At 41.6% G+C, this 72,089-nt stretch overlaps 1 protein-coding gene across 1 annotated transcript; it reads left to right on the top strand.

Moving 5' to 3' along the window:
* Positions 1 to 32,281: 32,281 nt before the first annotated feature.
* slc7a11 (solute carrier family 7 member 11) lies at positions 32,282 to 67,972 on the top strand. Its single transcript, XM_026330852.1, has 12 exons — positions 32,282 to 32,811; positions 34,965 to 35,091; positions 39,823 to 39,938; positions 41,249 to 41,374; positions 51,903 to 52,002; positions 52,155 to 52,199; positions 52,749 to 52,872; positions 63,313 to 63,416; positions 63,666 to 63,762; positions 64,383 to 64,532; positions 64,807 to 64,984; positions 65,863 to 67,972. Exons 1-12 carry the CDS (start codon positions 32,523 to 32,525, stop codon positions 65,916 to 65,918), a joined length of 1,512 nt encoding a protein of 503 aa, XP_026186637.1. The 5' UTR covers positions 32,282 to 32,522; the 3' UTR covers positions 65,919 to 67,972.
* The last annotated feature ends 4,117 nt before the right edge of the window (positions 67,973 to 72,089 follow it).

Genomic DNA, 72,089 nt, shown 5'->3' with positions numbered 1-72,089 from the left:
ACCACCCGTGGCTCCCAGAGAGCCAGAAACTCCCAGGGACTCCTGTTGGTTCTACTCAAGCATTTAACAAGAGACACGTTGCATCTTTTCAAGCTGGGATCAGCTCGTGGCTGCAAGAAGACGTCTCTTCTTGGTTTGTGGCTGCAGCCCCGAGCCTCACACAGACTTCTTTATTTATAGCAAACAAGGTTACACAATAGTTACACAGAAGACCTTTAACATATGCTTCCTTCGCCTTAGAAACAAGGAAACTGACTTTTGCCCTTATAAGTATATAAAGTTCAGACAGGGAACACTTGGTGTCACGAGTTCCTTGACCCAGAGCGGGTCTGTTTCACTTCCTCAACTCATACACTCTTACAACATATGCACAACTGAAAAGTGTTGAGCTGTCAACATTCAAAGCAGTCAAAAGTTCAATGTCTCAACAAGATCACATGAACATTTACTTATAGCAGTGGATAAATTCTATGATAAACAATTAAGACTTTTGATCCTAACATTCCCTCCTGTTTGACACTCAACACATCAGTTGTATATGTTTCCCTAGGGGATTTTCCATATTCAACGTCATAAAAGTCAAATGAGATGGTGTCAGGTAATGGAGGTTGGGCGAAAACCTTCAAGAAGGAAAAATTCCCAACCAGCCTACAGCACCGCTGTACGACTCCCTCATGGGTCCATCCTTTTAAAATACTAGTAGTAGTACGATTTTCAGCACAGATGGTAGGAGTGAACCAAGGGTCTGCTCCAGCTGCATGGAACATGTGGTGTTATTAATGACTTCTGTGTTAGCAGGACAGATAGTACTTGCTGCCCCTAGGCACAGAATCAGCCAGTGGAGAGCCATAGCTGGGAGTAAGGATCAGATGGTCTCTTCGGCAGCCAAGGGTTTTGATACCGGCTGACTTCCACCTTACTCGGCTCCCAAAGGCTGTAATACTTTACAGTGGCTCTGGTGAATCCACGTAGGTCTCTCCTGGATCTTTACTGCAGTGGGAGTGGTCAGGATCACTGTATAGGGCCCCTCCCACTTGGGAGTGGACCAGGCCTTCCTTTTGATGACCTTTATCAGGACTTGGTCACCAGGCTTAACTCTCTGCACCTGTGGAGACAAAACATCTCTTGGCAGATTATTTGCACTCATAACTTCTCTAGTCTGCAACATCTTACTCATCCATTCAGCTAGAGTAGTTTCTCCTTGAGGCTTTTCACACACATTCTCACAAATGGGAAGTGTAAAAGATCTTCCATAAAGGATTTCAAACGGGGTCAGGCCTCTGTCTGTTGGCGTGACCCTCATGTACAGTTTTACCAGAGGGAGACATTCCACCCATGTTCTTCCCGTTTGCTCCATAGTTTTCCTCAGTCTCATCTTTATAGTGCCATTAGTTCTTTCTACCAGGCCTGCACTTTGGGGATGGTATGAACAGTGGTTCTTCAGCTCAAAACCCAGGTGCTTAGACATCTGCGTAACTACTTCATTCACAAAATGTGGACCATTATCACTGTAGACTCGCTGTGGGATCCCATGATCTGGAATAATGTTCTTGCACAGTGCTTTAGCCACTGTCAGTGCATCAGCACTTTTGCTGGGCACAATCTCAACCCACTTAGAGTATGCATCTATCAAAACAAGACAATACTTGTATGTCTGACATTGTGACAACTCTATAAAATCCATATGAATAACTTGGAATGGATAGTCCGGATTAGGGAATCTCCCTCTCTTTGGGCTGAGGTTTCCCTGTGGGTTATGCTTACAGCAAGTCAAACAGGATTTACAAAAATTTTTTGAGTAGTTATTAAAACCTGGTGCATAGAAATACTTTTCCACTGCATATACCATCCCTCCTGTTGACACATGGCAAGGCCCATGCGTCAAAATAGCTGCCGTATGAAAGAGACTTCTAGGCAGGCAGAGTTTATCTTTTACCTTAAAAAGATCCTGCTCTATCATGGCCCCTTCTTTGAGCCACAGCGGTTGCTCAGCAGGCGGGGCACGCTTTTGCATGTCAGAAAGAACTTCAGTATCAATGGGTTGATTGATGTGTGCAAGGAGGGACAAGTTGCATTTGCCAAACTGGCCTTGGGCTGCTGTCTTAGCAGTAGCATCAGCTTTGGCATTACCCACGGAAATAGTATCTGTTCCCCGCGTGTGTGCTGTACATTTACAAACTGCCACTTTGGCCGGCAACTGAATTGCTGTAAGGAGGTCTAGCAGCAATATAGAGTGCTTTACTGATTGCCCACTGGCCGTCTTCATGCCTCTTCCGGCCCACTGTGCAGCAAAGAAATGCAATGTGGAGAAAGCATACTGACTGTCTGTATAAATGGTGACACTTTTCCCTTCTGCTAACTGACAGGCTTGTGTTAAGGCAATTATTTCAGCTGCCTGTGCAGAGAAATGGGAAGGGAGTTGACCTGCAACACAGACTTCCTGTTGAGACACCACAGCGAAACCACACATGATTTCTCCTTTGTCATTCTTAAAACAAGAACCATCTACAAACCACACTTCCCCTTCAGCTAAGGCTACATCCTTCAAATCACTACGAGGTTTACACGTCTCCTCAGTGTTTGTAATACAACAGTGTGGTGTGCCTTCCTCAGCTGTGGGCAATAATGTAGATGGATTGAGTGTAGAGCATCTTTTTATAGTCAAATGTGGCTGGGACATTAGGAGCGCCATAACTGACAGATGTCTGGCTGGTGACAAAAATGACATTTTAGTTTCTGTCAGGAGTAAGCCAACTGAGTGTGGGACTAGCAGCGTGAGTTGATGGAAAAGTACTACTTCTCCTGAGGCTTCTATTGCCATTGCAGCGGCACACACAGCTCTGACACAGGCAGGCAAAGCACAAGCCACAGGATCCAGCCTCTTAGAGTAATAGGCTACCAGCTTCTGCTTTCCTCCTGTCAGCTGAGTTAGCACCGAGGTCATGAACTTCCCCTTACAATCTACAGTTTGAACAAAGGGTTTACTATAATCTGGGAGACTCAAGACAGGTGTGGTCACTAACTGCTCTTTCAACTCGCAGAAAGCCTTCTCACCTTCTGGAGTCCACTTTATTTCCTGCTTCATGGCCATCGGTGTTTCATAAATTAGGTCTAACAGCGGTTGTGTTACCTGAGCATAATTTGGAATCCACTGTCGACAGTAGTTACACAGCCCTAAGAATTGCATCATCTGCTGCTTAGTGATAGGCTTACAGGCTTGCTGAACAGCCGCTTTCCTGGATTCAGTCAGGGCTCTGCCTTCTGGTGTTAGTTTATGACCCAGGAATACAACTTCAGAAGTAGCCCACTGTAGCTTTTCTGGAGATGCTTTGTTGCCTGTTCTTTCCAAATGTTTGAACAGTGCTATAGCTGTGTCTTTATTGTGCTGCTGAGTGTCTGATGTAATTAAAATATCATCCACATAGGTCAAAATTTGGCTATGTGAGGGCACATGGAATGTAGATAAGCAATTTTCCAATTCTGATGCAAATATAGTGGGGCTATCAACATAACCCTGTGGCAACCTGGTGTAGGTGAGTTTCTTTCCCTCAAAGGTGAACCCAAACCATCCCTGTGAGTCTGGATGTACTGGGATTGAGAAAAAAGCATTACTAAGATCCACAACTGTGAACCACTTCATTTCAGGTTTGATATGGTTCAACAAAGTATGAGGATCTGGGACACACGGGGCCCTACTCTCAACTGCCTTATTTACTTCCCTTAAGTCTTGAATCATCCTCCAACTCCTCCCATCAGCCTTTTTCACTGGGAATATAGGGGTGTTACACTGAGCCTCTGGTGCTCTCACCAGGATCCCTGCATCAAGCATCTCTTGTACTACAGGTTTGATTCCCTGAAGGGCGTCTGGTTTAAGGGGATACTGCTTTACCCTAGGTCTATAATCAGATTTAGGTTTGATAGTAACTTCTGGAGCAGTGGTCATTAGGCCTACATCAGTTTTGTTTCGAGACCAGAAACTGTCAGGCACCTCAGCCAAACATGGATCCACCTCTTCCAGAAGTAACACTCATTCTCGGTCATCCTCCCCCATATGAGTACGGGGAGTGGCCGTGACAACCCAATTTAAATTTTTATAAAAACAGCTTCCCACACTATCACTAAACCAACCTCCTTCTTCTTCATGCCAATCACAAATACTCTCAGCTTTATTCAAAAACTGCTTTAACTCCTCCCAATGCATGTCGTTCGTTTTAGACACTGACAAATGAGGATTAGGTGACCATCCCTTCAAGAGACGCTTAGCTTCTGAAGGAAGAGTGACAGAACAGACTGCCTTTCCTTTCCTATCACTATAAACGGTCTTCAGTGTCATTCTCTGTGGTCCTAACTTCTCAAATTTTTGTACATAATCAAAATCTGGACCTGGAGTGTGTTTATAATAGAGAGTGACATGCATCTGCTCTGGGGAGAGGCTTTCTGAGTGTGGTGGTTGAGGATCAGGCAGTAGACGCAGGAGTTGCTCTCCTGTGCGCCCAGGGTCAGGCATGGGCAGATCTAGGGACCACCAGTAATGTGGCGCCCCTTGTTTCAACACTACATAAGAGGGGATCTCCTCCCCCGGGCCTATGGCTGCCATCCCGTTTGTAGTAGGCACTAGGGATATTTTTAATTTGCTCAACAAATCTCTGCCCAATAAATTCACCGGACAGTTAGGACACAAAACTGCCATTGCTTTTTCCTGAAAGCCAGATGCCTCATCCTCAATCACAAAACTTTGGGAAAACCTACAAGGGGTGACTTGTCCATTTGCTGATTTTACAAAAATATTCTTATCACCTCTTGTCACTCCAGGAATTTTATCTCTTAAAACTGTCCTGTCTGCTCCTGTGTCGCACAAAAACTCTATTTTTACACCATTAATTTTTAGCATTCTAATGGGCATTACCTTATTTTCTTCTGAACTAAAATATGTATCAACAATCTCTTCCAAATCTAACAACTCATCCTCACTTCCCCTATCCTTGTCGGGCGTCCAGGGAGCTACTGGCGGTCATGCTCGCGGATTGTGTGGGGGGGGCTTTTCATATTCTTCAGGATTATGCTCTTGGCATTCTCTTGCAAAGTGTCCTGGACGCCCACAATTGTAACAAACATCATCTCTGAACCTTCCGTACCTTCCTCTGCCTCGTCCTCTTCCTATGACCTAAGGCTTTCCTACAAACTGAGTCAATTTCCTGTCCATCTAAATTATATGTTTGTCTCAGCTGCTGAAAGTTAACAATCCACTGGCGGACATTAGCCAGGGGGTCACCCAGGCCTTTAACTGCGTCTTCTAACTCTTTACATGACCATGGGCGTCTAACTAAGAGGAGAGGTTTGTTATCTCCACTTACTCCAAAATGAGGATTAGGTACCTCAATTGCAGGAAAAATGCTAGTCGGGTCAGTTGGTGGCCACGGTGGGGGATCAGGTCGTGGTCCCCATGGCTCATCTCACTTGACCATGGCTGACAGCTCTGTCTGTACCTCACCGTAAGGGCCATACTGCTTCCCTGACCGCGAATGGGAAGGACTCAGCCAACCAAACCCGAACGGGAGAGGTGGAGGAGGAAGAGGGGGAGCGGAGCCTGTAGACGAACCTTGAGACTGCGGTTCCGTCGCCTCCGGCTTGGCCTTTGGTGCTGCAGTCACCTGTGGCCCTCGGGCCGCCAATTCCCCTTGGGCTGGCATAGGCTTCTTTTTCTTATCCTCCTCCTGTTGGATAAGTGCTTGTGGCCTCCCAACAAAATCAGCAGAGTCCTCTTGGAGCGCTGCTATGAGGGATTTCTTATCTTTCTTTTCTGTCTGCGCTTCTCAGCTTGTTCCTGCCACTTTACTGCTTCAATAAGCTGAAGTTTAAACTTATCAATTTTCTTAGGTTCTGCTATAGCCATTTCTGCTTTTAACTGAGTTACCAATTTATCGCATGCGCAGGTTTCCAATTTTCCTGGAAACTCATATTTCTTCTTCCATTCCCCTAAATACCTTGCGGATCCAGGGGAATAAGTGTTCATGAATTTAGAATCCCCAGCCAATTGGGGTTTACTGTTTCCCTTTCCCATAGTTGCAACTTTTGGCACAAGCAAATGATCAGTCACAACAGCATGGGGATTGTCCACTGTATCAAGCTTCTACAGATACTAATTACCTGCGGATACAGCCGTCCACCACACCCAACTTTTCAATTTTTACTTGTGCCCAACAAATAACACACAGTTTAAATAGGTAGTGACACTGCTCTACTCAGCCGACAATAGTCCGTCAACTACCATCAATCACACGTTCTCATACACACACACGTGTTTCAGTATCCCTGATACTTCTTTTCGTCCCAGACGAATAGCGCTTTTCCTATTTAAGTGTCCCTGACACTTCTATGTCCCAGACATAGGGTCCGTCCCTGACGAACTCTTGCGCTGCTCTCTAGTGTCCCTGACACTGCTATGTCCCTGACATAGGGTTCGTCCCGGACGAACTCTTGCAGCTGCTTTCTAGTGTCCCTGACACTGTATGGGGTCCCAGACCCCCAACCACGCAGCTTACCCCAGCTCAGATGTGTGTGTCTTCTGGCTCGGCTTCCGTCAAGCAGAAACGATGGAGAGGACCAACGTTGGAGAGAAACAGCTGACCTCCCGCCGAATTCACGAGGAAGGGTTTTCACAACCTCCTACCGAGGCTGACTGTGCACAGATTTCAGCGTCCTGTCCTCGCTGTCCTCCTCCTCACCGTTGATGCTGTATTGGAAACCGGGCGGAAACACCAATAAATGTTGGTTCTACTCAAGCATTTAACAAGAGACACGTTGCATCTTTTCAAGCTGGGATCAGCTCGTGGCTGCAAGAAGACGTCTCTTCTTGGTTTGTGGCTGCAGCCCCGAGCCTCACTCAGACTTCTTTATTTATAGCAAACAAGGTTACACAATAGTTACACAGAAGACCTTTAACATATGCTTCCTTCGCCTTAGAAACAAGGAAACTGACTTTTGCCCTTATAAGTATATAAAGTTCAGACAGGGAACACTTGGTGTCACGAGTTCCTTGACCCAGAGCGGGTCTGTTTTCACTTCCTCAACTCATACACTCTTACAACATATGCACAACTGAAAAGTGTTGAGCTGTCAACATTCAAAGCAGTCAAAAGTTCAATTACACAGCAAGATCACATGTACATTTACTTAGTCATATAGCAGAGAATAAACTCTATGATAAACAATTAAGACTTTTGATCCTAACAACTCCCTTCACACCAAATTCAATACTCTCTGTTTTAAGTCACTTATAAAATTCCTCTTACCTTACAGGAGTCCGTCTCTGGTCTCTCTATTCAAAAGTCAATCGTGTCACTCCTCTCCCCTCACAGCAGATCCTAGCCTCTCAATGCTCCAAACCGTTCTCTTATGGGACCGGGGCGGAGGGCTTTCATTCAGGAGTCTTAGACTCCACCGTGCACGGTTTTTAGGTCCAAACCTGGAAGGAAGAGGAGATATTGCGATCCGCGGATGGGCCCCCGAGTTGTTAGGTAAATTCTTTAACAAATAGACTCAGAGGACGAACTTCGGTAAGATTATATAGAAGTTTTACTTGCAAGGAGTAACAGTCACACAGCACCTTGGTACAGCATGAGGATCACTGGCTGCTTGCAGCCTAACACATCAGTTTTCATGGAAATACAAATGGGAGGGGATTTCTCACAGAAAGACATCTGGGCCCTTATCAAATAGTCAAGGTTAGAGCAAACTGTGCTCACTGAGATCAACAATTATATTTCCACAATGCACAATAGGACCTATTCAGAAGTGTTTCAGTTATACTAAAGTAAGGTGGATCAGGTCACAGGAGAGTAAACATTTTAATTTCTCTAACAGTCTTCTAGGTAAAATGGTATTAAAGGCAGAGCTGTAGTCAACAAACAAGAGCTGAGCATATTACCCTTGATGCAGTACAGTGTAGATGGTGAAGCGAAAGTGACTTTGTGGCCAAGTATGGTGACCCATACTGCATTTAACCCACCCAAAGTGCACACACACAGCAGTGAACACACACCCGGAGTAGTGGGTAGCCATTGCTGTGTGGTATTTAAGGTGGAGACTATAGACTTAAGAGGGTGTCTGCCACTGAGACTCGAACTCGCAACTTTTGGGTTACAAAGCCGACTCCCTATCCTTTAGGCCACGACTGCCCCCACAGCTGGTGAGGAAGCATTTATTTTAGCCACTTCACACTTGGATGCAAACTGCCCCAACGCATGCTGGAGGTCCTGGCTCGATGGAGCCACAGGACCTCGAGCACCCTTGAGAAGGTATAGAGTTGGTCCAGTGTTCCACGACCGGGATGAAAACCGCATTGTTCCTCCTGGATCCGAGGTTCGACCACCGGCCGTATCCTCCTCTCCAGCAACCTGGCATAGACCTTCCCAGGGAGGCTGAGGAGTGTGATCTCTCTGTAGTTGGAACACACCCTTCGGTCCCCCTTCTTAAAAAGAGGAACCACCACCCTGGTCTGCCAATCCAGGGGTACTGTCCCTGATTGCCACGCGATGTTGTACAGGCGTGTCATCAGCCATCAACATCCAGAGACTTGAGATACTCAGGGAGGATCTCATCCACCCCCAGTGCTCAGCCTCCGAATCCCCAGCCCCTGCTTCCTTTATGGAAGACGTGTCGGCAGGGTTAAGGAGATCCTCAAAGTATTCCTTCCACCGTCCTACAATATCCCCAGTTGAGGTCAGCAGCTCCCAACCTCCACTGTGTTAGCAGAGCACTGCTTCCCCTTCCTGAGGCGCTGGACAGTTTGCCAGAATCTCTTCGGGGCCGACCGGTAGTCCTTCTCCATGGCCTTACCGAACTCCTCCCATACCCAAATCTTTGCCTCCATCACCCGTTGGCTGCCTCAGGAGTCCCACAAGCCAACCAGGCTCAGTAGGATTCCTTCTTCAGCTTGACGGTATCCCTTACCTCCGGTGTCCACCACCAGGTTCGGGGATTGCCACCACGACAGGCACCCTTATGGCCACAGCTCCTAGCCGCTGCGTAGACAATGGAAAACATACTCCATTCGGACTCAATGTCCCCAGCCTTCCTCGGGATATGGTTGAAGCTCTCTCGGAGATGGGAGTTAAAGACCTCTCTGACAGAGGATTCGACCTCCGCCAGCGGATCCAACTCACCACCAGGTGGTGATCAGTTGATCGGCAGGTCAGGTCACATTTGCAGATTTCCAGGAACCACCCTGGTGCTCGAAGCGGACAGGTGTACCCGTGGGCAGTGGGTGCAGGGGTCTGGCAGACCCATTAAAATAAGTCTGCTGGCGGCGTTGACAACTTTCTCTCCTTTCACGCACTACATTTTGACAGGCAACCTGTGGCTGCAGCTGTTTTGCTGTGGTGGTTAGGATGGAACGAAGCCTGCAGCTCATGAGAAGCTGTGCTGGTGACTTCAGACTGTTTACTGGTGCATTGCGATATTACAAAAACTGAGATAGTGGTCTTTTTCTCAGCCTTGGCTTTGTCTAAAATGCGCTTGGCTATCTGAACAGTTTTCTCTGCAAGTCCATTACTTTGTGTGTAGTGGGGGCTAGTAGTGGTGTGTGTAAATCCCCATGTTTCAGCAAATTGCTTGAACCCGTGCGAACTATAACATGGTCCATTGTCACTGATCATGGATTCTGGAATTCTGTGTCTTGCCATGATTGATTTGAGTTTGCTGACAACTGAGGTGGTACAGTTGTATAGTCTCTCCAGCTCAAAGCATCTGCTGAAATAGTCTACTATAACATCTCTTGAGTTCCAAGTGAACAGGTCTGTGCCAATTGCTTGCCATGGTCTCTCTTGAATATCATGTGATGCTGCCACTGCCAGGATGTCTCTTGCTCTACTTTTGCTTTTCTCCACTCCCATGTGGCCAGCATGTATCCAATCAATCATGTTTTCTCTCAGATAATGTGGAATAATGATCCTCTCACCTTTGAACATGACGCCATCAATCTCATTTCATCTCTGCAGTTCCAGTATTCTTGAATGCTTTGTGGTTGGTCAAAATCAAGGTCAGCGTGACTGTTCTCAAACTAACAAACTGAGGGTCTTGCCTTGTTGCATCTCTGATCTCTGCCAGTCTCCTGTCACTCACAGGAACCGTTGTTCATGACTGCATGCACTTGGGCTTCCATTCCTCCATGCAGCGCTTGGTCGTGATAATTTATAGATTTCCTGGACAGTGTATCGGCTGCTGGGATGTTTTTTCTGGGCAGGTGGGTGATGTTGATGTCATAACTTTGGAGTTGTAGAATCATCCTCTGTAGGCGTGGTGGTGCTGCTGGGAAGGGTTTCTTTAGTATTGATTCTAATGGTTTGTGGTCTGACTCCACAATCACCTTGCGTCTATACATGTATTCATGGAAGCGCTTGCAACCAAGCAGCACAGCGTACAGTTCTTTCTCGATCTGTGCATAATTTTGTTCTGTGCTGTTAAGGGATTTCGATGCATAGGCATCCGGTTTGCCATCTTGGAGCATAACTGCACCGAGGCCACTTTTCGAAGCATCAATTTGGAGCCGTAGCTCTTTCAGGGGCTCAAAGTATGCAAGTACTGAGCTGGGCTGCTGTGTTATCAGATCCTTCATTTGCTGGAATGCTCTGTCGTGGACAGCGTCCCACACAGTCTTTGTCCTCTTTTAGCAGCTGTCGTAGTGGTGCGTTGATCTCGGAGAGGTGAGGGGCGAATCGGACTAAAAAGATGAGCATTCCTACTATTGTCTCTAACTCTGCATCTCCCGGATGGCTTTTATCTTTTGTGGATCTGGTATTAACCCTTCATGTGACAATGTGTGTTCGAAGTAGCTGACCTCTGGTACACATTTATCAGGGTTTAGTTTCACACCTCTCTCTCTTGTGCGGTCTCTTGTGACGTTATGATCATGCTCCTGTTTGGTCTGTCCAAACACCAATATGTCATCAGTGATAGCAGCAACACCCTCGAGACCTTCATATGTTTCATCCACGTGCTGCTGGAACTCATCTGGGGCTGAAATTATGCCAAATGCCAGTTGCAGGAAATGGTATCTGCCATACACTGTGTTGAATGGCTTAGTTTGATGTTCCGGTATTTCACTTAGTGAAAGCATTTCACTCCAGCAAGCTTAGAAGTGACATCCTCTAGAGTTGGTAGAGGGTAGTATTGCTTTATTTAGGGGTCTGGGGTCCAAACACACTCTGAGCTTTCCTGATTTTGGTTTCTTAACGACAACGTGTGCATTCACCCAGTCTATGGGTTCTGCAAACATCTGCAAACTCATTAAGTATGCTCTGTGACTCCGTGTTCCTGAGTCTTCCTTCAGTTACAGCCATTACAATTTTGATCAAATTCAAGTCTCTGCAGGCCTTCATTGCCAGCACAGGTGGGGCACTAGTGTCAACAATGTGCAAACTCAATGTTCACAGCTGGTCTTTGTGTTTGCATTTCAAATTACATTTACCATTCACATTCAGTGGGTGCACTCCATAGTCTGTGGGTCTCTGAGTGTCCTGTCTCAGTGTGACATCTTGGAATAGGTTATTGAAAATGTCAGCTGGAATGGTGTTGGCCTGTGCACCAGTGTCAACTTTTAAATGTATTTTGCGAGGAGGTGAGTCAAGCTCCAACTCTGCATATGCCTGTTCATTACTCTTCCCTGAATTTTCTATTGTGATGCTGTCTGTGTAAAGTCCTGTTTGTTCTTCATCTGTGCCACTTTCATAGTCATCTTTATTTTCGCTGACAGAGTGAACCATCTTGCGGTGTGGTTTTGATTGGGCTGGGGCCCTTGACTTACATGCCTTTGCGAAGTGGTTGAACTTTTTACATTTCATGCACTGCTTTCCTTTGGCTGGACATATCTCTTTGTCGCCATGTCGTCCCCCACAGTAGCTGCATGTTCTGTGGATGGCTTTATTATCCCTTGCTCTTGTGGATTTCTGTGATGGGCCATGTCTGTATGACTTTATACTTATACTTATGGCGTGGATTGTATTGTGGTGATCTTTAGGGTTTCTCATGGTCTTTAGCTATTGTTTTGCTAGCTCATGTGACCGTGCAATGTCTATTGCCTTCTCCAGTTTCAGCTCTGAGCCCTGACTGAGGAGCTTTTCACGAATGTAAGATGAATTGGTTGTGAACACAATGCGGTCTCTGACCATCTTGTCACTATTTGGGTAGTTGCAGTCTTTGACTAACAGTTTTAGCTTGATTACAAACGGCTCAGATGACTCATGCTCTCCTTGCATCTTTTGATGAAAACTGTATCTCGCGAATATGGGGTTGGCTTTGGGTGTGATGTATGCTGTGTATTTAGTGTAGTAAGTCTGCAGCTTTTTAGCTTCCTTTGTGGTGAGGTTCCATATGTTGTAGACATCGCGTCACTTCTCCCCGATCCATAGCAGGAGATAGCTGCACTTATCTTCCTCTTCCTTTTCGCAAAGTGGGCCCATGAACATTAGGTCTGCATGCTGCCGAAATTTCCTCCGCTGGCAGGTTTGTAGAATACCAGTCCATCCTTGGAGTAGGAACACCGTAAGACTCGCATGCTGGGTTGTCAGGCGGTTCTACTTCTGACACCATATAATGTTCTTGTACTTTGTATGATGTTAGATCATACTGTTAATTAAATGAGCACTGGAGATGATTGGTGTTTTACACTGGTTTAGTCCGCCATATTGGATCACACACCAAATCTCCCAAAATTTTGTGAGACCTTCAGTAATGACACTCATATATTAACCTTTGTAATTCTAGAGTGACACCTAGTGGTTGGGATGTTTTCCGTGATTACATGATACAGCAATTCTGGATGTTTTTCTATGTTGATATGGTAAGTTCCAGCTCCTCGATTTTGTTGGTGAGAGATATTGCATTCATGACAAAGAGGCTGGGAAGTGGAGGTTTATGTGGGTCCCTGGCCAGCCCCTGGCCAGGTTGCAAGCTTGACAACCTCGCTTCTGTCTTCTCCTCTGCCTGCTGGCTGGTATGGTGATCCATAGAGGGCCCAGTGACCTGACGAGCTCCAGTGGTATTTCACAGAAAAAACAGTTACTAGGCAACAAGCCAATGGCAAGCAGCTCGTGCCTACTGTATTTTATATATGCCTGCTGTGCATTCATAGCACACATAAGGTAGTAAAGCACAACAATACGGAGTAAACAACGAGAAGGTGAAAGGTGCTCAGCATGTGCCGCTGCATGTACATGCGCTGCCATGTTTGCCACACCAGTTAATATGAGACATGTCAATTTTATTCAGGAAAACTACTATTCTACACCTGTTTCCCTACAAGTTACATACCAGATATCATTTAAGCAGCATCTACCATTATCTTAAATTTGACCATTCGACCATTTACACCAAATGCTATTCACAAAATGGCTTGTTCAAACCATGACCAAGTTTTGTTGATGGTTGGATTTTGTCATATTCTTGAAATATTTAAACCACAAGTATAATATTACTAACAATCTTAGATTCTAATCACTTTAGATTATCATTTTTTATATTAATCTTTACTCATTTCTGTAATTGATCTTAGATTCTAATCACTTTAGATTATAATGTTTTGATATTATTCTTTATTCATTACTGTAATTGATCTATTGTGGAGTGTGCTATCCTGTCCTGTGCTATCCTGTTGGGAACTTATGTCAGAAGCTCTCAAGTACAATTTAAATCTAAAGGAGCATTGCCAGATTAGAGAGATTTATTATTAGAGTCCCCCTTTTGGGGGGACTGTACAGTTTTAAATTTACAGTAAACCCTGGATAAAACCCCAGGATGGATAAATAAGTCTATATGAATGTGTGTATTTCAATGGTAAATGGAAAAATTCATGTATTTATTTGTTTTATTGCTTTATTTTATTTCCTTTTTTTTAACTTTTACAGTTCTTTCAGGCTTATAATATCTGGGTAGACTTCAATGTAACTGTAATGTAATACTAAATGTTGAAATAATTAGTGGCTCCTTTGACTTGGGCCTTTGTGTTTTGTCCAGTGTTTTGTTAATTCAATTCAATTCAATTTTATTTGTATAGCGCCAAATCACAATACAAATCATCTCAAGGCACTTTACAAAAACTAAAACTAAAAACCCAACAATTCCCTTATGAGCAAGCACTTGGCGACAGTGGAGAGGAAAAAACTCCCTTTAACGGAAGAAAAAAACCTCCAGCAGAACCGGGCTCAGTTTGGGCGGCCATCTGCCTCGACCGGTTGGGGTGAGTGGATAGAGCAGAGAGAAAAGAACAGCAACAATAAACAACAAATAGACACTGCAAGTTGGTGGGACCAGTAACTGCACATCAGCGATATACAGCTCCAGGACCAGGGACACCTGCAGAAGGTACAGAGAGAACAGAGAGAGAGGGAGAGAGCACAAACTAGGGGAGAGAGAGAGCACAAGGTTAGTAACATTCAATGGTGGAATATACATGAGGTGGGAGAGAAGGGGGGGGGGGGGTTAGGGTAGGGGAGCTCAGTGCACCGATGGTCCTCGGGCAGTCTAGGCCTATAGCAGCATAACTAACTAAGGGATGGTTCAGGGTTGCCTGAAGCCAGCCCTAACTATATGCTTTGTCAAAGAGGAAGGTTTTAAGTCTAGCCTTAAATGTACAGAGAGTGTCTGCCTCCTGAACCCAGGCTGAGAGCTGGTTCCACAGGAGAGGAGCTTGATAGCTAAAGGCTCTGCCTCCCATTCTGCTTTTGAGAACTCTGGGAACCACAAGTAGGCCTGCACTCTGAGAGCGAAGTGGTCTATTGGGATAATATGGTACTATGAGGTCTTTAAGGTATGAAGGAGCTTGATTATGAAGGGATTTGTATGTGTTATTAAAAAGAAATCTTAATAATATTACTGAAAATTAAGACTTTGAATGTAGCCTGTCTGGTGACTAGTGTAATTTCAAAATTGTTCTTTTTATCATACATATATATATATATATATATATATATATATAAAATTGGTCATGTGGCCACACTGATCTATTGTGGATTAATAAAGTTCTAAAAAGTCTAAGTCTACAGGCCCTCTCCATGAATGGGTGAAAGTGTGGCAGTGCCAGCAGGCTTCACCTCAGGACTAATCTGGGCAGACAATGTTAGACAACAGCTAAAGAAAAAAGAAATCCGAAGCCTAAAGGTCAGCGCACATTGCAAACTCGACAATGCGATGGCAGTGCTGAGGTAGCAGGTTAATAGATTATGAATTAGAGCACCAAAAATAAATGGTTCATGAGGACCAAAACAAATTCATTATAAAATGAAGATGTTGAAAATTGGGTCACATATTGGCCATCTGTAAGTTTCATTATACAAAATCATGCAAATTGCTTTTCGTTTTTGGTCAAGTACATGAGCTTATTCTGTAGGTTAGGTTAATTGTTTGTTATTTTTAATTTACAGCAAATCCTGTAATGATTAGTGGAAAACTTGACCAGAGAGTGACTTTATATTTACTGTAGAGACCCAGAGGTTTAATAGGGAGTACTTGCTGTCAATGATTTGGGAAAAACATGCATGTGCATACATAACTGGTTATGACACTGTTTTCATTATTGGTGCTTTACTCTACATTCTGTTCAAATCTCTGTTATCATAGTAAATGCTTCACTATGAATGCATGCTTAACTGTTGCCTGAGGTTTGTTTTCTCTTCAGGTTTTCTCTGTGAACCTTCCCAAGTTTTCACATACCAGAGCAACAAAAACGTTTTTTCACCACATGAGAGGACAGAAATCTTTAAAACTATACAGTAGGTTACAAGTTATTCTTATTAAATGAAACACATTAATAAACTTCTTTCTTGTGTTACTACATGACTGCTAGAATCATCTTGCCAAGTCTCAAGATGTAGAGCAGACTGCAGCAATTGCTTTTTAATTAAAATTCTAATTAGAAACAGTGGAGATGTTTAGAGTAGAGCTTTTGTCACAGTGGTATGTAAATTCCATGTAAGTTTGAGTTCACAAAAGATCAGGAAAAAGAAAGAGAAAGGAAGGTGCTACTCCTGTGTTCTTGTGCAGCCTGAAGTGGGTAAGAATGCTCCACTGTCAGTCATGATGGATAATAAAATAAAAAATCCTTCAGTAGTAGTCCTACAGAACTACCATCTAGCCATCTATAGAGTCTGCAGAGTCACACGTAACTATTAGGAGTTCAAAGGTCATTAGTCAAGAGCCCAGATGGCTGACGAAAGATTCACCAGAGACAACAGAGACCCTATATGTGATCAAAGTTCCATACTTAGGTGACATAAAGACTAAATCAACTTCAAGAAAGCACCCACTTAGTGGAACTGATGCTAAGACATTCATCTCCTGTGCAATGCAACATGCTTGCCCTCTTGTTTGTTTAACAACATGCCTTTTAGAAATTTCCTGTCTAGGGGTTTTGCACTCTCTTCTACTCTAGAGTTGCTCACGTTGAGAGGCGGTGAACTGGTGTGGGCTTGCTTATAGCTCCCCACCTAAGCCGCCATGTGTTGGAGTTTTCCCCCCTGAATGAAAGGGTCACTTCCCTGTGTCTTCAGGTTGTGGTCAGGTCTCTTATTGTTGTTTCAGTCTATGGGCCGAACAGCAGTGCAGAGTACCCGGTCTTTTTGGAGTCTCTGGGAGGGCTGCTGAAAGGTGCTTCAAATGGGGACTCCACCGTTCTGCTGGGGGGCTTCAATGCTCACGTGGACAGTGACAGTGAAACCTGGAGGTGCGTGATTGGGAGGAACGGCCTCCCTGATTTGAACCCGAGTGGTGTTCTGTTGTTGGACTTCTGTGCTAGTCACAGCTTGTCCATAACAAACACCATGTTCAGGCATAAGGGTGTCCATCAGTGCACATGGCACCAGGACACCCTAGGCCGAAGGTCAATGATCAAGTTTGTGGTCGTGTCATCTGTGTCTTGGACACTCGGGTGCTGAGTTGGATCCACTGGCGGAGGAGGAAGCGGGACAGACTCGGCAGACCAAAACGTATTGTGAGGGTCTGTTGGGAACGTGGGAACCCTCTGTCAGAGAGGTATTCAACTCCTACCTCTGAGAGAGCTTCAACCATATCCTGAAGCAGGCTGGGGACATTAAGTCCAAAGGGACTATGTTCTCTACCTCCATTGTCGATGCAGCAGTTCAGAGCTGTGGTTGTAAGTCCACCTGGGGGTGGACAGGGATGCCCTCAAGCTGAAGAAGGAGTCCTACAGAGTCTGGCTGGTTTGGGGGACCCCTGAGGCAGCTGACAGGTACTGGCCTAACCAGTTAACCAGTTAACGCTGGTTAACTGCAATATACAGGGCATTGCAGTAATCAATGTGAGAGCTAATAAAGGCATGCATAGCCTTTTCAAAGTCATTCTCCCCTTCTTCCCTTTAACGGAAGAAAAAACCTCCAGCAGAACCGGGCTCAGTTTGGGCGGCCATCTGCCTCGACCAGTTGGGGTGAATGGATAGAGGAGAGAGAAAAGAACAGCAACAATAAACAACAAATAGACACTGCAGGTTGGTGGGACCAGTAACTGCACATCAGCGATATACAGCTCCAGGACCAGGGACACCTGCAGAAGGTACAGAGAGAACAGAGAGAGAGGGATAGAGCAGGGGAGAGAGTGAGCACAAGGTTAGTGACATTCAATGGTGGAATATACATGAGGTGGGAGGAGAGAAGAGAGGGGAGGGGAAGGGAAAGGGGGGGTTAGGGTAGGGGAGCTCAGTGCACCGATGGTCCTCGGGCAGTCTAGGCCTATAGCAGCATAACTAAGGGATGGTTCAGGGTTGCCTGAAGCCAGCCCTAACTATATGCTTTGTCAAAGAGGAAAGTTTTAAGTCTAGCCTTAAAAGTACAGAGAGTGTCTGCCTCCTGAACCCAGGCTGGGAGCTGGTTCCACAGGAGAGGAGCTTGATAGCTAAAGGCTCTGCCTCCCATTCTGCTTTTGGAAACTCTGGGAACCACAAGTAGACCTGCACTCTGAGAGCGAAGTGGTCTATTGGGATAATATGGTACTATGAGGTCTTTAAGGTATGAAGGAGCTTGATTATGAAGGGATTTGTATGTGAGAAGAAGGATTTTAAATTCTATTCTATATTTTACAGGGAGCCAATGAAGAGAAGCCAATATAGGAGAAATATGATCTCTCTTGCTAGTTCCTGTCAGGACTCTGGCTGCGGCATTCTGGATTAATTGGAGGCTTTTTATGGAGATACTGGGACATCCACACTCAAAAAAATGATTCATGGCCCTGATAAACAATAAACAATATTTCTAAGTAAAATGTAACTGAAATATACAATATCAATTGTTTATTCGTTCATTTAAATAAACATAAATATACTTATGTATAAGCTGAATGTAAACAGATCAAATACTATTTATTTGAATAGATCTAAATAAGGCTGTGCGGTAGGGGGCAGCAACAGGTCAATGTAGCATCTAGTCTGCCTAATCAAATAAAGAAGAAGGGGAGCGCTGCGCATGCGCAAAATCGAAAGAAAACATCTTTAGCGGGAACTCTCATATGGTTGTCGACTTCTCAAGTGGCAAGTGATAAGGTAAGTTCAGTTGTTTGCTCTCTGTTACCTTAACCTTACCTTTCGGGGTTCACAAAGACGAATATGACTGATGTGGCATCTATGTTTTGAGACGTTGATGAATTTAGGCAAGTGTTAACTAGGTAACTTAGGTTTTGTCTTGTCTTACTGGCACCTGCTATCAGTTTAGCAGGAGCTAACAGCGCCACTTCGGCAGGTTGGGTGGTGGCGCGTTAGATATTTTCGCCTGGTTTTCACTCGGGGATCGACAGCTGAAAAAATAATTGCTCTACACTACAAGTGAATGGTGTAAAACCGTAAATTACATTCTATTATTTGAAGGCAATTATTTTTAAAATTTTGTAAAAATAAAAATTTATGTCATCAAATGTGGTGTAATTTGCAAAACTGTCCAAATATAATGTACTATTGCTTGTCTGAACAAAAGACAGGTTTTAGAATAAAATTGCTTGTAGTGTCGTGCCTTAATGAAAGTTTGTATTAGTTACTTGTTTAGCTCTCATATCTCTTTCACTGTTTCTACCATAGATAAACGCAGAATTCATGCGTATAACAACCTTGGCTCTTCAAGCCACGTTCCTGGCCCAACTTGACAAATACACGCCTAACTTATTGTCTTCAGCAAAAGAGGAGGAGCTGTTGGAAAGAAGCTGTTGGTTTCCTCATGGATCCAACAGCTAACGCAAGTGCATGTACAGTTGAATTATTTAGTCTAGTAAAATATTATTTTTCATATATAGACACATTGTCTTACCAGCTGGATGCAGACAAATAGGATCACATTACAATCAGTATATTGAAGTGGCTTTGAAGACATTGGATAAAAAGTCAAATTCATATCATCATTTTTTATTTTTTATCATATTTTAATCTAATATGACCTTGCAAACTGGAAAAAATGTAATACAGTTTGCATGTATATGTATAAAATATTTCATTGTTTGGCACCTCCTTCACTCAAAGAATTCATTAAACAAAATCAACTCATCTACCAAGCCTACTGCCAGAAGGGACAAGATCATGTAGGAAAAGTGCCTTTGGGCAGTCAGCCTTTTCTTATAGAGCAGCACACACCTGAAAAACTATACCTGCTGTATTGAAGAACATCACATCTAAATTGGTGGTTACTGGATAATCAAATGTCATGAATTTAAGGAGTTGCTATATGCCACTGTGTTACTGCCTTTGTCTGCCTTTGCTTATGTGTTTTTGTCTGAGTCTGTGTTTTGTATGTAACTGTCAGGTCTGATCAGGGCCTCAGTTTCTAATTGTGATGTCTGTTGTGTGACTGAGTATTGATAACACACTGAATATATGCAAAAATTAACTAGACTACATTGTGTTTATTTCTATTTTAAAAAACAATGGTGTGCAGGTGGGCAAGTTATGTTATTGGAGTCTGTCCCAACTTTGTATACCACCATCTACCTCAAGGCTAGTGAGAACTGAGGAACATCACATCTCTCCACTTCATAAAACTCTAAGGAACAATGTCCTGGAAACTGTCTTACACAAAACATTAAGATCCCCCCTTTTGCACAGTGATGACATTGAACTTAAGAGAGACTGCATCCTTAAAAATCTGTGTGCCTACCTAAATGAGGACAGCAACACTGTCATCAAGGAGTACTTGGTAAGTAGTGACATTTTATTGCGATCTCTCAGGATTTATTCAGTATTGGGATGTTTTATTTAAAAAAATGGTCAATTTGTTTTTAACCCTTAGAGTGCTGACTTTGAGGATGCCAACAGTGCAATCACACAAACCACAATGGGTCTTTATGTGATGCTTAAAGAAGAAGCAGATAAAGATGAACAGCCAGAGGATGTTGGAGTGGTGATAGAGGGTGTGGAACTGCTAAACAACCTAAGAAGCATTTCCTGTGAAGTTATCATGCTTTTTGGTTTGATTTATGCACTCAACCTAAGCTACACATTAGAACTCAAATTCATATTTGACCTTGAATGAAGCCCCCCCTCACTAATTAATGTGCATCTTATGTGTTCCTTTACTTCTAAGAAAATCTCATTCCATTACCATTTTAAATGTTGCAGAGTGACACTTGGTATATGTCAGCATAAGTCAATCTGGAAACTGTAAAGGATGTTTTTGGACTAATGTCAGCACAGGGACTGATTAGTGGAATGTTTTTTCTTTTTTCATTCCTGTACAACTCCCTGTTTTGCTACAATAATTTCTAGGGTACTATTAGAGGGTATGGGTGTGCCTAATGAAATGGCTGAGTGTATTGTACTTTAATTTTTGTCTTTTTTTGTCTGTATGAACACCTTGGAAAGCTTTTTATTTTTCTTCTTTTAGGTACAGTACAAAACCGAGGCCTTTGACTTCCTTTAGTACTGCTGGGTATAATGTACACTGGAAAACCATAGAAGATTTTAATCCAGCTTTTACTCAGGTTTCACGGCAGTGGAATGTCTTGCCGATGCATAATTTTTAGTTTGAGTAGCAAATGGAACAAATGTTTAAAATTTTGCAAATTATTTGCCTGTTATGTTTTTAATGTTATGCTGGACTTGGCAATAAAGTTCTCTGAGCTGTGCTTTGTATTGCATTTTGATTTACTACAGGATGTCTAATAACCAAACATAAATTGCTTTAATGTAAAATACTTGAATAATCACATAAGGTTTATGTAGAACATCTCATTACCTTTACATCAAATATTTGAACAAACACATAAGGTTTATGTGAAAGTTTGCATCAACGTAATTTAATCCTTATGTAATTTATTGACATCAACACAACATGAAGGAAAAACATTGCATTGAATGTGTTCATTAATGGCAGGGTGCCTTTAAGCAGTCTAGTCGGGATGGGGTCCAAGAGACACGTTGATGATTTCGATGAAGCAACTACTGATGTAAATTCAGAGAGATCTATAGGAGAGAAGCAGTCTAAACATAACTGAGGTCCTACAGATGATTCAAGAGCTACTGTAGTAAAAGATTAATTTATTGCAGTTATAGGAAGCATCTGCTGAATTTTATCTCTAATAGTTGTGATTTTATTTGTAAAGAAACTCATAAATTCATCACTGCTGAGAGCTAAGGGAACACTGGGCTCAACGGAGCTGTGACTTTTTGTCAGCCTGGCTACAGTGCTGAAAAGAAACCTGGGATTGTTCTTATTTTCCTCTATTAGTGATGAATAGTATGTAGTTCTGGCTTTACGGAGAGCTTTTTTATATGTTAGTAGACTGTTTTTCCAGGCTAGAAAAATTTCCTCTAAGTTTGTGGAACGCCACTTCCTTTCCAGCCTTCGTGATGCCTGCTTTAAGGTACGAATATGTAAATTATACCATGGGGCTAGTCTCCTCTGATTCACTAACTTCTTTTTCAGAGGGGCTACAGAATGAAGCGTTTCACGCAGTGAGGTTACAGCGCTGTCAACAACATGATCAATTTGGTAGGGAGTAGGATTGAAGCAGCTGCCCTCCACTATGTTTATACTTGGCATAGATGTAAATAAAGATGGAATCATTTTCTTAAATTTATTAACAGCGTTGTCGGATAAACATCTGCTGTAGTGGAATTTTCTTCCAGACGCTGCATGATCCATCATTTTAAATTCAAAAGTTATTAAAGAATGATCTGACAAAACAGGATTTGGGGGAAAAACTATTAGATGTTCAATTTCGATGCCATAGGTCAGAACAAGATCAAGGGTGTGATTAAAACAGTGGGTGGGTTTATTAACATTTTGAATGAAACCAATTGAATCTAATATAGAATTAAATGCAATGCTGAGGCTGTTATTTTCAACTTTATCTGATCTAAGCACTAAATCAGACAGGAAGTCAGGGAATTCAGTTAAAAACTCTGAGTAAGGGACAGGTGGACGGTACACAGTGACAAGTAGAACTGGTTTTTGTGTTTTCCAGTTTGGATGTGAGAGACTAAGAGTGAGGCTCTCAAATGAGTTAAAATTGTTCTGAGGATGAAAGTTTAATAATAAGTTTGAGTGGAAGATTGCAGCTACTCCTCCACCTCGACCTGTGCTTCGAGGAACATGATAATTTTTATGACTGAGGGGGGTTGATTCATTCAGACTGACATATTCATCCTGCTGTAACCAGGTTTCAGTAAGATAAAGTAGGTCAATTTGGTGATCAGTTATCAAATCATTTACTAACAGAGATTTAGATGAAAGGGACCTAATATTTAATAATCCACATTTGACAGTTCTGTTTTTCTGTTCAATAAGAGGAGTGGTCTTAATTTTTATTAAGTTTTTATGAATAACTCCTCTTCTGTTAACTTCTAATTTATTTGATTTATATGTTCGAGGGGCAGACACAGTCTCTATGTGGTTTGAGGGGGGCGGCGGCTCTAAGGAAACTGCAGAGAGGCGTTTTAGACTAAGTCTCTGCGTCCCGGTCCCCACCCTGGATTGTCAGGCTTTAGGTCGGCTAATAAACTCGGCCAAATTTCTAGAGATGAGAGCTGCACCATTCAAAGTGGGATGGATGCCGTCTCTCGCTACCAGACCGGGTTTTCCCCAGAAAGTGGCCCAATTGTCTATGAAGCCCACATCGTTTGCTGGACACCACCTAGACAGCCAGCGACGGAACGACGACATGCGGCTAAACATGTCATCGCTGGTCAGATTGGGGAGGGGTCCAGAGAAAACTACGGAGTCCGACATTAATTTAGCAAAGTTACACACCGACTCAACATTAATTTTAGTGACCTCCGATTGGCGTAATCGGGTGTCATTGCTGCCGACGTGAATAATAATTTTCCCATATTTACGATTAGCCTTAGCCAGCAGCTTCAGATTTGACTCGATGTCGCCCGCTCTGGCCCCAGGAAACATTTGACTATGGTCGCTGGTGTCTCTATTTTCACGTTCCTGACTATGGAATCGCCAATTATCAGAGTCGGTTTCTCAGCGGGTGTGTCGCTGAGAGGAAAAAATCTATTAGAAACGTGAACAGGCAGGTGATGAGCCGTGGGCTTCTGCTTAGGAGTACGTTTCCGTCGGACCGTCACCCAGGCTAATTCTCCGGGCTGCTCCGGAGCTGCCCTTGGACCGCTAACAGACCCTGAGCTCGGTGGCTCCACACCAGCTAACGGGGCTAGGCTAGCTGGCTTTTGTTCGAAGGTGCGGAGCCGCGCTTCCAAATCAGTGATCCTCGCCTCCAAGGCTAACAGAACCTTACACTTAATACAGGTATCATTATCGCTAAAGGAGGCAGAGGAATAACTAAACATGTGGCACACCGAGCAAGAGAGAGAGGGAGAGGGAGAGGCCATGTTAGCAAGCTAACTAGCTAGCTAAGCTAACCGGTAGGCTAACGAGCGCTAAGTCAGGAAATAGCAATAAATACCGGTCAAAATAGAAAGGTACTTGACTAGTACCGGAATGTAGCAGTTAATGAATTGTTTAGAGTTTAGTTAGTTTTTAGGTGTGTTAAACTATAGCTAGTCTGTTGCTAGTCTGTAGACGAACTATACAACACACACAACACGATACGCTTGCAAGACAAAAGTGATTCGCTTACCCGGAGAGCAACACCAACAGGAGGCGGCACCATGACGTGAGACAGGTTAGTTTTACCCTACTGATGATGTGTTGTTGCAATAGTAATCCTCAGGAAAAACTGGCAAATAGAGTTGCATATCATCTGCAGGAAGATGTTTGTTAATAACTGAATCTAGCAGCAACAAATACAAAGAAAACCGTACTGGTCCAAGAATAGACCTTTGGGGAACACCAGAGAACAACAGAGCAGTGGAGGACGAGAAGTCATTGATTGTGACTGCAAAAGTCCTGTCAGTCAAGTAAGACTCAAACCATTGAAGTAAAGTCCCATGGAGGCCTACAAGCTGAGCTAGACATGTGATGAGGATAGAATGGTCCACAGTGTCAAAACAGAGGATGGTCCAGCACCACCAACAACACAGGCTTTTTAGAGTCAAGTGATAAAAGAATATCATTCTGCACTTTGAGCAGTACAGACTCAGTGCTGTGTTGAGATCTAAAACCAAACTGAAATTTTTCTAAAATAACATCGTTTTCTAAAAATGAATGCAACTGAATAAAACCTTTTCTAAAAATGTAGATAAAAATGGTAAGGTTGAAGCAGGTCTAAAATTAAATAAAATAGGTGGATGAAGGTTAGTGGCCTTACAACAGCATGTTTAAAAACAGTCTGAACCATCCCTAAGGCAACTGTTGATAAAATAGAGTAGACAGGACCCAACAGTATTAAAGACATCTTTCAGCACCTTAGCAGGTATGATGTCCAGAGGACAGCAAAAGTGTGACATGTTCCGCAATATGTCTCAAAAAATGGTAGAACATGCAGGTTAACATAGATATAAAGATTAACACAGGCATTCTTACTTTTCACAATTTTCTGTTTAACCGATGCCACCTTGTCAATAAAACTGGAGGAAATTCTCACAGGTAGTAGCTGAGACGTCTGACAGAACAGTATGAGGAGTTGATTGCTCTGAATAATACTTCAGGACGTTTACTATTGTTGTACAGATCTTGCCTCCTTCACTGTCCCTCGATATACCCACACAGACATGTAGTGTGTCCTTTTTCCACCTGTGCTCAGTCTGTCTGCAGCACTGCCTGAGGGCATGTATGGTGTCATTCAACCAGGGGTCAGGCTTGGGTATGGAGGAATTGCACTTAAAAGGTGCAACAGAATCCAGAATCTCCGAGCAGGTGGAGTTGAAGCAGGAGATGAAGTCCTCAGAGGAGAGGCCCGTCCGTCTGTACACATACAGTGGGTATGGAAAGTATTCAGACCCCTTTAAATTTTTCACTCTTTGTGTCATTGCAGCCATTTGCCAAAATCAAAAAAGTTCATTTTATTTCTCATTAATGTACACTCAGCACCCCATCTTGACAGAAAAAAACAGAAATGTAGAAATTTTTGCAAATTTATTAAAAAAGAAAAATTGAAACATCACATGGTCATAAGTATTCAGACCCTGTGCTCAGTATTGAGTAGAAGCACCCTTTTGAGCTAGTACAGCCATGAGTCTTCTTGGGAATGATGCAACAAGTTTTTCACACCTGGATTTGGGGATCCTCTGCCATTCTTCCTTGCAGATCCTCTCCAGTTCTGTCAGGTTGGATGGTGAACGTTGGTGGACAGCCATTTTCAGGTCTCTCCAGAGATGCTCAATTGGGTTTAGGTCAGGGCTCTGGCTGGGCCAGTCAAGAACGGTCACAGAGTTGTTCCGAAGCCACTCCTTTGTTATTTTAGCTGTGTGCTTAGGGTCATTGTCCTGTTGAAAGGTGAACCTTCGGTCCAGTCTGAGGTCCTGAGCACTCTGGAAGAGGTTTTCTTCCAGGATATCTCTGTACTTGGCCGCATTCATCTTTCCTTCACTTGCAACCAGTCGTCCTGTCCCTGCAGCTGAAAAACACCCCCACAACATGATGCTCCCACCACCATGTTTCACTGTAGGGATTGTATTGGGCAGGTGATGAGCAGTGCCTGGTTTTCTCCACACATACCGCTTAGAATTAACGCCAAAAAGTTCAATCTTGGTCTCATCAGACCAGAGAATCTTATTTCTCATAGTCTCAGAGTCCTTCATGTGTCTTTTGGCAAACTCTATGCAGGCTTTCATGTGTCTTGCACTGAGGAGAGGCTTCCGTCAGGCCACTCTGCCATAAAGCCCTGGCTGGTGGAGGGCTGCAGTGATAGTTGACTTTGTGGAACTTTCTCCCATCTCCCTACTGCATCTCTGGAGCTCAGCCACAGTGATCTTTGGGTTCTTCTTTACCTCTCTCACCAAGGCTCTTCTCCCACGATTGCTCAGTTTGGCTGGACGGCCAGGTCTAGGAAGAGTTCTGGTCGTCCCAAACTTTTTCCATTTGAGTATTATGGAGGCCACTGTGCTCTTAGGAACCTTGAGAGCTGCAGAAATTCTTTTGTAACCTTGGCCAGATCTGTGCCTTGCCACAATTCTGTCTCTGAGCTCCTTGGGTAGTTCCTTCGACCTCATGATTCTCATTTGCTCTGACATGCACTGTGAGCTGTAAGGTCTTATATAGACAGGTGTGTGCCTTTCCTAATCAAGTCCAATCAGTTTAATTAAACACAGCTGGACTCCAATGAAGGAGCAGAACCATCTCAAGGAGGATCAGAAGAAATGGACAGCATGTGAGTTAAATATGAGTGTCACTGCAAAGGGTCTGAATACTTATGACCATGTGATATTTCAGTTTTTCTTTTTTAATAAATTTGCAAAAATTTCTACATTTCTGTTTTTTTCTGTCAAGATGGGGTGCTGAGTGTACATTAATGAGAAATAAAATGAACTTTTTTGATTTTGGCAAATGGCTGCAATGACACAAAGAGTGAAAAATTTAAAGGGGTCTGAATACTTTCCTAACCCACTGTAAGTTGCACTGCAACCCAGAGGAACAGTTATGCTGGGGGGCCAAAAAAAAAAAAATGTCATGTTGAACCTGTCCTAGGATACCTGGGCAAAATCAGGCCACTCCCCTTGGCCTTATTCTTGCACTCTGCTCAACTGACAATGCTGTTAGCTTTTAGGAAGGTAATGCAGGTCATGGATATGGCCTCTCACCTTTGAGTTTCCTCTGTGTGCCAACCAAGTACTCAGGTGCCAAACCAATGTTTATAAAGTAGGTTTCCTTAAGGCTGTATTTAAAGCTGCAGTAAATCAGATTTTTATATTAACCTCCTAGGACCTGGCATCCACATACATGGACATCACATTTTTCATTGTCTGCACCATAATACTTATACCACACTTCTCCATCTCCAAACTCACTTTCTCTATCACTCACACACACACACACACACATATCTCATTAGAAATATTATGACTGACATCAAGGTTGTACACAAATTACAAGTGCTTCATGTTCAAAGATAATATCTGGTTGTTATATTTATTGGTTCCACCTAACCCCAAATAGCTAGAAGAAATCTAAAATGCAAGCCAAACCAAAGCTCTGGTCTTAGGAGGTTAATGATGTATCCAATGATTACGGTATTAGTAATGTAATATAATTCACAAATCTTTCCACATTCAAAAGCATTCTGATGATTCTGCTATTGTTGCATGTATCAGGAAAGGACAGGAATGGTCAAACAATGGCCTGATAAAATCCTTCAGTGCCTGCAGTAAAACACTGACTCCTACTGACTCCTGTTGTATACCTCTAAAACAGGGGTGTCAAACGTACGGCCCGTGGGCCAGATCGGGCCCGCAAACGGGTTTAATCCGGCCCGCGAGACGATTTGAAGTTTAAATTAGCTGCAATTTTTCAATGAAAGAAACTGCTGTTCTAAATGTGTCCACTGGGTGTCGCAATAGCAATTATGTTAAGCAGGCAAACTGTTTATACCGGGGCTGAGCAAGAAGGCCTATACCTGTCAGCTGGCCTGGGACTAGCTGCCTTGTCGTTCTGCCTATTAAATCTTCTACTTCGAACATTACGCGCTTCAGTAGTTTTTACCTCCGTTTGTATGGTGTGGTGAGTTAGCTCAGGATTAAGATGTGGAAATGAGAAGCAGCAGAGAAGCATCTGAGGTGGACAACACCTCACTGTGATGCAGGACGAAACAATACAAGAGCACCTTCATCCCCACTGCCATCAGGCTAAACAACACCTTAATCAATGGCAGATGAGTAATTAACAGGAATTGGACTGACTATGGCAGCATGGTGGCTTGGTGGGTAGCACTGTTGCCTCACAGCAAGCATTACTCTTTATAAAATCAGTGACATTTTCCTTTTCGATATACTAATGAACTGTTTTATATATGTTTGCCTTTCCTTATTAAAATAATTACACTAGAATATTTTACTCCACAGGACGTCACTGTCAATCTTTCTAGTGTTGCGCCATTTTCCTGAGAACTCTTGGGTAATTAAATATTTGTCATTGGCTGAGTATCCTGGTATCTCTAGTCTGCTTTTATACAGATATTAATGACTTTGACCTTAAATTCCCTCCAGTGTCCTCATCTTAAATGTGATTTGGTAAACTATATGGCTTGTTTCCACCTGAGCAGCAAACTTTTTTCTTTTCTCTCACACCTCTGCCACTGCTGTTTGGTGGTAAGGGAGGAATGTGCAGAAGCTGATCCTGTATGTACTTGCCCCTCAGTACAGAGTGAAACCTGACTTCCAATTACACAATATAAAAAGGAACATAACTGAGATTCCCACGGTTCCTGGAAAACCTGGAAACCCCCACATAATAGCTTTCCAGCTCCAGATAACACCTTGGTATTTACAGAAGTCACTTGAAACTTGTGATTTTGAGTCAAAAGTTCTACTCCATCTCGGAGTCCTAACTCAGTCCTATTTTAATACACATAAAAAAGCCATTCAAAGTGATTTGCACTTCCCAGGGATATCATTACCTTTTTTGGTTGTGAATAAGAAATATTAAATCCATAAACCTAGTTCATGAAAAAGGAGAGCAGAAGTTTTCTTCAGTATAAAACAAATCCAGTGATATTTGTCTGTACATCCCTGAGAAGACTGTGAAACCACTGTTAAATGGGGACAATTTCTCAAAATGGCAAGAAATGTAACCTAAACGCATGGCTTGACAGAGAATATCAGTCAGAATATCTGCAACATTAGTGGCAGCTGGCATGTGAAAACAGACAGAGATGATTAACACCACTATCCAGGAATATCCAAATATTAATACAAAATAGAAAATTTAAATACAATTTAAAATGAAGGCAAGTTAAAATTACCCAAAGAATCTCAGTGGAGGTTAAGAAGCTTTTTCCACAAATATGTACAAAACTGTTTGAAAAATGAAATGAAATGAAAAATGAAAACACAATTCGTTTCATTTCTCTCCACACAAGGTTAGTTTTACTTTTGTCAATAATCACTCACAAAAATAAACAACAGAAGTTACTAAAATGTCTGGAAACGGTAATTAAGTAACAAATGATTTGTGTGTGTCTTGGACTGAATCATTATTTGCTCATGGGTAGCTGCAATAACTTTTCAATTTATCCAATTAGCAAACAATGAAGGACCCAAACTTTGCATTTGCCACACCTGGTTGCTTTCACTGAGTCATCTGGTCTTTCTGTTCTCCTAGCAATGAAGTAAGCCTTTTGACAACACCCCCACTCGGAGGATCCACCCTGATTTATGGAATTAATCTCAACTTTCAGAACACATACTGTTACTAGTATATAAAAGTTGTAGATATAGCAGGTACAGTAATACAGTAAGGAGGCTTGCTATAAGCAGTTAATCATGCTGGAACCTGATGTCCAGAGATACAGATATAAACTGCTGACATTACACAGTAAAACAAACTGGCTCATCAAAACATTTTAAATTTATATGATTTAAAATCTATGACATTTGCAAGTAGACTATGATTAGCTATTACCCTGCCATTGTATGTTTATACAGGGCTCAAAATTAGAAGTCAGTGAAATTACTGGGAATTACAGTGGGGTGCTATATTTGGGACCTCAGCATATGTCAAGGACAAAGAAAATGCATAGTTTTTTGTAGATTTTTTATCTCTTTTGACTGTCTTCTATTAGTTATGAAAAACATAGTTATTTCTGAATGTTATAAAATATAGAGTTTTGTTCAGGGCAGCATTGTGGATGAGTGGTTAGCACTGTTGCCTCACAGCAATAAGGTTGTGGGTTCACAATCTGACCTTTCTGTGTGGAGTCTGCATGTTCTCCCTGTGCTTGTGTGGGTTTTCTCCAGGTACTCTGGTTTCCTCCCACAGTCCAAAACCATGTATGTCAGGTTGATTGGTGACTCTAAATTGCCCATAGGAGTAGGTGTGAGTGTGTGAGGTTGTTTGTCTCTATGTGGCCCTGTGATGGACTGGGGACCTGTCCAGGGTGGACCCCTGCCTTTCACCCAAAGAGAGCTGGGATAGGCTCCAGCAGGTCCCTGGGACCCTGGTTAAGGAATAGTTATAGATAATGGATGGATGGGTGGATGGAGTTTTGTTCAATATGGTATACTGCAAGTAAGAAAGCTCTTTAACTAACTTTAACTAGTCACACTAGGACAAGTTAGATTTAGAAAGTGTGTACTGGTACTGTATATATTTCCATAGTGACACAATCTGTATTCTAGATGTGTGTGTGTGAAATGTTAGTGAAAATAAATAAATAAACATGCAAGACACTCTCCTGTTTAAGAGCATTTGAGCTCTTCCTTCCTTCATCAGATTATTACACCAAACTGCAATGACGACTAGGTCAGAGACACTACAATCTTCACAGCTGGACAGGCTGATGTCAAAGGTTACACTTATGGCAGTGATTTAGCTATTTTACATAGGGCCTATTCATGTAAATTTTATCACACACAGCATCATCAGATAAAAACAGTTTCACACAATTACAGAATTAACCCACCATTAAGGAATACATGAAAATATATAACTTCCAGACTTAGAGTGCTGTTTGTAAACTCAGGCCCTTTGGCCCAGTGAGCTACATTGGGTAGAATAAGCCTACAAACCTTGTCCAGCTCCCATCAGCCTGCCTCCCTTACATTGTGCTTATCCCCCCCCCCAGCCTGCAGCCAAGAGAAAGAGGCCAATGTTCCCTCACAAGACCTGGATGAGAGCCACTCTGCCATGCTGTCCTCCTTGGTGCACCTCATGAAGAATGCCAACATTCATTGTACCCTAACTCCTCACCACCTTTTTGAACAGAAGGTTTAGCTGGCTACCCTCAGCTTGCATCTCAGGGTGGAGTCTCATATTCCCTGCTTCAGGAGTTCTTTCACCATTTCCATTTCACCCACCTGTCTTTAGCTTCAGCTCTCCATGCATATTCACCCATCCTTCCATGTCTTCCAAGTAAAGCCTGTCAAGGAGAGTATGCTTGCATTAGCAATATATATCTATATATATATATATATATATAGATATATATATATAGATATATATTGCTGTTATAATGCAATTTGAAGAAGGAAATATAGGTGGACATTTTTTCAGGCAATATGGTAAGCAGCTAATTTGTTAAAGTAATTGATAACTGTAGCCTACACATGATAAAAGTAAAAGTGGTGATTAAGTTTGACAATAAGTTGTGACTGTGGGTAAGCTTACAAAATACTGTACTCAGTACTACATCCAGGAATTTATACCTGCCATTTACACCTGCTGTCATTAGTAGAATGCATAACATACTGAATGTAACTAGTTACTGTTGTTTGAGTAAAATTTGATAAAAACTAGGATGACCAGCTGTTTAGGGAAATTACTGAGACTAATCTTCTATGAATTTTTGAATGATTTAATGATAAATCAACTCTGCAAAGCTTGCCAACACTTTACCAATGTCTGTTCCTTTTAACATAATCTACCGTTCGGCTTGATTATGACATGTAATCTGTGATAAATCTTGTTAATCCTATCCTATCCAGACCCATACATTGAATGGAAACAGGAAGCAGGGGTGGTGATTTTGAATACAAGTGTGATGAGTGAAACAGTCTTTGCTGTGTCACGATTACTTGCAACAGGAGTGAAATACGTCACTTCACTGAGCTGAGTCACAACTCGTTCTTGAGAAGAGGCAGGACTCCAGTGATAAGTAATGGGCTGGAGAGAAACAGACTGAGGGTGGGAGGGACTATAGAAAATCACACACAGGATACAAAATCAGAGAGGCAAAGGGTAGGTACTAGTGACTTTATGGTGAGAGCCTTGTGAGTGGGGGCATGAATGGCAATGAGAGAGAGAGAGAGAGCAAGGCAAAGAGTGAGCAAGAGAAGGAGGCGTGGGGGGTGATGGGGGTTGAGCAGTAGTGAGGAGTGTGTAAAGAGGTCTTTCCTCCCTGAAACCTAATTTTACTCTGTTTTGTATTTTCACCTGCACAGGCTAAGTGGGTTTGTGCTATACCCAAAAGTCAGGACCTAAGTACAATACACTCCATTTCAAAAAAGAGACACTTTGCGTGTGTGTTAGGCAGTGTTCAAGAAGATGACCAACAGGACTACATCTCCTCAAAAAGATGGAAGAGTTGGACTAAATGGACATACATTTTCCCAAAATGGGACTGTGTCAGATTCTGGTGGAAAACTACAAGATGGGGACAACAGGAAGGTAGGCCTAGGAAAAAAGGTGACCCTCCTCCGCGGGATCTCCATCATCATTGGAAGCGTTATTGGAGCTGGGATATTCATCTCTCCAAAGGGCATTCTAAAGAACTCAGGCAGTGTAGGAATGTCACTAATAGTATGGCTTGCCTGTGGTATACTGTCACTCTTTGGTGAGTTACTACACAGATTTCTCAGAAATGGGGAAGTTGTCTAGCTATGATGATTGGGAAAAATTCCAGTGTTACTAAATGCATACACATACACATATTATTTGTTAAATACTCACTCAGAAGGAATGAAAAAAATAAATACACACAAGGTAGGTCAGAAGTATATCTAATAAGAACAACTAATTAATTCACCAATAAGTAAGGCAAGCAAAACAAATAAAACCGCCTTACTATAAATATACTTAAACCAGTTTTTTTCATATCTGACTTTATAACTACTAAGGTTACACTCTGTATTCATGTTAGTTCTTTCTAAAGAGTTTTTTTCTTAGCAGTAAAAAAAGTTTTTATACATATGTCATAGTTTATTTTGCTGTGTTGTGTTGCTGATTTTCCCTTTAACTAAAGTTGTTCTATATTTCAGTGTTTTGGCCTAAAAATACAAATTGTACAGGACATCTTGTGTATGACGTGTATAGTAAAATGAGGATTTAATCTTTATTATCACTGTCGCTATAAATTTAAAGGCAAAAGCCTTATACTCTATGCACTGATTTACTTGCTCTTAAGACAGCATTCATAATATATTTTTAAAGAGTGTAACATGCCTGTAATGACCTATTTTGCAGCTGTTATACAGAAATGTAAATATTAACATTGTCAGAAAACAAATATTAATGGTGGCAACGTTGTGTGTCACCTCAATTCTGTGAACTGCAATCTAATCCCTAATAGTCACAGAAATGTTGGTTAAGAGCAGAATTTTAAAAACACGCAATACATGAATTAGGAATAATATTTCTCAGTGTGTTAAGCTGCTGCTGAGACTAAGTGAATATGTGCACTGTTCAGACCGTAAACCATGTTGAGGCAAATTAGTTATTTTACTCAAAATTTTTCTTGACTTCACAAATCAGGGCTGAGAGTTGAACAGACTGGTCACACTATAAACCATATTAACCGCAGGCAGGTGACATTAATTACATTGATTATGTCTGGGCTATACTAGGCAGCAAGTGAAAGGTCAGATCTTGAAGTTGATGTGTTGGAAGCAGAAAAAATGGCCAAAATGTGGTCGCTAGACAACTGGGTCAGAGCATCTCCCAAAATAGCAGATGTAGGACAACCTTGTGAACTGCGACAGGATCATGAGGGTTAAGTTTAGCTGGCTGTCTTAATGCTGCATATGATGGAGAGGTGGCAGAACACACATTATCACAGCTCACTGTGTATGGGGCTGAGTAGCTGCTAACTGGTAATAGTTGTTTACTTTGTGACCTGGCTTAGTGTTTTGTGTCCAAGGTCACTTACTCATATCTTGTAGTCATAGTGTGTGTGTCTAACAAGTAACACAGTTACACAGTCTCAGAATTTCAACTAAAAGAACTCTCCTTTACACCCAACAATAATAATACTAATAATACTAATAATAAATGCTGCAAAAGCTCTGGGGAAACTGATTAATTGAACTGAACACATCAATAAAATGTTCAAGCTTTTTTTTTTTGGTGCCAAAATATCTGTGCTTGTGTAACCAAATATTTACAATATTGTTTTACAATATTGTAAATATTTGGTTAAGGTTAGGTAATGTTTTGGGCTGTTTTAAAAAGCCCAGACTGGTGATCCAACTTTTCTTCACAAACAAAAAAAAAATATATATATTCTCACTGAACCAGACACCATTTTTACTTCTCTACCTCAACAAAACTGAAAACACATTATAATATACCGAAAGGACAGTGTATAAATGTAAATTATAAAAGTTAAGATAGAAAAACAGCATCTGAAGAACAATCCTGAAGCTATGCAGATCCTTATAGTGCAGCATATCCTTAAGATCAAAAGTATTTGCACTGTAATAAAAAGTCTGAGCACAATATCCTTGTCCTTCCTGAACTCCTTCCCTGCTTCCCATAATTCATATTCCCTAAACTCGTAATCACAATTTGTCCACCAATATATTTCCTTCTTAAGTTATGGGCTGAAACATTGAAATGCTCCCGCAGTAATATATTGTACTCATCATAGACCTCGGGAGGGACTGTACACTTCTATGAATGTGGATGTGAGAGTTTAACAGCCCTGGTACTGTTCTGGGCCTATGTTCTTGTTCTCAAACCAATCCTAATCTGTCACCTCTGTCACTGCAGGAGCCCTGTGCTACGCTGAGCTGGGGACCTGTATTAAGAAGTCTGGTGGACATTACACTTATATAATGGAAGCCTTTGGACCCCAGATGGCTTTCATAAGGCTGTGGGCTGATCTTGTTGCTATAAGGTAATGACTGCCCCGTTAACTTAAGTTTATTGACCTAAACTTAAATTTAATGCTCCACTACTTAAAACTTAATTAATACTTGTGTATTAGCAGTGGATGTAATAAAAGATTTTTTTAAAAAAGTACTGTGAAATGTGAACATTTATAACAAATTAACAAAATTGTGTTTCACGTCAGTTCTATAAAGCATTTTTAACATTCTATTTAGCGTTTACTGTTTTGGTTGAGTCTCACAGTTCTCATGGACCAGGAACAGGTAGCATCAGTGAAAAAGATCTGTTAAAACCACTGTCCACTACCTGCTCAGCAGCAAACAGCAGACAGGAATGGAGCCAATCATAACTGACATTGCGCAAGAAATGGCTCACGACGGGCAGATCCATCCATCTTCTTCCGCTTATCCGGGGGGTCGCGGGGGTAGTATCCTAAGCAGGGACACTCAGGCTTCCTTTTCCCTGGACACTTCCTCCAGCTCTTTCAGGGGGGACACCGAGGCGTTCCCAGGCCAGCCAGGAGACATACAGTGGGTACGGAAAGTATTCAGACCCCTTTAAATTTTTCACTCTTTGTGTCATTGCAGCCATTTGCCAAAATCAAAAAAGTTCATTTTATTTCTCATTAATGTACACTCAGCACCCCATCTTGACAGAAAAAAAACAGAAATGTAGAAATTTTTGCAAATTTATTACAAAAGAAAAACTGAAATATCACATGGTCATAAGTATTCAGACCCTTTGCAGTGACATTCATATTTAACTCACATGCTGTCCATTTCTTCTGATCCTCCTTGAGATGGTTCTGCTCCTTCATTGGAGTCCAGCTGTGTTTAATTAAACTGATTGGACTTGATTAGGAAAGGCACACACCTGTCTATATAAGACCTTACAGCTCACAGTGCATGTCAGAGCAAATGAGAATCATGAGGTCGAAGGAACTGCCCAAGGAGCTCAGAGACAGAATTGTGGCAAGGCACAGATCTGGCCAAGGTTACAAAAGAAATTCTGCAGCACTCAAGGTTCCTAAGAGCACAGTGGCCTCCATAATCCTCAAATGGAAAAAGTTTGGGACGACCAGAACTCTTCCTAGACCTGGCCGTCTAGTCAAACTGAGCAATCGTGGGAGAAGAGCCTTGATGAGAGAGGTAAAGAAGAACCCAAAGATCACTGTGGCTGAGCTCCAGAGATGCAGTAGGGAGATGGGAGAAAGTTCCACAAAGTCAACTATCACTGCAGCCCTCCACCAGTCGGGGCTTTATGGCAGAGTGGCCCGACGGAAGCCTCTCCTCAGTGCAAGACACATGAAAGCCTGCATAGAGTTTGCCAAAAAACACATAAAGGACCCCTAGAATATGAGAAATAAGATTCTCTGGTCTGATGAGACCAAGATTGAACTTTTTGGCATTAATTCTAAGCGGTATGTGTGGAGAAAACCAGGCACTGCTCATCACCTGCCCAATACAATCCCTACAGTGAAACATGGTGGTGGGAGCATCATGTTGTGGGGGGTGTTTTTCAGCTGCAGGGACAGGATGACTGGTTGCAATTATAGGAAAGATGAATGTGGCTAAGTACAGAGATATCCTGGAAAAAAACCTCTTCCAGAGTGCTCAGGACCTCAGACTGGGCCTAAGGTTCACCTTTGAACAGGACAATGACCCTAAGCACACAGCTAAAATAACAAAGGAGTGGCTTCGGAAAACAACTCTGTGACCGTTCTTGACTGGCCCAGCCAGAGCCCTGACCTAAACCCAATTGAGCATCTCTGGAGAGACCTGAAAATGGCTGTCCACCAACGTTCACCATCCAACCTGACAGAACTGGAGAGGATCTGCAAGGATGAATGGCAGAGGATCCCCAAATCCAGGTGTGAAAAAGTTGTTGCATCATTCCCAAGAGGACTCATGGCTGTACTAGCTCAAAAGGGTGCTTCTACTCAATACTGAGCACAGGGTCTGAATACTTATGACCATGTGATATTTCAGTTTTTCTTTTTTAATAAATTTGCAAAAATTTCTACATTTCTGTTTTTTTCTGTCAAGATGGGGTGCTGAGTGTACATTAATGAGAAATAAAATGAACTTTTTTGATTTTGGCAAATGGCTGCAATGACACAAAGAGTGAAAAATTTAAAGGGGTCTGAATACTTTCCGTACCCACTGTATGTCAGGCGTCATTAGCGCATTTCAAAGCTTCAAATCTTCAGAGCCACTTTAGCTCACTCCATGCTAACATCGACCAAGAATTTCCAAAAGGGACTGAACTTCGCAAGCACAAGTTGGTCACTTTGAAAAGTCAGGCAGAAAAGCAGATACAGGTTTTCCAAAAATTTACGAAGCGCTCAGAGACCGTAATCGTAACGCTTGCATCGTATCAACTGGCTTGGAACATTGCACGGGCTTAAAAGCCATACAATGAAGGGGAGTTCGTTAAAAAATGCCTCAGTGACGTTGTTGAAATCTTGTCTCCTGAAAACAACAAGCTAAAACGCATGATATCAGACGTCCAACTGTCCCGCCACACTGTTGAACACAGAATATCGGACATTAAACACAAACTTCGATATGAACGTAAGAGCCGCATGAAACTAGGCAAAGAGCCGCGGGTTGGCCACTCCTGGTCTACTGCGTTCCTCCGGCGTTAGGCCTGACCTCCCAATCTGCATGGGCTCTGAGGCTGGCTCCTCAGTTGAGCCGTCTGGGTGTTTGTCCATACGGATTGGGTTTCGAAACTACTTGTGTGCATTCTTGTAGGTTGGAAAGTGAGCAGAGGGGAAAAGGGAGGCGTATGGGCGTGAAGGAAAACCCCTCTCGCTGTCTCTCTCTCCAGCGACGGTCTATACTGACTGCCATCTCCACAAGCTTATCAAATTGCTTGGGCCATTCCCAGGCTGCCAGTTCATCCTTAACCTTTTCTGAAAGTCCTGCATAAAACATATCTTTCCAAGCGGTCTTATTTCAATCACAGGTGGCTGCTAAGGTCCTAAACTCTACGGCATACTCAGAAACTGACCTACTTCCCTGAGTCAATCTGGCCAGTCGAATGGCTGCCTCCTTCCGGGGCTTGGCGGGATCAAAGGTATTAATTAGTTCCTTGGAAAAGTCGGCCAGAGAATCACAAATACCTGAGTTTTTATTCATCTCCGCTGCTCCCCACTCTCGAGCTGGACCCGACAGCAGGGACAGGATAAAGGCTACCTTAGAAGAATCATTAGGGAATGCAGAGGGTTGGTACTTAAATTGTATGTTGCACTGCATCAAAAAGGCCCTACAACTAGCAGCTTCCCCAGAATACCTCTCCGGTACACAGATTGGTGTGTCTTTTATGCTGTGTGAAATTGGGATAACTGCTGGACAGGGGTCATGTCCTGGGGTTGCATCAATTCTGCTCCTAAAGTAATTTTGCCTGTTTGTGTGAGCCATCTGGGTGTTTGTCCATACGGATTGGGTAATCCGGATTGGTAAGCTTATTAAGTTGGCCACACAGGCATGAAGCTGAGCTTCATAAGAAACCAGAGCACCTTCCACCTGAACCCTCTATTCCTCCTTGTCAGATGAGCTCATTGTTTCTGTTGGCCAGATTGTACTGTTAGACTTTTACCAAAACTGGGAGCTTTGTGACCCTCTACAGAGGCTACAGCACAGTCAACAAGATAATGAGTTTCGTAGGGAGTAGGATTGAGGCATGGAGATATGTAAGAGTTGAGGGGACAATAAGAGTGGGGAAATGTTAGATCAAAGACAGCAGAGGTGGCTGAAAACTGATTTTGACTTAAAAAATCCTAACTACCTTTCTAGAACTTTCCACCTGTCATGTCGTCATCACAGTCTTTATTAGCATTTCTTGTCCTTGAGGTAGCTGAGTTAGCAACCTCTTATAAGAGCACCCTGGCCAAGACAGCAGCAGCAACAATTTCAGACAAGACAATCCAACAGACTAATTAATTGAAGTGAAAGATGCTAAAACACTGCAAAGCTGCAGCACTGACTAAGACCCACAGTCCACAGACTCAGGACCTGTTTACGCTCTTCCCACTCTCTCCTGACTTGGTGTTTATGGTCAGGTCAGGAGCAGATAGGAGAAATTTCACGAATAAACACTTTACAAACCGATTAATCATGCTTCAATGACATTCCACCCACGACCCATATGCTTAACTTTCATACATATACACTTAAACCCTGAGTCAGAATTAAATGGTGTTGGTGCCGCTGGTGTTAATGAAGTGGTAATTAGTGGTGGTCCCTCACTCCCAAACTGATACTGTCCTGTTCACGCTGTTGCAGATCAATTACACGTAACTTCTGTCCCGTTCCTGTTTAACTTCCGCACTTTCCAAACCATTCCCACTCTATTGCAACTCTCTAGAGGTCGGGACAGGTTTTTGAGCAGGTTCAAAGACAGCTTCCCACTATCCCACTCTTGCCGATTGAGGCCGCTCCGTTTCTGATCGAAGCTTCCCCCTTCCCCTTTAGTTCCGGGAAGTTGTCCTTCCAATCCTCTTGGGAACACCCAAAATTTTGAGGTCGGGAGTAGAGTCAGGGTCTGTGGAATGTGGGTCTGATGAGTATTTGTGTAGTCATTGACATGAAACATACTTTTGCTGTTTCAATGTCAAAACAGAATTACTGAAACATAATTATTGAAGTATCAATATGTTTGTACTAAACTAATACTATGTAGTAGTTGTATTTTCATGTTTATTCATCTACCTTTGTGTGTGTGTATCCTGCAGGCCCGCAGCATTGGCAGTCATCTCACTGGCGTTTGGTCAACACATCTTGGAGCCTCTGTTCATGCCCTGTGGTGTCCCCCTTATTGCTGTCAAACTGGCCACTGTCATCGGCATAAGTATGTACTGGCATTTATAATTCTGTAGAGATTCTCAGTTGTCCAGGTAAAGTTATCTAAAGGTTGAGACAAAATAAAGAGTGCCTGTTTCCTTTAAATGGAGATGCACAACTGACCGTGGTCCTGAGGAGCTGCTCCTCCTGTGCTGGGCCATCCTCCTGTTAAGTGGTTGTTTGGTTTCTCCAATGTAGAGTTCGGAACATTCTTCCTTACACTGAACAGCATATACTACATTGGTCCTCTTTTGTTTTGATGTCTGACCTTTAGGGTGAGCCAGTCTTTCTCAGTGTGTTGGTGGGTTTGAAGTGAACTGGTATGTGATGTTTCCCAAACATCAGATACCAAACATGTTTCCAAAAAAAGAGGAGCAATGGAGTAATGATCCTATTCAGCCCAGGTGTGAATTGAAACCAACTCAGGAGGTTGGGTCTAATGACTCTCACGCAATTTCCATAGCTCACCTAATGAGCCAGTGGTACTAGGGGTGGAGTGAAACCAACCTGGGAGATAAACTGGAGTTTCCATACCAGCTTTCTCTTAGACTGATGATGCTACTTGGATGAGTAGTGAAACGTTTCGACCTAAAAACTGGAAGTCCAGTTGCCCTGACTCAACCTCTAGATGGCATTAATAATGCATAAGTGTTACAATAAATCAGGGTGATATTATTTTTTTGACCTGTTCCAGGCTTTGGGAATGACAGGAAAGTATGCATGATCTAAGAATCAAATTGTGCCGTTAGAGGTAGGACAGGAAGTAGATGATGTCAACATGACAAATAGACCAGAAGTATTTTTACCTTGGCAAACTTGTCTATTAAATAAAAACACATATGACCACATGGACAGACATTACAGCAATTGTGCAAAAGGATAATAATCTAGCCTATAGTGACATATGCCTGGGTTGAACAACCCAGGGGGAAAAACTGCCACACATAAATTATTTGTGCTACACAATAACCCAATTCGAATAGAATGTTCTGCTGTTTCTGCTGCTAATCTGCTGTTATGACAGTACTAATATACTATTGCAGTATTGCTCATGTCACTGGGTGTGCTATGGCTAATGTGTAAATTTGACATGATACTATATTTTAATATTATCTTAAGAGATCATATACCAGAAATAAAATGTCCTTCAATTTTAAAACTAGCCAGAAATTAACCTTAAACTAAAGGTAATGAAATTAAAGATCCAACTTCTATGTTTAGAAACACAATTAGCCATAACTGACAAATGGACCTCCAATATAGCCAGCAGATAATACATAGCTACATGGTGAAACATTTCTCTCTATTTCTCTATAGCGTCTGTCATGTACCTGAACAGTATGAGTGTGACTTGGACAGCCAAAATTCAGATCTTCCTCACCATCACTAAGCTACTGGCCATTATCATCATTATAGTGCCTGGGATGTATCAGCTCTTTAAAGGTAAGACATCATCATCATGACAACCTCTAATAGCATCCTATACTATACTTGAGCCCCATATACCCTCAAGGGGGTTTCATCCCTATATATGTTGTTTGGGAACATGTCCTCAGAGCAGGTGTTCAAAAGGATTTTAATCTTTGTCTTTCCCTCACCTATGGACTAACTTAAAAACTGTGTAAAATGTATTTGGTTAGTGACTTCAGCAGTGGTGGAAAAAGTAATCTTCCTGTATTCACCCTTTCAGACAAGACCCTTGTCACTACTGATTTTCTTAGGAATACCCCAGTAAGCAATGATGTCTCCTGTTAGGGCATTTACAAACCATAGTCAAGCAATATCGATTCTTCTGGCACAGTGACAGCTGAAAAACCCCATTATTTTTAATGGCAGTGCATGCATTGTGTGCTGCACAGATTATACATCTATGCACACATCTCTTTTTTCCTCAGAGGTGTAAATATGTCCTAGGTAAACAAGTTTTATCATCTGGGCCAGGCCATATCCCCCTTTTGTAGTGTTGCACCTGATTTTCTCCACATGGTTGACAGATCAACCTGTAGGTTGAATTCCAGTGGAACAGAATGCTGAGTAAGGTGAAACATCTGGCCTGCCATGGCTGGAGCTTCTGCAGTGGCATCTGCTGCTGAATTGCCTGTACAAACGGGATCTTTTTTTGCTAGTTTGGGCGTCACATTTCATAACTGAGAAATCTCAGTTATGAAATGTGACGGGAATAGGATAGCATCTAACAAGGCTGCATGAAGAGCATGATGTGCAATAGTTGTTCTGGCTGATGTCAGGAAACCCCTCTGCCTCCAGAGACAACCATAATCGTGGACAACTCTAAAAGTATAGCGTGAGTCAGTGTAAATGTCGACTATTTTGTCTGGCAAATTTACAGGCTTTGGTAAGGCAGCCTGTGCAGACAAGTGAGAGGGCAATTTATCGCTAGAAATCACACTATGACAACTGTGACAACTGGAAACCCAACTTGAAGCATAGCCATCGATAAATGACTCCCTATCTACATTGAATGTCTTGGCGAGATCAGATCTGGGAGTACAGATGGTTCATAACTTCAGTGAGCATCTCCATCATTTTCTGTAGGAAGAAGTGTTGCAGGGTTCAGCATGTTGCACCTTTAAACAGTGAGGTTAGGCATTTCAAACAATATAGTGTGGTATCTGAATCAGCGCTGAGCTGACAAGTGTGTAATATACCCCCTGAGGTTGGCATAATACAGTAGCCATGTAACTGTCCTTCCTGTCAACAAAATTAGTTAGATTAGGATTAGGCAGACCCAGTGTGGGGGCTTGGCATTAATAATTTTTGACAAATTGATGCATTATTTTCTTTTCTTTTGAGGGACAAACAATCTGCTATGACGTGTCCAGGTTTATAGCAATAGAAGCATTCTCTTACCTCTTTTTTGGCAGTAGGTTTTTGCTTTTCAGACCCATTCATGGCTGTAAATCAGGTTCTGTGCAACTGGGAAGCAGAGAGAACAGTCTTATGTGTTAAAAGAAACTCATCAGCAAGGGTAGCAGCAGATAAAACATTGTCTATTTTCTGTTTGTTCAAATACATGACAATACAATCGGGTAAACATCTTTGTCTGATTCAGATTATTCAGATCCCGAATAAGCCCCTCAAGCAATATGAGTTCTCTCAGCTGTGCAAAATTGTTTACATGACAAGTGTTGCACCATTTGTCTAGCAAGCTTCCTTTTCCGAGGTCAGTGTAAATTTGATTTGGGGATTTTTTTGCATTTCTGTATACCTCTGGAACTAACTCGCAAGCTAGTGAGATAGTCTTTTTAACTGCTTCATAGTTTAAGCTAGCTTCAAGAGTTAGCGCAGCTACCGCTTCTTGGGCCTTTCCAAAAATTTTACATTGGACCAGCAGGGGCCAGGCATCTGTAGGCCAATGTAAGGCTTGTGCAATGTGTTCAAATGCAGCAAAAATATGAATCAACTTCTGCTTCACGAAAAGTTGGAACCAAGGTTATGTTTTTGCTAATGTCAAAGGACAGATGATCTGAGGTATCAGGCTTGGTTGAGGCAGGTTGAAATGTAAGTCGCCTACTAATGTGGCTCTCCAGTTCAAGTTGCTTGAGGCGTATAACTTTTTATCTGTCTCAATGTCCATTCTCTTTATCTCAAGTTGGTACTCATGTGTGAGCTTTTTCCTCTGCCTCTAGCTGTAGTTGGGCTAGCCGTATTTTTAGGCATGCCTCAACCCGAGAATCAGCATCTGTACTTGGGGATGGGTCATAGCGAGGAAGTGTGAGAGGAGTTTTAAGCCCCCCACCTTTCTCAGCGGCTAAACCCACCGGAGGAGGATCGGCTGGAGGTTTTCCCTCTGCCTGTAATGCACCTGGTACTGCTGCACTGGTGTCTGTGTGAGGATGCTTAGAGGAGGACATACCTGCCACAGTGATGACCCCAAAATCCAGTAACTTTGACATGACTAAGGCTTTAAGATCAGCCTTGGTAATCTGATTAGGATGGACAATGTGAAAATGTAAAGCAATCTCAATCAGTCTTTTTGCAATTTTCAAGCAGCTGCACTGAAGGATGAGCGATGAACTGGGCCAACTCCGAAGTTGCCATGCTCTTAGAAGAGTGAGAGAAAGAAAAAAACCTGCCTTGCCAGCTTAAAGTGCAATGTAATTACATGATAATAACCTCTCCATAAAGATAAGGTCTGATTCAGATCATTCAGATCCCAGACAAGCCCCCACTATGTAACGACCTCACACACTAACATTCACTCCTATGGGCAATTAAACAATGATTTCAGCAATAAATAAACAAACTAATCACAAAGTATGATGAGAACTCCATAATAACTTAAAACCTGCAACATTTAAAATTTAATTAATTATGAATGTGGTATAAAATGTTGTGTATCATTATTATGACCTTAATAAGGCTCTCCATGCCATGCTTTGATGGCTGTGCCCACATTGAGGTGATACTCAATGGAAAATGACCTAAACCGAGTCGAGTCGAGTAGAGCCTAGTAGTCCTAAAACGGTGTATTGAAAAAGGGGCATTAGAGTTAGAGTTGTCTAACAGGAGTGTCATCTACAACCTGCTATGTATATTGTGAATGGGCATTAACCATCAGAGTGAGCTCTGTTGGTTTATTCCTCATCTCCCTTTTCCTAAATAAACTAAAAAAGACACTTCATGATTTTAATAGTAAGGCAAGGTTCCGGAATATGTTATATTTAGCCACGGCAAGGCAAGGCAAGTTTATTTATATAGCACAATTCATACACAGTAATTCAAACTGCTTTACAGAAATAAAAGACAAGTTAAAAATACATAAGCAAGAATCAAAAATAGTGAAATTAATATTAAAGGAAACTGAGTGCAGATAAATCCATCCATCCATCTTCTATACCCGCTTTTTCCTGAAAGCCAGGGTCACGGGGATCTGCTGGAGCCTATCCCAGCGCTCTCTCGGGTGAAAGGCAGGGGTACACCCTGGACAGGTCACCAGTCCATCACAGGGCCACATAGAGACACACAAAGACAGACAATCTCACACTCACACTCACTCCTACGGGCAATTTAGATTCACCAATCAACCTAACATGCATGTTTTTGGACTGTGGGAGGAAACCCGGAAGTACCCGGAGTAAACCCACGCAAGCACAGGGAGAACACGCAAACTCCACACAGAAAGGCCGGGTTGCGAACTCACGACCTTCTTGCAGATAAATCACTTTGAATAAAACACTGTCAGTTGTCATATATATATGCCACGCTAAAAAGAAAGGTTTTTAGCTTGGACTTAAACATTGTCTAACATCATCAGGAAGACTATTCCAGGTTTTAGCTGCATATAACTGAAAAGCTGCTTGTCCCTGTTTAGTCCTGACTCTGGGCACGAGCAGAAGGCCTGTCCCTGATGGTCTCAGAGTTCGAGATGGTTCATATGGCATCAACATGTCAGAGATGTAATGTGGTGCTGAGCCATGAAGAGACTTATACACAAGCAGTGCTGTTTTAAAGTCAATTCTCTGAGGGACAGGAAGCCAGTGCAGAGATCTGAGAACAGGAGTAATGTGGTTGTAGGTCCTGCACCTGAGCAGCAGCGTTCTGAATGTACTGTAGCTGCCTAACAGCTCATTTTGAGAGCCCTGTGAACAGGCCGTTACAGTAATCTAACCTGCTAGAGATAAATGCATGGATGAGTCTTTCCAAGTCTGGTTTACACATGATCCCTTTGAGTCTGGCAATGTTTTTGAGATGATAAAATGCTGGTGATGTTATCGATTTAATGTGGCCCGTTAGGTTTTAAATCATAACCTTCTGTTTTGACTGTAGGTCCGGGTGTGTATGGGGCGGCTTCTGGGTCCGCATCAGGACCGTGTTCCGCCGATAAGTGGGTTATTATGGCTATAAGTCCTGGAACAGCAGAGGCCCTGGGCGTCCTAGTTGCTGATAGCAGTATTGATGCTAGTCAGGATCTTTGGTCTGGGAGCGGGGGGGTCTGACAGGAGTGCTCCATTTTAATTCCTGATTTCACCAAGGTTTCCAAACGATTTGGAAATCGCATTGGTGAAGCTGGGGATGGGATGGGATGGTCAATGATGAGTCTGCAGAGGATGTGGATGCAACTGAGGGGGCCCAGGGCAGTGGAGGGGGCACCATTGAAGGTGCTGTTGAGGGGGGATCCATGGCTGATGAGGGGTCCGTTGCTGGTGAGGTGTGAGTGTTTACTTCACTCCTCTCTTCTCTCAGAGGAGCCTTTGGCTGTTCACACGACCGTCCAGACCCAGTCTGGTGCCTCAGAGAGTGGAGGAGGTTATCCGTTAGCCGTCTCACTCCACTCCTGCTCAGATATGGGCCCTTTCCCTTGAACAGGTCGTCGCGTTGCCAAAAAAGGTTGAAGTTATCAATGAAGTGCACTCCTCTTATCTCACAGGCCTTGGATAGCCATATGTTCAATGAAAGTGAATTTATTAATCCTCCTGTTGATGTTTGCGAGAGGTCCACTGACAAATGACTGGATTTTCAGTTTGTCAAGTTCTTCTAATAATTTAGAGAAGTCCGACGGAAACGTACTCCTAAGCAGAAGCCCACAGCTCAAAACCTGCCCGTTTCTAACCAATTTTCCCTGCTCAGCGACACACCCGCTGACAAACCGACTCGGAATTGGCAATTCCATAGTCAGAAACATGAAGCAAGAGACACCAGCGACCATATTCAAATGCATTTCTGGGGCCAGAGCGGGAAACATCGAGTCAAATTTGAAGCTGCTGGCTAAGGCTAATTGTAAATATGGTAAAACTGGTTTTCATGTCGGCAGCAATGACACCCGTTTGTCATCGTTCTGTCGCTGGCTGTCTAGGTGGTGTCCAGCAAACAATGTGGCCTTCATAGACACCTAGGCCACTTTCTGGTAGCGAGGGACGGCATCCATCCCACTTTGGATGTGAATCATTAAATAATAGGTCTCTTTCGTCTAAGTCTCTGTTAGTAAATGATTTGATAACTGATCACCAAATTGACTTACTCTGTCTCACTGAAACCTGGCAGCAGCAGGATGAATGTGACAGTCTGAATGAATCAACCACCCCCAGTCATAAAAAAATTCCACTACAATAAATGTTTATCTGACAACGCTGTTAATAAATTTAAGAAAATGATTCCATCTTTATTGACATCTATGGCATCTGCCAACACAGTGGAGGGCAGCTGCCTCAATCCTGCTCCCTAACAAGTTGATCATCTTGTTGACAGTGTTGTAGCCTCACTGCATGAAAACTTCTCTGAAAATAGAAGTTAGTGAATCACAGGAGATTAGCTCCATGGTACAGTTCACATATTCGTACCTTAAAACAGGCGTCACGAAGGCTGGAAAGAAAGTGGCGTTCCATAAGTTTAGAAGAATTTTATCTAGCCTGGAAAAACAGTCTATTAACATATAAATAAGCACTCCATAAAGCCAGAACTGCATATTATGCATCACTAATAGAGGAAAATAAGAACAGAAGAACAGGAGAACAAGAACTCAGCAGTGATGACTTTGAATTTCTTTCATCAGATGCTTCCTATAGCTGCCATAAATGAATCTTATACTACAGTAGCTCTTGAATCATCTGTAACACCTCAGTTGTTTAGACTGCTTCTCTCCCATAGATCTCTCTGAATTCACATCAGTAGTTACTTCTGAAAATAACAGCCTCAGCATTGCATTTAATTCTATATTAGATTCAATTGGTTTCATTCAAAACGTTAATAAACCCACCCACTGTTTTAATCACACCCTTGATCTTGTTCTGACCTATGGCATCGAAATTGAACATCTAATAATTTTTCCCCCAAATCCTGTTTTGTCAGATCATTCTTTAATAACTTTCGAATTTAAAATGATGGATCATGCAGCGTCTGGAAGAAAATTCCACTACAGCAGACGTTTATCCGACAACGCTGTTAATAAATTTAAGAAAATGATTCCATCTTTATTTTCATCTATGCCAAGTATAAACATAGTGGAGGGCAGCTGCCTTAATCCTACTCCCTACCAAATTGATCATGTTGTTGACAGCGCTGTAACCTCACTGCGTGAAACGCTTGATTCTGTAGCCCCTCTGAAAAAGAAGTTAGTGATTCAGAGAAGACTAGCCCCATGGTATAATTTACATGTTCGTACCTTAAAGCAGGCATAACGAAGGCTGGAAAGGAAGTGGCGTTCCACAAACTTAGAGGAAATTTTTCTAGCCTGGAAAAACAGTCTACTAACATATAAAAAAGCTCTCCGTAAAGCCAGAACTGCATACTATTCATCACTAATAGAGGAAAATAAGAACAATCCCAGGTTTCTTTTCAGCACTGTAGCCAGGCTGACAAAAAGTCACAGCTCCGTTGAGCCCAGTGTTCCCTTAGCTCTCAGCAGTGATGAATTTATGAGTTTCTTTACAAATAAAATCACAACTATTAGAGATAAAATTCAGCAGATGCTTCCTATACCTGCAATAAATGAATCTTTTACTACAGTAGCTCTTGAATCATCTGTAGGACCTCAGTTATGTTTAGACTGCTTCTCTCCCATAGATCTCTCTGAATTTACATCAGTAGTTGCTTCATCTAAATCATCAACGTGTCTCTTGGACCCCATCCCGACTAGACTGCTTAAAGGCACCCTGCCATTAATGAACCCATCTTTATTGGACTTGGTAAATTTATCTCTAGTATCAGGCTACGTACCACAGGCCTTTAAGACTGCAGTAATCAAACCTTTACTCAAAAAGCCTAGTCTTGATCCAGGAGTCTTGGCTAATTATAGACCAATATCCAACCTGCCATTTATTTCTAAAATCCTAGAAAAAGCTGTTGCTAAGCAGCTATCAGACCACTTACACAGGAATGAACTATTTGAAGATTTCCAATCAGGATTTAGAGCACATCATAGTACAGAAACAGCACTGTTGAAAGTTACCAACGATCTTCTCTTAGCCTCAGATAATGGACTTGTTTCGATACTTGTCCTCCTAGACCTTAGTGCAGCATTCGACACCATTGACCACAACATCTTATTACAGAGACTGGAGCATGTGATTGGTATCAGAGGAACAGCGTTAAAGTGGTTCCAATCCTATTTATCGGACAGATTCCAGTTTGTTCATGTCCATGATGAACCTTCCACACGAACAAAAGTTAGTTATGGAGTTCCACAAGGCTCGGACCGATTCTGTTCACCCTGTACATGCTTCCTTTAGGATATATCATTAGGAAGCACTCTATTAATTACCACTGCTATGCGGATGACACTCAGTTATATCTATCTATTAAACCTGTTAACACAAACCAGTTAACCAGACTTCAAGCCTGTCTAACTGACATAAAGGCCTGGATGACCAGTAACTTTTTACTTTTAAACTCGGAGAAAACAGAAGTCATTATATTTGGGCCTAAAAATCTCAGAAATAACTTTTCTAAAATTATAGCTACTCTAGATGTCATAGCCCTGGCCTCCAGTACTACTGTAAAAAACCTTGGAGTTATTTTTGACCAGGACATGTCCTTTAACTCACACATAAAACAAATTTCTAGAACTGCATTCTTTCACCTGCGCAACATTTCCAAAATTAGGAACATCCTGTCTCAAAATGATGCAGAAAAACTAGTCCATGCATTTGTTTCCTCAAGGCTAGATTACTGTAACTCATTACTATCTGGATGTCCTAATATCTTAATAAAAAGCCTCCAATTAATCCAGAATGCCGCAGCCAGAGTCCTGACAGGAACTAGCAAGAGAGATCATATTTCTCCTATATTGGCTTCTCTTCATTGGCTCCCTGTAAAATATAGAATAGAATTTAAAATCCTTCTTCTCACATACAAATCCCTTCATAATCAAGCTCCTTCATACCTTAAAGACCTCATAGTACCATATTATCCCAATAGACCACTTCGCTCTCAGAGTGCAGGCCTACTTGTGGTTCCCAGAGTTCTCAAAAGCAGAATGGGAGGCAGAGCCTTTAGCTATCAAGCTCCTCTCCTGTGGAACCAGCTCTCAGCCTGGGTTCAGGAGGCAGACACTCTCTGTACTTTTAAGGCTAGACTTAAAACCTTCCTCTTTGACAAAGCATATAGTTAGGGCTGGCTTCAGGCAACCCTGAACCATCCCTTAGTTAGTTATGCTGCTATAGGCCTAGACTGCCCGAGGACCATCGGTGCACTGAGCTCCCCTACCCTAACCCCCCCCCCCCCCCCCCCCTCTTCTCTCCCACCTCATGTATATTCCACCATTGAATGTTACTAACCTTGTGCTCTCTCTCTCCCCTAGTTTGTGCTCTCTCCCTCTCTCTCTGTTCTCTCTGTACCTTCTGCAGGTGTCCCTGGTCCTGGAGCTGTATATCGCTGATGTGCAGTTACTGGCCCCACCAACCTGCAGTGTCTATTTGTTGTTTATTGTTGCTGTTCTTTTCTCTCTGCTCTATCCATTCACCCCAACCGGTCGAGGCAGATGGCCGCCCAAACTGAGCCCGGTTCTGCTGGAGGTTTTTTTCTTCCGTTAAAGGGAGTTTTTTCCTCTCCACTGTCGCCAAGTGCTTGCTCATAAGGGAATTGTTGGGTTTTTAGTTTTAGTTTTTGTAAAGTGCCTTGAGATGATTTGTATTGTGATTTGGCGCTATACAAATAAAATTGAATTGAATTGAATTACCACTGCTATGCAGATGACACTCAGCTGTATCTATCTATGAAACCTGATAACACAAACCAGTTAGCTAAACTTCAAGCGTGTCTAACTGATATAAAGGCCTGGATGACCAGTAACTTTCTACTTTTAAATTCAGAGTATTTGCTTGCTGTATTTGGGCCTAAAAACCTCAGAAATAGCTTTTATAAAATTATAGCTACTCTAGATGGCATAACCCTGGCCTCCAGTACTACTGTGAAAAACCTTGGAGTTATTTTTGACCAGGACATGTCCTTTAACTCACACATAAAACAAATCTCTAGAACTGCCTTCTTTCACTTGTGCAATATTGCCAAAATTAGGAACATCCTGTCTCAAAATGATGCAGAAAAACTAGTCCATGCATTTGTTACCTCAAGGCTAGATTACTGTAACTCATTACTATCTGGATGTCTCCATAAAAAGCCTCCAGTTAATCCAGAATGCTGCAGCCAGAGTCCTGACAGGAACTAGCAAGAGAGATCATATTTCTCCTGTATTAGCGTCTCTTCATTGGCTCCTTGTAAAATCCAGAATAGAATTTAAAATCCTTCTTCTCACATACAAATCCCTTCATGATCAAGCTCCTTCATACCTCAAAGACCTCATAGTACCATATTATCCCAATAGAGCAGTTTGCTCTCAGAGTGCAGGTCTACTTGTGGTTCCCAGAGTTTCCAAAAGTAGAATGGGAGCCTTTAGTTATCAAGCTCCTCTCCTGTGGAACCAGTTCCCAGTCTGGGTTCAGGAGGCAGACACTCTCTGTATTTTTAAGGCTAGACTTACCCTAACCCTCCCCTCCCTTCCGTTGATTTGGCGCTATACAAATAAAATTGAATTGAATTGAATTGAATTATTGATGCATTTTTGTGTTCATCACTTTAATCCTGCTTGTAGCCTGTGAATTTCCCACCGTGGATCAATAAAGTTTTAGAATTTAGAAGCAAACAATGCTCCTTCACCAAAACGCTACTTACCCCCAATTTGCCATGTCAGTTAGTTTCTGGTAACTTGCCTAAAAATATACACCAAAATTGTAAGTATTAAAACTAGGGTTTGACAGTGCTTTAACAGTCTCATCATTTCAGTTTTATTGTGCTTTAGTACCATATGTCAAATGACTTGTACTTGTACATAGACAATCTTAGGCCCTCTGAAGCCCCTCAGTGTCCTAAGCTGTGGTATTGGAATTCAGCCTTGCACACATTAATGTATTGTGTGTGATTTACTGATGTTGTAGAGAAGAATCCATTTTTATTTAATTTAGGAGCAATTATGGTGCTTTCACCAGTTAACCTAGTGTCTGTGTGTGTGTGTTTGTAGGAGAGACTGGGAATTTTGAAGATGCCTTTAATATGAACACTATGCAGTTGTCTGGTATGCCATTGGCTTTCTACTCTGGGATGTATGCATATGCTGGGTGGTAGGTATAGCACACACACATACACAAACGTGCATTGCATATAAATGAGCATACATACACACACAGTCATCAAATGTTCAAGTGGTGTCAGTTTGTATTCATTTCAGAACTATAGGCATTGAAGACTTAATGCAAGATATTATTTCCTCTAGGTTCTATCTAAACTTTGTGACAGAGGAGGTAGAAAACCCGGAGAGGTGAGTTTAATCTACGTGCTGGTTATACTGGTAATGTATGGGTATGGGTCATAAAAACCACTTTAATACATGTTATTTGTTGATACATTTATTGGTTAAGCAACTAGAAACTGGCAGCAGTCTGGTTGAGGTGGTTAATGCAACCACAACACTTCTTACATGTTTTTCAGTTTTGTCTTTGCTTAATTAAAATGTACATTTCCATAACACAAAATAACTGTTGTAATGATGGAATATAAACATAAAATTCAATACAATGAATTTAGCATGTGAGATAATTCCAAGTAATAGTAAATGTAAAGTCTGATAGTACTGCAATCATTTAAACAGCAGCTTTTATTTGTGAATTTATGGTATATCCACTTAAAATTTGTTATCCAGAGCATTTGTAGTCACCAGCAACAGAGTGATGTCCTACTGTTATTTTGAGAAAAAAAAAACCAGAAATAGGGCAAAGGTGGAAATTATATTAAGAGTTGAATTAAGCAGGGGGAGCCATGCAAGCGACTGACACTTTATTGCATTGGTTATTATTCCTCCCACCCTTAGGACTGTGCCATTAGCTATCTGTATCTCCATGGTGATTGTGACTTGCTGCTATGTGCTGATCAATGTCGCATACTACACTGTGATGTCAGCAGAGGAGCTCCTGGCCTCAGAGGCTGTTGCTGTGGTAAGTAAGCTACTCTCGCTCTCTCTATCTCTCTTTACACACACACACACAACCTGTAAGTCCAACCTGTGTACCGCCTGGATTGACTCCAAGAAAGCCTACGACTCAATGCCTCACACATGGATCCTGGAATCCTTGGAGCTACACAATATCAATAGGACTCTAAGAACCTTCATAAGGAACTCAGTGGGACTGTGGAAAACAACCCTTGTGGCCAACCTCAAGCTGATATCACAAGCCTCCATTAAGTATGGCATCTACCAAGGAGATGCTCTGTTCCTGCTGTTGTCCTGCATAGGCCTGAATCCCTCAGTGAAGTTATCACTAAGACTGGCTATGGATGATTACTATGAAATGGAGCAACCATCTGCCACCTCCTGTACATGGATGACATCAAGTTGTACACCAGGAGTAAGTGGGATATTGACTCACTGATCCACACCACCAGGATATACAGCAACAACATCATTTGGACTGGAAGTGTGGTCAAATGGTAGGCTAGTAGCGTTTGTAGTTATACATACATATATATATATATACATATATATATATATACAGTGGGTACGGAAAGTATTCAGACCCCTTTAAATTTTTCACTCTTTGTGTCATTGCAGCCATTTGCCAAAATCAAAAAAGTTCATTTTATTTCTCATTAATGTACACTCAGCACCCCATCTTGACAGAAAAAAACAGAAATGTAGAAATTTTTGCAAATTTATTAAAAAAGAAAAACTGAAATATCACATGGTCATAAGTATTCAGACCCTGTGCTCAGTATTGAGTAGAAGCACCCTTTTGAGCTAGTACAGCCATGAGTCTTCTTGGGAATGATGCAACAAGTTTTTCACACCTGGATTTGGGGATCCTCTGCCATTCTTCCTTGCAGATCCTCTCCAGTTCTGTCAGGTTGGATGGTGAACGTTGGTGGACAGCCATTTTCAGGTCTCTCCAGAGATGCTCAATTGGGTTTAGGTCAGGGCTCTGGCTGGGCCAGTCAAGAACGGTCACAGAGTTGTTCCGAAGCCACTGCTTTGTTATTTTAACTGTGTGCTTAGGGTCATTGTCCTGTTGAAAGGTGAACCTTCGGTCCAGTCTGAGGTCCTGAGCACTCTGGAAGAGGTTTTCTTCCAGGATATCTCTGTACTTGGCCGCATTCATCTTTCCTATAATTGCAACCAGTCGTCCTGTCCCTGCAGCTGAAAAACACCCCCACAACATGATGCTCCCACCACCATGTTTCACTGTAGGGATTGTATTGGGCAGGTGATGAGCAGTGCCTGGTTTTCTCCACACATACCGCTTAGAATTAATGCCAAAAAGTTCAATCTTGGTCTCATCAGACCAGAGAATCTTATTTCTCATAGTCTGGGAGTCCTTCATGTGTTTTTGGCAAACTCTATGCGGGCTTTCATGTGTCTTGCGCTGAGGAGAGGCTTCCGTCGGGCCACTCTGCCATAAAGCCCCGACTGGTGGAGGGCTGCAGTGATAGTTGACTTTGTGGAACTTTCTCCCATCTCCCTACTGCATCTCTGGAGCTCAGCCACAGTGATCTTTGGGTTCTTCTTTACCTCTCTCACCAAGGCTCTTCTCCCACGATTGCTCAGTTTGGCTGCACGGCCAGGTCAAGGAAGAGTTCTGGTCGTCCCAAACTTTTTCCATTTGAGGATTATGGAGGCCACTGTGCTCTTAGGAACCTTGAGTGCTGCAGAAATTATTTTGTAACCTTGGCCAGATCTGTGCCTTGCCACAATTCTGTCTCTGAGCTCCTTGGGCGGTTCCTTCGACCTCATGATTCTCATTTGCTCTGACATGCACTATGAGCTGTAAGGTCTTATATTGACAGGTGTGTGCCTTTCCTAATCAAGTCCAGTCAGTTTAATTAAACACAGCTGGACTCCAATGAAGGAGCAGAACCATCTCAAGGAGGATCAGAAGACATGGACAGCATGTGAGTTAAATATGAGTGTCACTGCAAAGGGTCTGAATACTTATGACCATGTGATATTTCAGTTTTTCTTTTTTAATAAATTTGCAAAAATTTCTACATTTCTGGTTTTTTCTGTCAAGATGGGGTGCTGAGTGTACATTAATGAGAAATAAAATGAACTTTTTTGATTTTGGCAAATGGCTGCAATGACACAAAGAGTGAAAATTTTAAAGGGGTCTGAATACTTTCCGTACCCACTGTATATATAGTTATATATATGACATGAACAAGATGAACCGTATGAAAACACTATTCTCCATGGAGGAAAAGGTTGGAAAACAAGATCAAGGTAGCACGAAGAGAAGTTAGCCATCTATCAGAACTGCCGAAAGGTTTGAAAGGCTTACCTAAGAAGTACAACAAGCTGTCCATACCTGAGGAAACTGCCAAGGAAACACTCATAGCCTGGCCACCTGCCTCAAGAGGTACACCAGAGAAATAGAAGCAAAGAGAATAAAACAGATGTTTTCCATTTAGCCATCCAAAGTGTACCCTGACAGGGTAATATCCTGAAAGCAGAGCCACAAAGGCTGGAGACTGAACAATACTGGCAGATCAAATGGCTGACCTCACTCCATGAACACCTAGTTGTACAAATGAACCAACTGCGAGTGGATGGGACCCACTCTGAATGGTTAACTGAAGGCTGAGACCTTATGAAACTATGAACCAGGGTTTGTTGTTGTTGTAAGTGTAGAAAGTCTTTGTGGGCGGACACGTCTTCACAGACGCTGATGTATGATGTCACAGTTTCAGTGAGTTCAGGTCTCTGGATGCAACCCTGAACACATTCCAATCCATACAGTCAAAGCAGACCTGCAGCTCTGATTTTATCAGTCCATTTCTTCATTGTTTTAGCCACAGGCTTTGCAGCTTTAAGTTTCTGCCTGTAGTTTGGGATAAGGTGGATCAGTCAAAAGTCAGAGTGTGGCACGGGGAACAGAACGATGACCATCCTTTATTACAGTGTCGCAGTGGCCCAGTGTGTTTTTGTCCCTGGTTGGACTGATATGCTGTTTCTATTTGGGTAGTTCATGGCTGAGGTTTCCTATGTTAAAAAAATCCTCTAAGACAATGAGCAGGGCGTCCGGGTGTTTCTGTTTCATCTATGTGACCTGGTCCATGTGAACAGCAACAGGTGTTGTAACACCACGCTAACACAGGCCTGAGGCGACACTGACCAGAATAACTGAAGAAAACGCCTGTAGTAAATAAGATGGTTTGCAATTAATGGAAAAAGCTTCCAAGTCTGTGCTACAGATTTTTCTCAATGCTGCGACATCTTTACACCAACCCTTGTTTATGTAGAAGCAGATTCTTCCTCCTCTTGGTTTCCCAATTTCACAGTCTGCTCTGTAGAGCTGGTCCAGGATGGAGCAAGGTCTCCATGAAACACAGAGCAGCAGAACGTGAAAAGTCAGTTAGTACTGTTAACAAGAAGCAGGTCTGCCACTTTGTTGGCTAGTGAGCGGAGATTTTCCAGATGGATCAATAGAAGCAGTGCATTACAGTGTATTTTCCATGTAGTTGTCTCCCCCAGCTGGCACAGAGAGCTGCTGATCCTCCAACTAAGATTTTTAACCCTTGAGGCACCTTAAAAATGAAGTTACATTTTAGGGTTAGATTTTTGTTTGTCTTAAGAACCCCTTTTCCAGTGGAATAGGTCAATAACTGACCTAACACTGATAATACTGATTTTCCTGGCCCAATGGAAGTTTATTCAATTCTATTCAATTCAGGCACTGTTCCAGCTGGGGTCCACAGAAGTGAACAGGACATAGGCATTATAGCATGGTATGTCTATCCATGTGGTAGAGCAGGCACATGGGCCACTTGTGTCTGCTGATGGCAGGAGTAGGTGCCACAAACAGTAACAGGCCCTCTTAGTAAATAAATTGGCAAATAATTCATGTATAATTGTGCTTACCTGGTCTAGGTAGTCCACAGCCCCTTTGCAAGAACTTCCTCTGGTTTCAGGCTTCTCTTCATGGCTGTCCACTGATGGAATGACCAGCCAGACAAGGCTGCAAACTATTCTTTCAGACTTCAAAGATGCCCCTGCATAAACATGCTATACCTACTGTATATGTAGTCCGATAGTAGAGAGGAGGATGTCTCTTGATCAAGAAAAGGCATGAACAGAGCCCATTTGGCTTTTGATGACTTCAAGTTCACACACACACACACGCACACACACGCATGCGCGCGCACGCACGCACACACACACACACACACACACACACACACACACACACAAAGTATATTCTTAAGACCATTTTTGTGGTGTTCAGCTTTTTTATTGCCATGCATTTTGAGATATATTGAGAATCAAAAAAAAAAAAAAAGCAAAATGTACACGTTTGGTCCCCAAGGTGCCTCGAGAGTTAATCAACTTTTTTTGTTAATAATGGGAGTGTTTGGAGCTTATTGCCTGATGTTTAGGAGCTTTTCCCTGGTGAATGTGATCTGAAATGGGGTGCAGAAAAACAGATAAAAACAAAGCATGAGAGAGCACATGACTGAGGCAGCCATCACTACCAGTCTCATTTTAGAATAAAGTAATAACATAATGTTTTTCCTCATAAATTTCGAACTGTAATCTCAAAATATTATGACTACCTCTGTCTTTCCAAACGGAGGCCCTGAAACACAGTGTGATACTTTGGTCTTTACACACTGTAAAGGGCAAAATAACACACTAACATCCTTGGATTTATTCAATTTTATTTGTATAGCGCCAAATCACAATACAAATCATCTCAAGGCACTTTACAAAAACTAAAACAAAAAAACCCAACAATTCCCTTATGAGCAAGCACTTGGCGACAGTGGAGAGGAAAAACTCCCTTTAACGGAAGAAAAAACCTCCAGTAGAACCGGGCTCAGTTTGGGCGGCCATCTGCCTCGACCAGTTGGGGTGAGTGGATAGAGCAGAGAGAAAAGAACAGCAACAATAAACAACAAATAGACACTGCAGGTTGGTGGGACCAGTAACTGCACATCAGCGATATACAGCTCCAGGACCAGGGACACCTGCAGAAGGTACAGAGAGAACAGAGAGAGAGGGAGAGAGCACAAACTAGGGGAGAGAGAGAGCACAAGGTTAGTAACATTCAATGGTGGAATATACATGAGGTGGGAGGAGAGAAGAGAGGGGAGGGGAAGGGAAGGGGGGGTTAGGGTAGGGGAGCTCAGTGCACCGATGGTCCTCGGGCAGTCAAGGCCTATAGCAGCATAACTAAGGGATGGTTCAGGGTTGCCTGAAGCCAGCCCTAACTATATGCTTTGTCAAAGAGGAAGGTTTTAAGTCTAGCCTTAAAAGTATAGAGAGTGTCTGCCTCCTGAACCCAGGCTGAGAGCTGGTTCCACAGGAGAGGAGCTTGATAACTAAAGGCTCTGCCTCCCATTCTGCTTTTGGAAACTCTGGGAACCACAAGTAGACCTGCACTCTGAGAGCGAAGTGGTCTATTGGGATAATATGGTACTATGAGGTCTTTAAGGTATGAAGGAGCTTGATTATGAAGGGATTTGTATGTGAGAAGAAGGATTTTAAATTCTATTCTATATTTTACAGGGAGCCAATGAAGAGAAGCCAATATAGGAGAAATATGTTCTCTCCTGCTAGTTCCTGTCAGGACTCTGGCTGCGGCATTCTGGATTAATTGGAGGCTTTTTATTAAGATATTGGGACATCCAGATAGTAATGAGTTACAGTAATCTAGCCTTGAGGTAACAAATGCATGGACTAGTTTTTCTGCATCATTTTGAGACAGGATGTTCCTAATTTTGGAAATGTTGCGCAGGTGAAAGAATGCAGTTCTGTTTTCTCCGAGTTTAAAAGTAAAAAGTTACTGGTCATCCAGGCCTTTATGTCAGTTAGACAGGCTTGAAGTCTGGTTAACTGGTTTGTGTTAACAGGTTTAATAGATAGATATAACAGAGTGTCATCTGCATAGCAGTGGTAATTAATAGAGTGCTTCCTAATGACATATCCTAAAGGAAGCATGTACAGGGTGAACAGAATCGGTCCTGGCACGGAGCCTTGTGGAACTCCATAACTAACTTTTGTTCGTGTGGATGGTTCATCATGGACATGAACAAACTGGAATCTGTCCGATAAATAGGATTGGAACCACTTTAACGCTGTTCCTCTGATACCAATCACATGCTCCAGTCTCTGTAATAAGATGTTGTGGTCAATGGTGTCGAATGCAGCACTAAGGTCTAGGAGGACAAGTATCGAAACAAGTCCATTATCTGAGGCTAAGAGAAGATCGTTGGTAACTTTCAACAGTGCTGTTTCTGTACTATGATGTGCTCTAAATCCTGATTGAAAATCTTCAAATAGTTCATTCCTGTGTAAGTGGTCTGATAGCTGCTTAGCAACAGCTTTTTCTAGGATTTTAGAAATAAATGGCAGGTTGGATATTGGTCTATAATTAGCCAAGACTCCTGGATCAAGACTAGGCTTTTTGAGTAAAGGTTTGATTACTGCAGTCTTAAAGGCCTGTGGTACGTAGCCTGATATTAGAGATAAATTTACCAAGTCCAATAAAGATGGGTTCATTAATGGCAGGGTGCCTTTAAGCAGTCTAGTCGGGATGGGGTCTAAGAGACACGTTGATGATTTAGATGACGCAACTACTGATGTAAATTCAGAGAGATCTATGGGAGAGAAGCAGTCTAAACATAACTGAGGTCCTACAGATGATTCAAGAGCTACTGTAGTAGAAGATTCATTTATTGCAGGTATAGGAAGCATCTGCTGAATTTTATCTCTAATAGTTGTGATTTTATTTGTAAAGAAACTCATAAATTCATCACTGCTGAGAGCTAAGGGAACACTGGGCTCAACAGAGCTGTGACTTTTTGTCAGCCTGGCTACAGTGCTGAAAAGAAACCTGGGAAATTCAAAAGTTATTAAAGAATGATCTGACAAAACAGGATTTGGGGGAAAAACTATTAGATGTTCAATTTCGATGCCATAGGTCAGAACAAGATCAAGGGTGTGATTAAAACAGTGGGTGGGTTTATTAACGTTTTGAATGAAACCAATTGAATCTAATATAGAATTAAATGCAGTGCTGAGGCCGTTATTTCCAACATCTACATGAATGTTAAAATCTCCCACTATAATGACTTTATCTGATCTAAGCACTAAATCAGACAGGAAGTCAGGGAATTCAGTTAAAAACTCTGAGTAAGGAACAGGTGGACGGTACACAGTGACAAGTAGAACTGGTTTTTGTGTTTTCCAGTTTGGATGCGAGAGACTAAGAGTGAGGCTCTCAAATGAGTTATAACTGTTCTGAGGATGAAAGTTTAATAATAAGTTTGAGTGGAAGATTGCAGCTACTCCTCCACCTCGACCTGTGCTTCGAGGAACATGATAATTTTTATGACTGAGGGGGGTTGATTCATTCAGACTGACATATTCATCCTGCTGTAACCAGGTTTCAGTAAGATAAAGTAGGTCAATTTGGTGATCAGTTATCAAATCATTTACTAACAGAGATTTAGATGAAAGGGACCTAATATTTAATAGTCCACATTTGACAGTTCTGTTTTTCTGTTCAATTAGAGGAGTGGTCTTAATTTTTATTAAGTTTTTATGAATAACTCCTCTTCTGTTAACTTCTGATTTATTTGATTTATATGTTCGAGGGGCAGACACAGTCTCTATGTGGTTTGAGGGGGGCGGCGGCTCTAAGGAAACTGCAGAGAGGCGTTTTAGACTGTCTTTCTGCATCCCGGTCCCCACCCTGGATTGTCAGGCTTTAGGTCGGCTAAGAAACTCGGCCAAATTTCTAGAGATGAGAGCTGCACCATTCAAAGTGGGATGGATGCCGTCTCTCGCTACCAGACCGGGTTTTCCCCAGAAAGTGGCCCAATTGTCTATGTCTTAGAATTCTCAATTTTTTCTTGTCTTGTTTTTAGCACAATATTGTTATCATCAACATATGGGTTCAAGCACCACATAGTGGACAGTTTGAAAAGTGCATTAAAATAATCAAAACATGAAACTTTAAAACAGGTGTTTTTAATAGACTGCCTTGGTTTCATTTTGGAATAACTACATGAATCATGAGATGTGTGAGGTGAAAGGGGTGCATGTTGGTTTTCCTAAAAGCAACAAGAAGTTAGTTGGCTCTCCTGCAGTGAAGAGGAGTGTGATAATTTGAAGTATTTAGTTGAGGTCTCACCTCTGTGCTGTTAGTGATGTTTTCTGCTAATGTGAACACCACGGTTGCCTTCCTGCACTTAACATGTCATTGTTTAATGTCTCTGACAGCTCAACTTCCCAGCACCTCCCTGTTAATGCTAACCACATCACAGATATCCCCTAATAACATCCATCACAGCTTATTAGACTGAAGACTGGTATCAGTGCTACTGTAAACCTATAATAGGGAAGACGCATTCACTAAGTGATCTCTGATCTTTTCTAATGCAGTTACTTTTTATTACCTTGTGCACAATGAGTGATAGAAGCACCTTAAGAAAAGGTATGAAGTGTATTTATCTGTTCTCAGAAGGCTTTTATGGAATAAAAGAATTACATTCTGTTCTTCCTTTCTCACAGACAGACACAACTTTAGATCTTAAATGTAATCAGAATTTAAGTTGTCTTTAGAAGGCTGGTCTCAAGACCCAACAAAGCTGTGTCATACAATGACCTGAAAACATTGAGAAGTGAAAGAAATGAAATACTAAATACTAATACTAGACTAAATTAGCTTTAAATGAAAAATATGGAAAAATAAATACACGGCTAACTTGGTGGATGCTAGGAAAGTGATGTTTAGGATAAGCTGTCAAGATGTTTTCTCCCCATGCCTTTTTATACGCCTGTCTTACCTTTGTTCTTTGCCAGGTTGTCTGTTGTCTGACCTTGTCTGTTGCAAAACCTATGCTCCACGCCTTGTTTGCCTGTTTTCTCTCGCCACATCAAACTCTGCTTGTTTTTCGAACCCTTTTGATCCTGGACTGTTTTTGTTCGCTAAGTTTTAAGTTAGGTTGTTCTGGTTTCCTCTGTCACTGTGTTGTCACTGTCTTGCGTGTTTGTCTAGTTCCTCTTGTGTTCAGGTTTTGTCTTGTTACCCTGTGCGTGTTAATTCCTTTGTTCATGCCTTGTCCTTCTTTTTCATGTCCATGTTTCCCCCTTGGTCTGTGAGTCCTCCTTGTGTGTGACCCAGAGCCTCATTCCTTGTTTTCCCTGACTCTCATGTTCTTGCTCCCTGTTTGGTCTGGTGCGTCTTCCTAAGTGTGTGACCCAGACCCTCATGCCCTGTTTCCCTTAGTTTTCATGTTCCTGTCCCACGTTCCTGTTTTTCATGTAGTCCCGTGTGCCTTGTCTCCCTTACGCTCATGTTCCGCAACTGATGTGTTCTTGTTCATGCTTTGTCCCCTCTGTTCGTGCCTGGTTTCTTTTGTGTTCATGCTCTTGCCCCACGTTCCTGTTTTCCACTCCTACCCGTGTGCTGTGTTTTCCTTTTGTTCCTGCCCATGTTTTACACCTATAAGTTTCCTAGCCTTGTTTTTGTTAAATAAAGACTCTTTTCCTCACTCCTGTGTTTGTGTGGGTGAAGTGTGCTCCTGACCACGCCCTGGTTCATGACACCATGTAAAAGAGGAATATTAGTTTTACATGACAAATTGGCAGAAATGATTAAGGATGTTAGGATTTAGAAACAAGGGCCCAAGTGCAGATTCACGGATTCAAAAAACAGGGTTTTTTTACAAAAACTCTAAATCACTATAGAGGAGGAAAGACAGAGGACAAATTCACAAAACATAAAAAAAACTGAGCCAGAGAGTGCACCTGAATTTTGTTGTATATTTTGTACTATGACAAATGTATGACAAAGTAGCTTAGCATATCTGTCTTATCATTCAGTTTCCTGTCCATCTCCAAGGCCACCAAAAGATTTTGAGTCCTATTCGGCCCCAGTCTGCTTTATAGAGCATCCATCTGAAGAGCCACAGTTTCTCTTTGAATCTTGGACTGGCCTCCAGAACACTCTTGGTTTTCAGTACACTGATGGCCACCCTCCAGAATGGCCTTGGTTCTCAGTCCACCTACAAGGCCATCTTCCAGAATGACCACAGCTTCTTGTTCACTTATGAGGAGGGCCATCAGAATGTCCAGTGATTTTTGCTTGTCTGCGGAGTCACCACCCTATATGGGCCTCCTTGTCTATGGGCCTGCCCTTTGAAACAGCTCCAATTCTCTGATCACCTGTGGGGCATACTTCTTACTGTCTTGAGCCCACAAAGAAAGATTTAATGAATAGTGTTGTATATCCTTTTTTGAAACACAGTCACTAAATTAATTTGTGTTTATTTCTGAAAAAGCTTTTTACACATACACCGTTGGCATGCTTGTAATGTATTGCATCTTTAAAGCAGCACATGCTCTTACCCACTTTGCTTTATCTCCGTTTTTGCCACAGACGTTTGCAGAGAAGTTGATGGGGAACTTCTCAGTAGCTGTTCCAGTGTTTGTAGCCTTGTCCTGCTATGGCTCCATGAACGGTGGCCTGTTTGCCTTGTCTAGGTACAGTTTGTATCACAGTGTGCAGAATACTGTCTTTGAGCTTAAAACAGATACATGCAACCTCCATTGTGTGATATTAATTTTCTGCTGATACAGCAAATAATGTTGTAAAGTCAGTGTGGACTAAATGTGATTCAAGATTAAAACGATTCTTGCTTTATTCATAGAATCAGTCAATTCAATATTAACTTAATGTTTATCATCACTCTTGTTTACATTTGTCCGTGTGTGTGTGTGTATGTTCCCCAGAATGTTCTATGTGGCATCACGTGAAGGACAGCTTCCTGAGGTTTTATCCATGATCCACGTCCGCAGACACACTCCACTGGCTGCTGTTTTCATACTGGTCCGTTTACTGCAATAGTAACAATATCGACAACAATCAGTAGCAGTTCATTAGACAATACAATCAAAACTAAATATCCCAAATACTCTAAATTGAGATATCCCTTGACAATAAAAAAGCAATTAGTCTTAGCAATTAAAGAATATTTAGGATTTAATGACTTCATTTATAATGTTGAAAGAAATAATTGTCACCACATTACATTTTAATTATTCTGAAAGCCGAATACTTTAATTAATACTGATAATGTCTGCCTATATGCTGCAACAGACACAGTTAAAGAGTTGACCATGGATCATGGATTTTCATTCAGACATCTGCCATCCAAACAGAGTCAAGAATATTTTCATGCTACATTTAGGGCTATTTACATCAACTCTCTCACATGGAGTTTTTTTACTTCCAAAGTGTTTGTGTATGTATTTTATTATTCACACTGTGGGGCCCAAAACCTGTTTACATACCCACCAGATGCTGTTCCTCACCAAGTAAATAATTAAACTTCAGAAGTTTCATTAGAAGTTAGTGTAATCAGTAGTATTTAGGTAAGGAAATTAATGCAAGTGAATGTAAAATCCCCACATGTAATGAATAAAAACATTGTGTTTGTGTGCGTACAGTACCCTATGACCATTTTCCAGCTGTTTGTGGGAGATATCTACAGCCTGTTGAACTTCATGAGCTTCCTGCGGTGGCTATTCATTGGTGTGGTGGTGATGGGTTTAATTTACCTCCGATACACAAAGCCTGACCTTCCCCGCCCCTTTAAGGTCAGTGTGCAAACAACTGCAGTTGTATTAGTGTACCATTTGAATATTTGCCACTATATCAAATACAATACAGATAATTCACCTTCATTGTATTAAATATCACCTCATTTTGTTCTCCCTTCAGCTTTCATTTTTTTCTAAGATAATCTGTTTAAAATAAAATGGGAATTAGTTATGCTGCAAAGTCAGATACTCTTTAAACATTGATGGGCACCTGTGTACATACATACAATACATGAATAATAATAACATATAACTCTTGACTTGTCTACAGGTCCCTCTCTTCATCCCAGTGGTGTTCTGCTTCACATGTTTCTCCATGGTGTTTCTGTCTCTGTACTCGGACCCAATCAACACAGGGATTGGATTTGCCATTTCCCTCACCGGCATCCCCGCATACTACATTTTCTTATACTTCAACCACAGACCTAAGTGGTTTCACAGGGCTCTAGGTAACTCATAACTAGTATTTGTTATTTTGCATGTCCCCACAGAAGAATGCTTCTTTGACCACATTTGACCTTTTCCTGCAGTTTAGAGCTGGAACTGCATCTAAGGCCTTATCTGTGATTTGAAATGGTTCTGTGTTGAAGATGAGATGAGATAGATAAACTTTGTTAATCCTGAAAGGGAAATTCTGACAATCTTGTACTGAAAAGTTCTAAGTAGTAAAAGTAGTCATCTGCTGTTGGCTAAGAGGGTGTATAGCTGCCTTTCTGGTCCATCAAGATGTTGTGAAGGGGATGATCAGTGTAAAAAAGACACATACCTTATTCTGTGTTCATCTCTCCACAGAAATGGTGATAACACTGTGTATTCTCATGGTTTTACAACAAAAATAATGAGTCATTCACTAGCATCGCTACTGTACTGCATATCCAATTATTGCTTGGTTTGTTGATACCAATCTCACTGTCGCTTTGCTTGCGTCATATCCTTTGTTTCACTGACTGGTTTATTCTGCGTCTACTGGCCTGCCCCCAGGGATTCGATCTCAGCCCATGAGATTCCAGATTAATTTCATTGTATAGAAAAAGAGTTAGTCTGGCTGGCCAGGCTATTCAAAAGCTGGTTAACAGAAGAGGGTGTCACAAAAGGTTTAGCACTTGCCTAATGCAACTGCACATTTTAGCTAATCTTATTTTTGTGTTGTATAAGCTTAAAATGTGCACTTTCCCCACCTTGTTACAGCCTTGTAATTTTTTTTTGTTGTAAATTTTAAATGTTCCTCTTTTGTTTCCGAGCCACCTAATTGTATTAAGTTAACATGTCAAGTATTTTCCTTTAACACGAGAAATGACACCATTATTTCTTTCTTCATTGTTTTTAGATTCCTTCAACAGAACCTTACAGATCATCCTGGAGGTTGTCCCTGCAGAGCAGTAACTGTACACAAACACTATATGTCCTACTTGGTTCTTTCAAATCATAAATTCTGCACATGCTAACTCAAAAGGTAAACCGTTGTTATTTGAGCCAAAAGGCTCATTTAAAGGTTAAAAGTGAATTCTGTCTGTTGAATGTATGTTTATAGTGTTTTATTACAGTATAATGATTTAGGGCTCTATTTTCTTGAAACTGGCCACAGTTGGAACCAAGTCTAAACCAACAGGGCAACTAGGCGCACAGTGAAAGAGAGGCACAATACATTACAACAGGGAGGAAATCATTATCAACAGCTGGAGCTTCAGTAATGGTCAATCAAATAATTTCTTTTCATCCACTTTAAAACCACTTGAGAAAACTGCGTGGATAGCTGAACAGACAGTCAGCATGAAGCCCAAAGTGTGTTGGAAAGAATCTGTGCAGAGAAGGCCAGAGCTGCCAAATGGGACACTGGACATATCTATGTAAGATCAGGAATAACCTCTTTCCCTATATTGCCACCTTCCAGTTACAACTGTGTACTCTATTGCTAAGTTGTGATGAAAATATTGCACACGAATATTTACTTGCCTTACCAGTAGTGGCAAAAGATATACAAGAGTGTAATTGCCATTTAAAGATACATTTTTCACAAAAAAGCTGTATTTGTGAGTTGAAGGAAACTGACAATCCCTCAAACTGAGGAAAACTGCAGATCTGATAATTCTCTGTGAGTTTATTACAAGGAGTGATCCCTTTTACGTTATATACAGTTATGTAATTATTTTTTACTATAAAAGATATATTGATTATTGTAGGTTTAACAAGTTTTCCATTAACTTGAAGAGGGCCATAATTTTGCTGGACTAAAGATAGAGGCTGGACATTTATCAGTTCTGTTAATTCTATGCTGTTGCTGGCTGCCATATATTTTCCATTTGTAAGAGTATTTTACAATGAGTGAAAAAAAAGCAAAAAAAACTGTATCACACTCTTACTGCTAATGTTATGTCTGCAAGGAGGACACATAGAATTGGCATCCCTTGGTGAAAAAAAAAAACAAAGATTAACCAGTCAAATGAAGCTCTCATCCTGCCACTGCCAAACAGTTATAATTCACAATTAAGATAAACCAGTTGCCCTTTGGCTTCACACCAATCATAGCATGCTATCAATGTCACCCTTATCCAGTTTGTACCGATTTTAACATCATCAAGTGCAGTTATGGTGGATTGAGTTTTTTGGAAAAAACAGTTTTAATACATTGCCCCTGCAGCAGCATTTAATGAAATCTCATTCCACATTGACATATGGAGAGCAAAAAATGAGTAAGTGCAGAGAGCTGGCCTATGTGCAGCCAGGCTGATGAAGTTGGATGGGATGTAGGTGAGTGTCAGTGGAGCTCAGTGGGTCAGATGGCAGGAGTATGGATGGAGAATAAAGAGCATGCAGATTGCAGGAGCGTCTGGGAAGAAACAGGGACACACATAATGAGACCATCCTGATAACTTGTTAATCTAATAACCAAACATATCATGACACCCACTTCACACCCACCCTAATTGGCTCTTTTTTTTTCAGTTTTATATTATTGCCTCACTCCCCTCTCCGTTTTGTCCAGCTTTTCACTCTGCCTTTAAATGTGTCCATTGGGATCCTTTATAAACACTTTTTATACAAAGGATTGTTTCCTTAGTGTACACTAGAAACACCAGAAATGATTACAGTGACATATGTATAGATTTATGTGAGCCCAAACATATATTTTTTACACTTCTGTTAATTAGAAAAACTATTTGGGCATTACATATTGCCTTTTTTAACAAGCAGGGCAACTATAAAGCTTTCAAACTTTGAGGGACAGACTTAACTTTTAACAAAGTGATAGCCAATTAGCTCCCTGTGGCCAGTAAAAGCTCAAAGTGGACATATTTCAGTATTTGCATAGCAGATGGCAGTGTTAGCACTAAAAGCACATTCAGTTGTCTGTAGGCAACACACAAGAATGCATCTTCTCCACTAAGAACAACAAAAAGAAGTCTGATAAGAAGGACAGCTCTCACTAGAGCACACATTGCGACATCTGATTTCATTAACAAATTGAAATGTGTTAAGTTTTTGTTTTACTTTACTAAACTGACGAAATTAATAAATATGGAAAAACAGTTGCTCTGATGTTTGTGTGTAATTCTTTTTCATTTTGTCAGAGGATGCCATGAAGTATACTCTAAAAAGAAATGTTTAGACTCAACTAAAAAAATTAACATTTTGCATTAGTCTTTTTGAGTTATGACATCTTCATTTGAAATTATTTTGGACCAACAAACTACATTGCATTAGGGGAAATAGGTTTTCCTCTTCACTCAAGGATTATTTTAATTAATTCCTAACTTATTAACTGTTAGTCTAAAGGCAAGTTTTTAAGTTAATAACTCATAAAAATGACTTCAACTGGCTTTACCATATTATTTTAAAGCAATTTTATATGTTTTCTAGTTAATTACTATAATAATGTATACAACTTTTTTTAATAGCAACCATTTCAAAAAATAAGATGCTTTAATTTGATTTTTTTTTCAGGTTTCTTTGTCATGAGTTGGATTTTCAGTTCCGGTTTTGGGTCTCTTATTTTGGTTAGTTTCCTGTTGTTCTCCTTTGTGACCTGGGTTAACTTTGTTTCTTGTGGTTCATTGTTCTCACCTGTGTTCAATTAGTCTTCAGTTCTGTCTATTTATACCTCCTGTGTTTCCTTTGTTCTCTGTTGGAGCATTGCATGGTGTACATGTGCTGCACAGTATTGTTTGCAGTAGTGAAGAGTTTTTCCTGTTTTGTGTCCATGATGCTGAGTGGCGTTTCTGTTTTTGCCTGCTTGCCTACCTGCTCGCCTGCCCACCCGCCGGCTGAGCGGTGGAGAATTTCCTGTTTTTTTGTGCTTGTGCCCTGGGGAAATAAACCTGCTTTGTCCTGCACTTGGGTCCTACCTCTCCTCCTCCACACACCAGCTTTGTGACATTCTTTTTCTTTTTTGTAGGGTTTTCTTGTTTTTGTTCATGTAGCTCTTAAGAAAGACACTGTTTTTGTGAAATTAACTTTTTTTAATTTTGATCTGCAGTTGAATATTTGAACAAATTATATTAAAATCTTGCAAAAACAAAATACTAGTAAAAAACAAACTAAAATTTCAACTGCTCCTAAAATAAAAAATAAAAAACTTGGCCATACTCCCTTGAGAAATTAAGCATCATAAATTATGCCATCACAGCAAAGTTAGGTCGACCTTTAATGGTAGGCCTGACAATTCCATAAAATATGTAAAACCTTTATAAACATTACTTGTGTATTGAAAAGTGCAATACAACCGATTTTGAACACACCCAAATACATCTTAAAGAAGTGTGACCACCTCAAAATCCCAATCTATATAACATTGATATAACAGCCAAAAGCCAAGTAGCATGTCATGGAACTTACCAAGAGACTAAGCTATGTATGAGTAAACCCACATCAGTCATGTCCAAAGCAATACATTCTCTTTGGGCCAAAATATGTTTTGTCAACTTTCAAGACAAGATTTGTTGAACATAAACCACAACAAAACTAACCTGACAGAGAAACATTCTCAGATTTTTTCGTCTTCAGTTGACTTCCACATACAAAACAAAGTCAAAAAGTGACAGTGTTCAGAAACAGGTGGAATCTTTAGAAAATATTGTTCTTGAGAATCATCACTTTTGCACTGGGTTTCAGTCTATCAAGGTCAAGGAAAAACTTCTAGAAAACTTCAAAAGTGTATTAGCTCAGGTTCCCTCCACCACAATAGTTGCCATCCGGTGGTCAAATGCAGGGGTCAACCGGTCACCAATTATAGCGATTTTCATCACTTGCCTTTCAAGGCTGGCCTTGAACTCTTCATTGTCCTTGTAAAGCAAAAAAAAAAAAAACCCAAAAAACATTATTATATTAAGTTAGTGTGTAAGAGATTAAATGATTATATGATTACTGCTTACTGCAGTCCCTTCTGAATTCAGATAATCATTTGAGCTCTTTATTTTATTTTAACCTTTATACACATGCACATACACACACAAGCATTAGAAAAAATCTTGGTATGATAAAACATGATAGTAAGATGCACACATGCATGTTTTTCTTTTATCTGCCTAATGCTGGGACATACAGACCCTCCTGTTCTAAGCTCACGATCCTTTAGCAGTGGCTCCAGTACAGTACTATAACCAAATCTTTTCACATTGTCAGCTTTGCATAGAATTGCTAAGATTGACATCAGCGAAGATCTGAGCAGTGCAGGAATGCCAGCTAACACCCAATACACAGCAGTAACTTTGTTTTTTTCTTGGTGTACCCAGGGGATTGCATATCTCAAAGTCATCTACATAGAGAATGATTGCAATGGTAGGATATTCTCCAGAAAACAACTCATTTGTTTTATAATAAATGCCATTAGACAATGCCCTGTACTGAGTGTCATTGTTACTTTGAGCTTCACCATCATGGAAGATAAAATTCCGGATCTCTTTCCTGGTCAAAGCCTGAAGCAATGACTTGAGGATAGGGACATACTGGAAGCTTCTGTTTTCCTCCTTAATGAGCACGTACTCCACTGGTTCCACCACACCAAACTGCTCTTTAAAAAATGCTCTTCTTTTGTAGACAGAAGAAAGTGGACCACCACTACTCAGGGTAGAGGTAAAGGGGTTGGCATGACAAAGCTCTGCCACTATGTCTGACACAACAGCCTCATCAATCTCACAATTGTGCTTCTTCAAACAGGACTGTAAAATGTCTTTGATGATGGGACCTGATGCTGAATGGGAAATGAAGTGTACCTCTTCAATAACTTCATCAATACACCTGTTTGATACGTTAAATATGCTCTCCAGTTTTAGAAACAACAATGCTAATCTTTTTTCAATGAGGTTTGATAGATCTCCCACATCATCATCATCATCATCATCATCATCATTGTGATCATCAGTTATAGGAAATTCCACATGTTGAACACCCATATCACTGGAGTCATCTAGATTTGAAGAAAATGCATACCTCTTTAGCAGGTCTTCTTTAAAGTCTTGCAGTGAGTGAAGTGTGTGCTTTCGGCTTCTGTGGAAGGCAAATGTTCCATAAATATTAGTGCTGAAATTGCAGTTTTTAAAAACACGTCACAGTCTCATGGTTTTTCAAATGTCATCAAAGGTGTTCAAAAAGGTCTCTGTCTCTGGGATATTGCACTAGTGCTACAACACTGACAAATGAAAGAGAGACTTTCTGCAGCTCTGACACTTTCCTGAGCTTCATGAGAGTGCTTTCTTGAAAGATGTGATCTAAGGCTACTTCACGTTTTGAAGGAACAAAAACAGTCTTGGTGAATACATGGCAGACGTTGCCCACCATGACCATGCTGTAACCTGTAATGTTTTAGCAACCCTGTTTGTGCAGAGGATTTATATTTACACAGTTTGCACTCACAGCTCATTTTTTAAAACAATATCGACAAACTTAACAAGACACTAATCTAATTAGACTGATAGTATCGATGTAATAAGTACTGATACAAAATCTAAATTTCAAGTAGATACACATATGCCAGTGTGATACTGTCAGAATCACATTAACAACATTTTACATATTCTTTAATGTTAAGAAAAATACCAAAAAAAGACCAGAAAATACTGACTTCAAATTGAATCACAATAGTAACTAAAATACAAAATAATCTAAATTTAAATCTTTCTGCAGATTTTATACAGGCAGACAAAATAAAAGAAACGCTCTGCTTCTACTTCTTTGATTCCTCTCACAGAAATATCAAACTGCAATTTGTGGAAGTATACAGCCATCTGTGTGAATGAACAAAAGAATTTTAAAAATTGTGGCTGTGACTGAAATTAGATAACATTATCTAGCTTACGGTCACATTGTCATGATCTGCAACTTGACTTCCTGTCTCACGCTTTTAGTTTGAAGGACCATACAGGATCTGGTTTCCTATTGTCTACTCTCAAGTGATTACGTAATTGATTTCACCTGTGTTGTCTTCTCTGCTCACAGTTATATACCCTCTCTCAGCCATAGACAAACTGCCAGGTTGTCTGTGATACCGCCACTCCTTCTGTTTGTAACTTACTAGTTATCCTGCATTGATCTGTCCCATGCGACCTGGTTCATAAAAGC

Source organism: Mastacembelus armatus, chromosome 10, assembly GCF_900324485.2.
Source record: "Mastacembelus armatus chromosome 10, fMasArm1.2, whole genome shotgun sequence".
Taxonomy (NCBI): domain Eukaryota; kingdom Metazoa; phylum Chordata; class Actinopteri; order Synbranchiformes; family Mastacembelidae; genus Mastacembelus; species Mastacembelus armatus.
The sequence above is the reverse complement of the archived record's forward strand: the minus strand, read 5'-3'. Positions and strand labels throughout refer to the sequence as shown.

What these genes read in the sequence shown, in the direction of transcription:
- slc7a11 (XM_026330852.1), top strand. Translation starts at nt 32,523, where the DNA reads ATGACCAACAGGACTACATCTCCTCAAAAAGATGGAAGAGTTGGACTA. An exon ending in GCTGATCTTGTTGCTATAAG is followed by an intron (nt 35,092 to 39,822) that starts GTAATGACTGCC and finishes TGTATCCTGCAG; the next exon opens with GCCCGCAGCATTGGCAGTCA. An exon ending in GAGGTAGAAAACCCGGAGAG is followed by an intron (nt 52,200 to 52,748) that starts GTGAGTTTAATC and finishes TCCCACCCTTAG; the next exon opens with GACTGTGCCATTAGCTATCT.